General features: G+C 35.9%; 1 protein-coding gene across 1 annotated transcript; it reads right to left on the minus strand.

The window, feature by feature from the left end:
• Window positions 1-9,402: 9,402 nt before the first annotated feature.
• LOC149804569 (uncharacterized) lies at window positions 9,403-38,408 on the minus strand. The gene is made up of 2 exons (XM_089941654.1): window positions 38,159-38,408; window positions 9,403-13,459 (listed from the first exon to the last, which is right to left on the minus strand). The coding sequence occupies exon 2, from the start codon at window positions 13,220-13,222 to the stop codon at window positions 12,314-12,316; it is 909 nt and encodes a 302-aa protein (XP_089797780.1). The 5' UTR covers window positions 13,223-13,459; window positions 38,159-38,408; the 3' UTR covers window positions 9,403-12,313.
• Window positions 38,409-72,089: the final 33,681 nt, after the last annotated feature.

A 72,089-nucleotide genomic window follows, 5' to 3' on the forward strand; every position in this document is an offset into this window, starting at 1 on the left:
GGTCATTTCTAGTGTAGGATGTCCAAATCGATCAATATACAATATACACTCTCCAATACTAAGAAAACTTAGCGGATAACATGCAACCATACCACCCGAAATAACATCCTTATAATTTTGTATGGTATTCCATAATAATTCGTGTCCATATTCGACACAACTGCGTTGCATGTCTTCAAGAAAATCCAATCGTGTCGGTTTCCACGAACTTTTCTCTCTAGCAAAATGAGCATCAACTGACGAAACGGAAAAATAATTACTCAGTAATTGTTCAGCATCGTCATGGGCATATTTCAGCGCAAGAATTTTCATTTCTTCATGGAGAGATTATGTGCGATAAATATCTCCATTAGGTCGCACAAACTGATCATGGTTTCCATTATCTGAACTTTGAAACAGTCACATAGATACATGATCATTCTTACACATTTCGTTAATAAAATCAAATATATCTCCTTGGTAAAATTTAACAATTCGATTTTGTGGATATACTGTTACTGCATTAGTCCACGCATGCGCATTGTGATCAATAATTTCAATTGAAACTCCTTTCGATTTATACTACGATTCGTATAAAATCTCTTCCGTTATCGTTCTTATTATTATTGGGAATTTTAATTTCTTTCCAAAGTCAGCAATATCATTTATTGTAGCTCATTTCCTTGACGGATACGGCCCATTTGTTGTTTTGTTTTTTTCACGTCGCTGATCTGTTAGCTTATTTCCACGTATCGCGTTTGTAAAATGTTCCGTTACTCGTTCGGCTATGCAATTTATTTTCGAAAATTTGATCGGTTTAGATCATGAATGCTGGATTTATCATTCAGCGGATAAATTCTACAAATAACCGTGGTTACAGGATACGCTCTTTTATTAAAAGGTTTGTCAGTCAACATTTTTACTTAATACGGCAATTTTTTCCATTATGAAGAATAAGGTCGCGTTTGTCACTGATAATCCGAGTATCGTCTACTTCCTCAATAAACTTTACTCTGAAAAAATATCTTTGATTGTCTAGATAATTAATTATCATCGCCGCTCGTTGGCCGTTGGTCGTTCCATGTAGCATAAATGACTTCGATGTTATTACGTATGATTTTAAATCCTGACCACACATAAGTTGTGCCATCTATGCTAAATTCTGTTTAGCGTCACAAATACTTTTTATCAGAGTTTCCGTTGGATCAACCAGAGCTCGTCTCTGTGGGTCAGGGGTACTTCTATCGATAATAACTCTTCCATATTATAATTAAGACAAATATATATATATATATATATATATATATATATATATATATATATATATATATATATATATATATATATATATATATATATATATATATATATATATATATATATGTTTGAAATGTGGTGTTGGGGTCATATAATGATTCAAACAAAGAATAAATGCAAATGGCTTATGATAAGCACTACAACTTCTTGTAACTAAGCTTGCGTAAATGAATTCCGTCTACTTCAATTACAAAGTGTACGGAGAGGGAGTTTAGGTCCTGAGCCGTGTTTGAAATGTGGTGTTGGGGTTAGAGCAAACAGGCAGTTGTGTGTGCAATGTAGTGGTTAAAAAATACAGTGAATTGAAAAGATATTATGATAAGAAAATGACACTGACAATAATGACAAAGTTATAATAAATGCAGAAGATAATATCGCAAGATTTTCAAATAATCATTTAGGCAAATAATATTTTTTGTAAATGGAGCAAAAGCAATTTATCACACAATACGAAGCATCTCATAATAGTGTAATGAGGCACTGTCGAATAAAAAAAACAGTCGGTTTTGTCATTAATACTGGTTACCTCTTATTCAGTATCAGGGGATTAAAATATATCTTTTCATAAATTGGTATATGAATGTTTTTGGGGGGTAATAGCAGATGGACTTGTGATCGATCATATTAATGGAGAAAAACTCAATAACTCAATAGATGATTTACGAGCCGTTACAACAAGTCAGAATTGTAAATTTGGAAATACTGGCCGTAGTAATAAGATCGTCAGAGCAGTTTTACCTACATATCCGTAAACTGGTGAAGAAATAATATTTCAATCAATGAATGCAACAGGCAAATATCTTGATATTTGCATGCCTTCGGTTCTGCGCGGCGCAAATCATATTACCAGATCTGCTTTATCTAAGAAAATAAACAAAAAATTCGATTTCAATATTGTTGAAGGGAGATAATTCTGTAAAAATAAGCTCTCTCCGTTAGAGTTAATAAGTATTTATCCCGCTTGCTACTCTGGTGGCGCTATACAGTTTCGCATTTTGCATAAGGGTTAGGATTTTAAAGAAAAAGAATGTCCCCGGCTTTCCTCACTGGTTATACTGGCTATTTAAAAAAGACCTTGTATATCTTAGGTATAATGCAAAGAACCTTTAATTCCCTTTATTTTGGTGTATGATTGATGGGTGTACTATGGGTTATAGAGTATACAGCTTGGCCTTACTTCAAATGTGCATCTTTCAAAAAAGTGCTAGCTCTACTTGGTCATTTTCACTTCCTGAACTTCAGAGGTCATTTGTATAAAAAAGAGCCGATAACTTTTTTTACATTTTATATATTTGGTAATTCATTCATTGCACTTTCAGAAGCTGGTATTGTCTAGTCTGGCAAAATTCATTTTCCTTATTTTAATAGCTGCTATGTATAGTGTACTTTAGACTAATTCAGACTGATTTTTTAACACAAGGGAGCAGTCATTTTAGTTAGCAGTGTGCTTAAATCATGTAAAATTTCCAAAAGTACAATATCCAAAAGAAATATCATCCACATTACATTAATGTAGCATAGATGTATGCAAACATTCTCTCCACTGTGCATGTTTTAAATGCAAACTACTTCACCTTACATACGTCACTCTCTCAAAAGTACATATTATCTGGTGAGCGCCACCTCTGTGACAAATTAACGCGATTAAGGGAGATAACTCTGTGAAGCAAAGTTCTCTTCCGCTTGTTAATGCGTGACTGACTGGCGCGATTATTTATTAAGATTTTTTGTCATCGTAAACTAATTGTATACAAATATAAGATAATTTAACCATCTATGTGATAATAAGTATCAGTGAATTAATATAATTTTGTAATAGTTCAAGTTATTTAAACGTTTTAATTTTATCTCCAAATAATTTCGTCTTCGTTGACAAAATCAATAACCCGCTTTGTAATGCAGCAGTTATTTTCAGATCTCTGTTATACATAAATAAGTGTATTTTGAATCCGACGTTATATGTATATAAGATTGGGAAAATATTTATTTAGAATTTACTAGACGTTATAAGAGGTCATTTAGTGAAACCCCTTGCTTATATTGCCTTCCATACAGGCGGAGTAACGACAAAATTTACAACATGCTCGTTGTTGAGGCTATATTGGCCATCCGAGAAGCATCCGTTCATTCAGAACCAACTAGACATCATAAAACGTCTACTGGAAAATCCACCCCTTTGACAATATGATAATCCATTTCGAAGATGTACAGATAATAAGATTATTTAAGATACAATTATTTAATAAGATGTGCTCTGGAAAATAAAAAATAAATCCACGCCATGATTCATAGGAAATCCAGCATAAGCAACTTTATAATAAAACATATATATATATATATATATATATATATATATATATATATATATATATATATATATATATATATATATATATATATATATATATATATATATATATATATATATATATATATATATATATATATATAAGATGCGTACGGTGGTACAATACTAGAGTGTTGAATTCTCATACTCGAGGTCAGGCGATCACATCCCGTGACTGACAATTGTCGACGGTGGCAATATTTCGCATTTTTTCATTCATAAGGTGGAGGTCCACCACAAACATTTAACAGAAAAAACACTCTCCCCACCGTGTCACCACGTGGTGGGTGCTTTTTTCCACTCTCCCGGAGTTGAATTTTTGGGGGGTGCAAAATTCTATCGAACGTAGAGAAGGCTCCCGTATATGTATTGTACAGTCCCTAGAATTAAGATTGTATATAGTGCTGTAATTAGCTTGATACAATGCTGTAAACTGTCGACGGTGGCGATATTTGTTAATAGCTTGATATATATTGTACCTTCCTTAGAACTAAGACTGTATATAGTGCTGTAAATAGCTTGATATATATTATACCGTGATAAGAACTAAGACTGTATATAGTGATGGAAATAGCTTGATATATATTGTACCGTCCTTAGAACTAAGACTGTATATAGTGCTGTAAATAGCTTAATGCAATGCTGTAAACAGCTTGATATATGTTGTGCCGTCCTTTGAACTAGGATTGTATGCAATATAATAATAACAATTGTATATAATATGCCGTAAATAGCTTAATACAATGCTGTAAATAAGGTACTATATATATTGTGCCTTCCTTATAACTAATCTTGTATATACGCTCTAAATAGCTTAATACAATAAATATGTAAATATATGTCTATTTTAAACATATATCTATAGTATTACCAAAATATTAATGATATTATTTCTGCAATTAAAAAATTAAAACATCACGGCATAAACAATTCAGTTTGATCCAGAAACAAATTAATTGTGACTTTGAATATTTGCAAACACAAAACTTTGAAGATAGATATACTCTACCCGCAGAGTACAGATTTATAAAGCAAATCCAACAGTTTATGTTCCAATCTTTGGCTATGATTACAGATATAGAACTTTAAAAAAATTGTATCTCTCTCACTCGCGATTGAGAGAATTAGATCAGAATCAGTGGACGAATATGAGAAGAAAAAATTGTTATCAGTTGAAAAAGTTTATGTCAGATCGTGAAAGTGAAAGCAGTATGGGAAATTCTGAAGATGAAAGTGAAAGCGATATGGGAAATTCTGAAGATGAAAGTGAAAGCGATATGGGAAATTCTGAAGATGAAAGTGAAAGCGATATGGGAAATTCTGAAGGTGTAAGTAGTGAAAATGAAAGTTGTAGCATCTGGTGTCCTTGTCGTGGCTAGATTCAGCCTTGACTTTGTGAGAGAAAAACATTTTATTCTGTTATTATGTAATTGTAATATTATTACAATTTCGAGTACCTATTACCCCATCAAACTGATTTTCTTTATTTGATACACTATTCACCAAGAAGTGGTAAAAATAAATTCTGTTATAATCTCACGAAATTGAAGCTCTATGATCTTTCATATAAATTAATATTAAGCAACATCTTTTCTTAAATCAAGTAAGTGTCTGCTCTGTTCAGTAAGTTTGAAATTTATTCTTGATTATAGCTGATTATGACAACGGATATAAACATGATTAATAGGCTGGAGGTACTTGAGGTGTACATGTATATAAAATATATCCATATTGGGCCTGATTGGATTTTCTAAGATCAATTTGATAGCTACCATCAATTACGTCGCATACTTGTACCCGAAAGTCAAGGTTCTCAAAACATATAGCACCAATCGAGGCACCGTTGCCATAGTAGCAGCCGTAAACAATTTCATACTAATTCGTCGAAGTAAAACTAATCAGAAACAGAACGGAAAATAACCTTGCCGAGAGTACCCGGAACATATCCTGAAGTAAAGAAAATAAAAGCCATGAACACACATATAAATGCCTCACTGGTGTCGAAACCTGAAATATTTGACAACAACACAACGTTGATTGCATATGATGATGTAGACCACGGTCGGATTTAAAGACTTCCAAACGACATTCTAACAAGAATGTAATTTAGAAATGATAGATTGTTCGCATTTAGACATTTGGTTGCAAAGCATGTATTTGTTGAATATAGTAGATATATGTATGAGACTAAATCGAAGAAGTACCGCGTTCCAGCTAATGGTTAATGATAATGCTAACATAAACAAAACCTCGAAGAAACAAAACCAGACTTTACTTGCGCCGTGTGGAAGTCGTATTTAAAATGTCGTACTTAAACAACATTAGTCAAACTCTGAGATGAAGGACAGTCAAATATCGCCATGACGAGATAAGTGAAAATATTCATCATTGCCTCTGGTTTCAAATCCAAAACCGCAGAGCACATTTTCCAAAACATTCCCTCACGCGCATCGTCAGCAATGCTGCCCTCGGTGGAGTTATCGATCAAAATCCTTTCGAGTTTCAACATGTCAACGTATCCAAGATAGAAGTTACCCTTTGAATCTAACTTTACTTGATGTTTAAAGACACAGGACAGTTTGGTATCAACATCAGCCACTGCATTTTGTACCAGGAGGATATTTTTTGTGTGGCGTTTGATTTCACTCCAGGCCAAGGAAGAGACAGCAGACCTTTCCACCCTATAAAATCGGGCCAACTTTGTTTGCATTAGCTCCGGCAAACATAGTGAATGCCATCTTATATGCAAAATATGGCAATACTCATAAAAACAACACTTTGAGAGAGAGGTGATCCTAGACTACTAAAACTAAACCAAAAATGGACCAAGAACGCTTTGAGACAGACAAAGGAGATTTTTTCTCTCCAGAACGTTAACAGCAGTCACTGACAACAAGTAATATCGAGATGGCCAGAACAACAACAACGCTTTGCCTCCTGTTTTGTTAGTCACTTGGATAAATGAATCGCACAACTGACCAGAGAAAATATAGTTGTTTAATCAATCAACCTAGTTATAAACAGCACGGCAAATGTTTGGTGACTAGTTCAGGAGACAAATTCGAAGAGTATCTGGAAGATGCAAACGCCCTACAGTCAAAAGAGACGATTTTGTAAAAGCAGTATGAAGACTTGAGTGACGCATGAACATTCCTTACCTCCACTGACACCTCTGGAGTCGAAACGCATCAAAACTTTCTTGCAACGGAGTACCTCGAGTTACTTGACAGATATTTTCAAGGAAAATGTCAAGTGTGAAATGACCTACCGTTATCTGTGGGGGAAAAAAAACACATATGCCTAGGAACTTCATTTAATTTATCTCAGAGTCCGTGGGCTCTTCGAATCCTGAGTTTTCTAATAAAAATGAACTTCCGAAAGAAAAATTAAAGAAGTTCATACTAAAGTCATAAACGCAGACAAAAATCATATACCTGGAACCCACTCTCTATCCATCTACTTTCCCAACGACTATTTAATGGAATATTTTATCTTAGGGATTACCTCCTTTATGTTAAAGTTTGCGAACAGGAAAGTTGTTGTTGTTGTAGGGTTTAACGCCATTTTTCAGCACACGATAGGCTATACATGGCGGCCAGTATTAATGGTGGAGGAAGAACCCGGAAAAACCCCGGAAAGAACCACCGACCCACGAGAAGCTACTGGAAAGCTTTCTCACATACCCACATTGGCTGAATCCGAGACTCGAACCCACGCAGACAGAGGTGAGATGGCAGTGATCCGTAACGGAGAGCGCTTTAGACCGCTTGGCCACTCGGGGCCCCCGAACAGGAAAGAACAGGAATGATAGAATATAAACATTTTTAAAAAATTAGATTTGGCGCACCTTGCAATTTTACAAACAAACTTCCGACCTTTGTAAACAAATGTATTTTACCCCCAACCCCAACGATGTCGAACATATATATGCATATATGTGTATATATATATATATATATATATATATATATATATATATATATATATATAGAGAGAGAGAGAGAGAGAGAGAGAGAGAGAGAGAGAGAGAGAGAGAGAGAGACAGACAGACAGACAGACAGACAGACAGAGACAGAGATAGATAGATAGATAGGCAGGAAGGCAGCAGACAGACAGACAGACAGATAGATAGATAGATAGATAGATAGATAGATAGATAGATAGATAGATAGATATTGTGTGTGTGTGTGTGCATGTGTATGTGTTTGCGCCTCGGTGTGTGTGTTTGCATGTTTATGACTCAGATTTACAACGTAACTTTAACACTTTTTCAATTATTTCGTCACGATATCTGCATTGTGGCAGTTCATGCAGATGTCCAGCACTGGGACATCATACTGCAGACATGCGGCATCATGTACCACCTAAAACCAGGCCTTCCAGTCCTAGAAGTAACCTATTAATACTGAACGCCACGTTAGGCAGCTGCTAGTAACATTTGTTTAAGTCTTTGGTATGACTCAGACGGGATTAAAACCAGCGATCTTCCGATACCGTGACGGATTCTCTAACCACTTAGGCCACCGGAAAGGTCGAAACATACATACATATATACATACATACATACATACATACATACATACATACATACATACATACATACATTGATACATACATATATACATACATATATACATACATACATACATACATACATACATACATACATACATACATACACACACACACACACACACACACACACACACACATACATACATACATACATACATACATACATACATACACTTAGGACTTGTCGATAAATGTAGCTGCTACGTACATTATATAGGGAATGATGTGTTCAATATCTGTTTTGCACGATTTATAATTTCTGTTAAAGTTTGCGAACAAGAAAGAAAGGAATGATATAATACGGATCATTTTTTTTACAAATTAGATTTGGCGCACCCTGCATTAAAAAAAAAATATTCTTATACGTGTAACTTCCGACATTTTTAAACTAATGTATTTTACCCCCCCCCCCCCAACGATGTCGAACACATGCACACCCCCACCCCCACATAGATATATATATATATATATATATATATATATATATATATATATATAGAGAGAGAGAGAGAGAGAGAGAGAGAGAGACAGACAGACAGACAGACAGGCAGGGAGACAGAGACAGACAGACAGAGAGACATAGACAGATTGATAGATAGGTAGATAGATAGATAGATAGATAGATTTTATTTATGCATACAAATGATCAATAAATAATACCGTCAATAAGGCAACTTTAGTTAGTCAAGGGAGGTAAATAAACTTAAACTGCTGGTTTAGAGTCACTCGTTGCAAAGAGTTGTTCTTCTTCTCTGTACAATACAACAACACGTCCGTCTCACAAGCTATTTGCAACACCACATACGCCAAGCTGAGAGGTATCTTTGGGTGGAGTGGTGAATTCTATTAGACTGCGACGTCGAACGAAAGTTTTCCTTATCAAGGGAAAGAAGTTCCAAGAACGCGTTGAGTAGAGAAAACTAAACAATTAAAAATATAACTTAATGAACGGGAGCACAAAGTTGCATAGACCTAATGTAAGCTGTTTAGCAATGACACATTGTGTTTTTATGGTGCTTACAGTGTTTTGTTGTGATAGTAACAAATCTCAGCTTGAAAAAGTAATTGTAGGGGTTATGTTAGTACTATTTGTTTTTCTTCTTGCTGTTATTGCTTTTAATGGTCTTGCTGTTGCTTTGTTTTTATTGTTGTTGTAGCAGCGTCAGGAATAACGTAACAACATGTGAGATTTTATTTATGGTATAATAGCAAAATAACACGATACATAACAAAGCATTTAACTGTCACATTCCTTGCATGATATCATTCAACAAAACAATTACAAGTTTATCGATGAGCACATCGATACACACGATACGCATAAATCAAAATCTGCATCTCTTTGAGCTTTTATAATATAAGACGAGAAAAATGCATACTAATGATGGAAATATTTTTTTTAAATCACATACATATAGTGCAAAACTCGGCCGGGTCCAGGTGGCCGGGTCGGGTAATTGTTTATTCCTCAATCCCTCATATATATATATATATATATATATATATATATATATATATATATATATATATATATATATATTGCTAGAACTGTTGCGGTAAGCAGAGATGATTCAAATCACATCTGAAATTTCAAGTCTGGAATATGAAAATAAAAATTATAATAAGATTATTTACATAACTATGTATTAGGTTTAACCAGGAATATTTCAATTAAGAAATACAACTTTTCAAAACCCTAGCATAAAAATCACACATATTGAAAATGAAGAAAACCAATGCATATATGCTCTCTAAAACATTTTCATATTTCCAATAACTTTTCTCTTAGGTCATGCTTTTTCAGAAAACCGCGGGCTATTGTGACGATTACTCAATTCGATGAGCAGAAACTCAATCTATAGTAAAAACTAAAATTTGTTCAACAATAAAACTATAACACTAAATATTAAAATCCATAATTTCTTTGAAATGGAAAACATGGAAATTTTAGCTTTGATAAAGTGTTCCCCACGTAATAATAGCCGTCGGCAGTGTTACAGAACTCATGGTACAGGATATGCAACTTGTTTCATCTGAATATAATAGTATTGAATACAACAAATTTAGAAAGTTGTTTTAAAAAATAGTTGCATCATCCAAAAACAAGAAAATCTTGAAATTATCCGATCTGATGCGTATGAGTGGAGGGTACCACAAGTACCACGGGACAAATCTCCAGTCATTATTATTTTTGACAACTGTTAAACTTCCTCAATTATAAGGTAAGCATAACTGACAAATTTCCAATCAAACTATATATGCGTTTTCATTAAAATTTGATTACATTAAAACTCCAGCCTTTCCTGTTTGTACCAGTTCTACATGTCGATCTTTCCCATGCTTATAACGATCGAAGATACAACTGGAAATTTTTCCCCAAATGCATATTTTGCTTTCAGAAATCCACAAAACTAACCTTTTTCACATTCACTGGAATTTTCTTCTCTTTTTTTCAACCATCATCCTCCTCAAAAATAAACAAAACAAATAAATGCTCAATTACCGCTAAACAGGCCTTTCCAGAACAAACACCATGAACAGGCCGGACCACGCAAACAATATTGCAAATCAGATTCCCAGTAAATGTGGTAAGGTGTACTGAAATAATAACAAACTTTCCTGTATGGATTAAACAGAACAAAAAAACGCGAATATTAATGGAAATAGTAATTTTTGTACAGGAAAAGAGACATCCGCCTGGCACAGGCATATTGCACATCAAAAGATTACATACATACATACATACATACATACATACATACATGCTGGTAACTGGAAAATGGACATTCGAAAATAAACGTCTCCGTTTACAAAGTATAATTATGAATGTATCACAAAAGCCACTTGGAACAAACAATCAGATAAATGCAAAGTGGTGATATTACCTTTATGAAAACCGAAGACCAGAGAATTAATGCAAACTATGAACACCTTGTCTAGGCTAGTATTTCATAAAACCTACTGACTATGCCTGACAATTCAGTTGTTGATTTATTCTGCTTTTGTTTTTTGGAAGGGGGGGGGGGATTGAGGTTTAAGGAGCAGGTGCTTTTGATGGCTCCACTTAGTCTTCAATTATCACCTCCTTTAAGAGCTCGAGTTACTGCTTTTAAATAGGTGTGCGTTTTGTTTTTAAGTATCTACATGTCCGTGTGGGATTCAATTGTTTGTAATTTGTAAATAGTAAAATACAATTAGTGAAAATGTAGCTCTTTCACGCATCCCGAACACATACCATTTAAACTTTCCGAACTGCTAATTAGGTACCACGTTTTTAAAAACATAGAGGATTGGTATGTGGGTTGTGGAAATATGTAATGAAAATTGAATCATGGTCATGTACAAGTGGTAAGCTTTAAGAAAAACAAACACTAGCCCACACAAGGTGTCTGACAATCATTTTGTGACTCAAAGTAATAATGTATTCATGCGCAGCAGTGGCATCAATTCAACAACATAGGCGTTAATAACTAATTGCCACGGTACAGCATTGGCAATGTACCAAAAATGTCACGTGTCATCTGGACGCCACGAGACACTAACAAAGTGAAAGAATGATTGTTGAATTTACATAACACCATAATATCCAGTCTTTGAAAACTGTAAAATTTCACAATTATGATGGCTTAGAACAGCATTAATCATTCATATCTGTATGGTAATAAACAGGACATGTGCTGCTCTAAAAGAAAAAAAGGTGACTCCTGATTGTACCAAACGCTGCATGCTACAATGTTGTTATGAGGGTCACAAAGTCTAGACTGTTAATATATTCAGCATGACGAGTAACACAAAACACTGAAAACTTATGTTTCGTTCATTCTAACTACCAATTTCATCATTAAAGCAATGCATATAATTTACGTAAACGTTTAGTAGTTTTATCAAGTATTTAAATTATTTAAGTAACAAAGCGCTTATCGACATGATAATACTCCATATACAAAATTGCAGATATGTTCTAGAGGCTCCAAATTCAATTGTTCCTTGTGTATCACGGGTTGCCTTATCAAACGCACGTAAACCTGACTGTATTTAATTTTCCTGCACCTCTTCAATATTATGTAAAAGAAAGAAACATCCATTAAAAACACTTTATGCTTTCACTTGTCCTTCTTTGTTCGACCTGTTCCATTGCTTCATATGCCGACTTTTTATTTCTAGTGCATGAGGTGATGGGGTTTTGTCCTCTGTAAGATGGGAGTTATCATGGGCCATTGCCTCTACGGGATCCTCGTTTTCTTGGCCGCAACGACGAAATACGCCTGTTTCGAAATTATCATACCCCTTTGGTGTAAAGTCATAATTATTCTCTTGTCTTGAATCAGTCCCAGCAACCTTGTTCATGCTTTTATTACCTCTCGAATCAGCCTGCAAAGGAAGCAACAAGGCTGTGTGGGGGAGAGACCTATTTTGACTGTTGTGGCTGCCATTGGGATTACTGTTTTCGTTACCAAGCGTTACATTGTGGTTGTTATAGAGGGACTGATATGATTCACTTCTTCGGAAACCATTTCTTTCCTTTTTCACATCACTCTTCCATGAAGGAAAGTCTCTACTTGTTTGTGGGTTTTTCCTTGCCTTGAGAGTTGGTTGGCCATTTTGAAAAATGTTCGGAAGCTTTGTAAGTTCTCGTTCATGTCGAGTAGGAGATATGGAGTCGCTTCTACCGAGAACTACAGGAATGGGCGAATCGCCTTGTGACATTTGATAATCAGCACCACTCAGTTCACTCCTAAAATCTACACTGGACGGGCAACTTGGCGATCGGCCCATGCTGCCACGTTTAGTGCGATCACGTGACCTACGTGGTAATGAAGTATTCGTGGAGCTGGGTACGTTGTAGATACTGTTTGTTTTCGACCTGTCTATCGTGGGCAATTTAGTTGAACTAGAAGACGAAGATTGCTGTGAACTATAAATGGTGTGCCCAGCTTTCTCCATAAAATCCTGATCATCTGAGCCAGGCTTCTGAAAAAGCTTGGGTAAGAATCCGTCCCCCATATTTCTTTCCAAATCTTACTGCACTTTGAGACTTCAAAATCAGGAATTTATGTCTATAATATGGCAACTGGCATATCATGAATCTTAACAACTCAGTACTTAATTTCCTCTCTGCGGAAAGTATATCCCGAATAATGTAGTTTCCTCCTTCATGTCGGTCATCAGGAATCTTCTGGTCATGTGAATATTTTCAGGTTGATATGCTTGCCTTTTACGCCAAATTCAGCATGCCTCGATCTGAAGCAAACATATGTATTGATTAGCTCTTATTGTTTAGAATATGTTGTAATATATTATTAATAAATATCTCTAACTTTTAAATGTAGGCCAACTTAAAATGTCGTGCAATCCGGTCATGAGATTGTGAATAGCATGAACATCGTATGTTCTCAAGTATTCTTGTATCTGTAATGTTGAAATCAATGTTTGCAAGATGATTATCACGGTCTTACCACAAAGCAGGCAGAATCTACGAAAGGCAAGCGAGATGTCCGGATTGTACTGCGCAATCACATTGATATCTACACGGAATGTTTTTGATTGCAAACATGGAAATGTACAAGTGATAATGATAGTTGCACCCAAGTCCATGCAATAGTACCAACGTTCGGTTTTGATTACAGGTAAAGGTAACTGGGTAAAACTTACGTGCGATAGACAATATCAATTAAACTAGGGCAAGCCGCATAAAATATTTAAAGTTTACTATGCAATAAATCCGTTCCTTAGCGCTAGAGAAAGGAGATTTATAATTACCTCAGATCAATTAAAATGAATTTACATAATATTTTTCTAATGTGATGATTGTACTAAATTTTTACAAGCATATTCGACGTCTTTTTTAAGAATGCAAAAGAACAAACGAAAAGCAAGCCAGCAGCTCCGGTTAAAAAATAAATAAGGTACGAGTCTTTATTATATTTAGCACAAACTGTGTTGAATTATTTTATTTTGCTAAAGCAGAATGCAGATACATGGCTAATTCAAGTACTTGCCTTCACGGGAAGGGGATAGATCGGTAAATAGGTAGGTAGGTTAAGGTGTGTTCTTCTGTGTGTACATATGTAATTACCTGTACAACATTTTCTTTGCCTGCACGAATATTAGCATGTCAAGTAATAAGTAAATAACGTGGGTTCGTATTGTAGTAGGTGCGTCTGCAAGTTAGTCAAAAATGACAGATGCGGAGATTTCTGCATTTAAAAACGCCCAGTGCCTAAAAGATGGTCTACTATATGTGTGTGTGTGTATGTGTGTGTGTGTGTGAGAGAGAGAGAGAGAGAGAGAGAGAGAGAGAGAGAGAGCGTGTTCATGCGAATAACTTTAGATTTCTTAAAAAATCCTTACATTGCTAATAAAAATATTCCAGACTTCGAACAATGTTCAAGACTTGAAGAAAACTCCTCGAAATATTATTGACAACGTACAGAGACCAAGTTTTACAATATGAAACAAAGATTTAATTGTGCGCTCAGTTTCACACAATCCCATAAACGTCTTAGATTAATGACACCGTTGGCTTGTATTATATTTTATCCCCTCAAGAGTCCTAAACCGTGATCAGTTTTATTTCGTTTTGAAATTCAATCCCATGTAGGAGTTGATTTCTTTATTTTATAACCACACGTGAGGTTTAGATATTATACAGATATGAATCTGGCGACCATGCCCAAACTTGTACAAACTCACAGTTATGTTTCCTTTTAACACACACTGATCCCACATTTTTCGAAGACGATAAAGGGACAATGGTTTTACAGAAGTTCATATATTAGAACCAATCCCACTGGACATAAATGTCCGAATAATGATGTTATTCCCATGCCAAATTGAAAATGTTTTTGCATGCACCCAATCAAAACATCTGTTACATGGATACATAACGAATGTTCTGGGTCCGCCCAATTGGTCGGATACAAACTAACACTTTCAGAAGTAGGAAAAATATAATTTAACTGGTGAACAAAACGGGCAACGGAACATAACCTTAAATCAGTTCATGTTGGGTTTACTTATTGATAAGGGGATATCGATTTTAATCAGATTTGACAAAAATAGTGTTAACATTATGAATTTATAAGAAGATTTTCTGTTAACACATCAGTTGACGCATTTATTTTTAAAAAGATGAGAAAATATTCTGACTGAATCTTTATTCTGTTATCAACCATTTGTTCGAAAGTTTAGGTATTTACCATTCATTCAACATATTTAATGCAAGTAGAGATGTAAAATGTATATGTGCTGATTAATTTTGTTATATCCATAAATACGAATAAATAGCATTATCATATAGGTTAGAGACTTTTAATGCGTACTTGACGGAGATTCGAACCTGGGACCGCGTGTAAACGGTACCCATCGCATTGTCTGCAAGCACCGACCCCTATACCATCACGACCATGCACCGATCACCAAAGACGATGCCACACAGTCTGTGATATTGGCGTCCACGATTATCAGAAACACGTGTCGACCGTATTAAATCGGTAGTGGGCTACAAAGAAACGGGGACTATAGTGATTAATTCTCTTCTGTATACAGATGGTATAGAGGTCGGTGTTTACACGCAAGGTGATAGTATGCGGAGGTCTTATATCGAAAAGCTGCTATTGGAAATGAAAACCGGTTTTCCTTTCACTAAAGTAGTCTACGGAGGGGAAACATCGCATAGAACAAACCCATTTACAACTGAGTTATAGAAACAAAAAGCCTTGTCCTAGAATGACCGAGAAATTAACTGATGATGTTTAAGACGGCAGGCAGTGTGTTGGGTGAATTGGACTGTTCAATGTTCCATTCCATAAAAGGGAAAATCGGTTGAAAGTTTATTTTATGTTTTGCTCGGATTATGTTCATTTGTCATATTCCACAACGTCAGATCATAAACGTTAATCATTGTGCAGATCTGGATGATTATAAAAAAAAGAAATTAAATTAAATCAATAGATTTGGTTTATGTGTTGATCAGATCAGATTATTTGCCAAAAACATCGTGGGTGTGGTGGCCTTCAAATAAATAATTATAATAGAATAGAATAGATAAGCAAATAACTTAATAAAGGAAAGTCTGGAAGGTACTTTGATAATTTTAGAAAGAAAGCGCTTCTTGGTTAGAAATACTGTGTAATAGTCTTCTATCTCTGCACTCTTTTCGTTGGAGAAGTATAAACCATTCATTCACCAACAATATACTATATTTTTTTCACAAACGAACTCAGTTCTTGTCCTGTCATAAAACATATAGAAATATGTATCAGTTGACGGATATGAGAATAAACTTTGACCCTTTATATCGTTTACATTTCAGATTTCGTTCACGATATCTGAGTGACTGCAATCAGTCATCGTTTATCAAAGTTTGCCAGGTCGGTCTACAAGACGCGATATGACCCTTCCCCCCAATCGCAAACAAATTATGAAACACAAGTTTACTACGCTTGTAAATTCTAGTATTCAGAGGTTTATCACACACACACAGAGTAAAACAATATCTCATACGCGCAAATATAATAACTTATTGTGCAATCGACATAAAATAAGTACATTTGCTGCTTTAAGTTAGATAACACCCTTATGTGTGTACGTCATTCACTTTAAGTTCAGGTTTCGTATTGATTGCTCTCATTGCCTTTTGTGTGGAAGTGAGAAAAGAAATGTACATGTAAACTATGTGACCTTTTATTTCAGCACGGCTCTTTGAATGTTGCCATTAATTTGAAACGCTTTCATCTAAATTAATTAGACCAACACTTTAGTGTGATTCATAGGGCAAAATGTAAAGCTAACTGGTTGATAAAGTATCTTGCCTTTAGTATGGAATGGAACCAGTTTTAATCCCGCAGCAAATTATTTTTTCACTCTAATTGGCAGATAAATATTAATTCCGGAGTGTTGTAACATTATATATGTAGAATAATAGTCCTTTGAAGTGCACTGGATCCAGCATGGGATCGTGTGTTACGGATTAACATATATTATTGTAAAACGAAGGACAAGATAATAGGCAACGATAACCTTTCTCTTTGGTGTGTATTGTTTGTCTCTGTTTCCTAAATTTGCTTTTGAGTAAGACTGTACCTTGTCACTTTATTTCTTTACACACACACACACACACACACACACAGACACACACAGATATATATATATATATATATATATATATATATATATATATATATATATATATATATATATATATATATATATTCACACGCACACACACACACACACACGGACACCAGGATACCATAATGCTTTCAAAATGTTATTCATAATCCTCTCTCTCTCTCTCACTCTCTCTCTCTCTCTCTCTCAGCTAGAAAGCATATAAAAAAGAGTTTCTGAATATACAACCAGTATGTGTCACGGCCTTTTGATTGAATCATGTTAAGTCATAAACCTGGTTATCAACGCCCTGTTGGCAGAGTATTTGATTTCACACTGCCCCCGATAAAATGTTAAATTTAGATTTAACATACGGATAGCTTGTTATCAAACCGTCTCCAATTCCCTTCAAATATAAAGCAGAAATAACAAGTACACCTGATTAAACTTTATTAACCGTTCTGTTGAACACATTCCCATTTAATTATCTTCAAAACCCGCGTAGTTCCTTTGATTTGTGTCCAATCGGTACGTATAATCTATTCGATATTTTTTTATATATGACTGAGCCAATAGATCACACAGATCACACAGATCACCCGTGTAGATATCACCCAACTCCTTTCTAGAACGGAATTATCCGTAGATTCTTTTAAAGGCGAATTAACTGAAACGTATGTGATAATTGCGTGTTCAGAAACTAAAGATAACGCTAATGACTAATAAATGGTTATATATTAACACAATTCAACTGTGCAAACCTGTAATCAAACTACTTTCAAGTTCACATGTTCCAATCTCCCTCATGCATCGCCATATGGTCTGACGGGAAAACAGTGAGTGCTACTTTTCGGTTGTGCGTGAGAGGAATCAATAATGCAGGCGAAATATTTGTTTTTCTAGAACGGTTGTATATCCTTATGCGTATCAAGTTTGAAATCTATAAATGTGTTTCAAACTGCCCATCACTTTTCTTTTGTTGCATCAGAAAAATAATTGATGAGTTTTAAAACTGTGTGTCGATAGTTTTCATTAAGTAAGGTTATAATTGAGTAAAGTTATAATTAAGTAAAGTTATAATTAAGTAAATTTATAATTAAGTAAAGTTATAATTAAGTAAATTTATAATTAAGTAAAGTTATAATTAAGTAAAGTTATAATTAAGTAAATTATATCTACTTGAAGGATAACACACACACACACACACACACACACACACACACACACATATATATATATATATATATATATATATATATATATATATATATATATATATATATATATATATATATATATAACACCTCACTCACGGAAGAAAGAGTAGGGGTACGGGTAGGTAATACGCGACTACGGACACAGTAGGATCCGATATCTAACATCGACCTGACAAACAAAATGTAGCTTTGCGAGTTGTTCAAAGATTGTGCCACAAGAGTTGTTTTTAAATACCAGGAACTTAAATTCAAGGTTCTGAACAAAGATTTTTATTCTTTCACTTAAACAATTCCATTGAACTTTCGTTAACAGATTTTATTAATGATATAACATAGAACATTTTTATTTTTAAAAATTCAACCATGTATCTCATCAAAGATAAAACTTCCCGGTAAGAAAACAAATCCTTATCGTCATCATCGTGTAAAACAGGCTTCTTGGAGAACTGATGATATTGCCTTCAAATCATTGATTCAAACTTCACCTGACAAGTGACCACAAATTGCAGTAAAGTACTAATTTATGCTGAGAACAATAAATTTAAAAATAATCTCTAATAATAAAATAAAATATTTCAAAATAAAATGAATAAGCTTACTGTCTACCTACAGTAAATGTGTGTGTGTGTGTGTGTGAAAAAGTGAAAACGTGTGAAAAGCTACTTAATTTTTTTAACAGCTTAAAATCATGTCATTTCCATATAAATTAATTTATTGTTTTCAAAATCAAACATTTTAAACATTCTTGCTAATGACTGTGTCAAAATAATTTTGGTGTTATTATTACGCATAGCGTCTTAGCCTATCGTCCTCTTGCGCAACTTGATACGCAGAAGGAGATATGGCCGTTTTGTTAAATAAAATTTAATTTTTATCAGCACTCACATATCACTTGATCACGAAACTGTCCATGCAATAATTGACCCCATGCTTGGATATTTGTTAAGAAAATATTATTTTGGTGACTTTTCTTCACGTGAGAATGCGATCATACAATTTTACTATCGCAATTTTTATGTCACTACAGTCAGGTAAATGCCAATGATACTGAGATACTGTAAGCATAACTTTCAAAGACTTATTACGATTTTGTGGCTTTGAGACTTGGTTTACTGTGTGTGCTCATTTAGTCACTATATGGCTAAATTTGTTTACATTCTTTTAACCCTGATATAACAGCCATGTCACTGCGATTATTTTATACACTGATCTATTGTCGCTTAACCCGCGGACTGAGCAGGAGTTTCGCTATTCATAGGATGCGTGGTTTTATGCGAATAGTGTAGTTATTGACCTATCGGCACATTATACGATGACCATTTAGGGTATTTGCTGTTTGCATCTAGGTGAGTATTATACAGGGGTATTCATGGTACTATAATAAGACTTTATATTCAGCAATATGTAGGTAATCAGTATGTCAATGCAAATCTCAGAGTGTGGGGTTGTCAAACTACTAGAAAAAAATTGTATAAAAAAGAGTTGAATTAGGCCAACTATGCTTAATTAACATATGTAATTTGACTTGTAAATGGTCCAAGTATCAAGGCTAATCAATGGTAATTTGACTGGTAATTGGTCGATGATTGAAGGACAATCAGTTGCGTTTGAGTTAGCAATGGTAGCAAAATTACAAGTGCATACAAATGTGAAAAATATTTGAAGCAATTTTAGATGATTAAATATGAGGTCTATTGCTTAGGTTTTGTATAATAGCACGTCTAAACCTGAAAACTATAACCATCAAATGACCGGGTAATCCAGTATACGCTATCGCCCTATAAGCGGTCTGAAAATGCATTTTAGTTTCCTTTGTGGGTAGAATAAAAAGAATGCGATAGCTATCAATCAAAACCAAAATAACCAAACATCTGATTTTGAGTTTTTGTCAAATCCACATTGGGTAAATAATTTACAAACAAGATTGAACTAAAATTATGTTTCATCAGTGTTTACAAAAATATTTAATGTCGTATTGTAATTAAATATGAAGGAACAATCAATCAATCAATTAAGATACCAAGCACCAAAACCTATTAACCCTTGTCCAGAGAACCCGAAGAAATAAATATAATTACTTTTTCAAAACTTATTATTGGAATAATTATGTGTTGTTTGTTTTGTTGGGTTTTTTTGTTCTTGGGAGAGTTGTCATTTTGTTAGTATTCAAATACATGTAGATCAACATGTGTCCCTATGATGATTGAAACTTAAACTGGGTCGGTAGTTAAAAAGTATTTAAAATTTAATAACGATCTTTATTCATCTGTGGGTGTGGTTCTTTTTTTTATAATTGTCGTGACTGCAAAAGAAAGTTGATTTAACACTCTCCACACTTATGTATATCACAATAAATGATTACTGGTAATATTATGGAGAATGCGAATGCGTATAGATAGACGTATGGACACTGAACGTACGGTCGAACGAGCACCAAATTCCAGTTATAGACCAACATAGGAACAGTTATGTTACAGCTATAAAATCATTTAAAACCTCTGCATTGTTATATTTCTGTGAGATGTTTTTCCCTAACACCGGAGCAGTTAAATGAATTAGTGACTGCACCGACAAATCCGTATAAAGAAACCAAAGGGCATTGCAAGAGACCTATGTGTGCAATGATATCAGTCCACACGTTAATGTCTACAACCATCTGGGAATGCTAAGTCGATAATGCCCAGTCCTGATATGCATAAAAGGACCATTGCGAAATCTCAATAATTCTGTCTTCTTCTTTTTTTTCTTTCTTTTTTTTAAAAATGACTGTATTTGTATTGCACTGACAATTGTGGTGCGTTCACCAATGACTCTGTTGTCGCCGAACTCATCACTGGATGGTTTTGGCGCCATAGCAGTTCTTTAACATTGCACTCGCCATTGAAAACAAAGCCTGGGCTTGTGAAACAAAGTTTGGTTTGAAATTTGTAAGATTTGAAGGGATTAAATACTCCTTAACTAGATTTCAACTGTGCTATCTACATGCTTTCGAAGAAAGGAGGTGAGTACGATTCATAATGGACCTACCGCAGACTATATTGATATAATCCGCAGCTAGATAACAACTGTGCCATCGAAATGCTTTCAAAGACATTCACAATTGATCTGAAGCAGTCTAAATTGATATAATCCGCAGCTTGATAACAACTGTGCCATCGAAATGCTTTCAAAGACATTCACAATTGATCTGAAGCAGTCTATATTGATATAATCCGCAGCTAGATAACAACTGTGCCATCGAAATGCTTTCAAAGACATTCATAATTGACCTGAAGCAGTCTATATTGATATAATCCGCAGCTAGATAACAACTGTGCCATCGAAATGCTTTCAAAGACATTCACAATTAACTTGAAGCAGACTGTATTGATACTGATATTATCTGAGCGATCTTTTTAGTATGGTGGTCAATCTTTTAGTATGTCTTTGACACTTTAGTTTAACAAATGTGATAGGGAACCCTACTTGTTAAGTTAAAGTGTGCCCTATCCCCTTCACTAAGATGTATTATTGTTACTAACAATCCACGTTTCTTTACAATGGTATAAATTTATACTGTGGCGTAAATGACTAGCATCGCGCGACAGTCACTACATTAACGGAACACTATCTTCCAAAAAGAAGCGAGAGAATGACATAACATGCATATATACATCCACACACAAACACACAAACATACACACACAAAAACAAACACACACACAAACACATACACACACATCCACACACATATACACACACAAACATACATACATACATACATACATACATACATACACAGGTGATATAAAATTCAACCACTCTGGGAACCAAAGTCTAAGGATTTTTAATCAACCCGTTTTTTTTTGCTATTTCATCAACAAAATACAAAAGTTTCGACTAAAACATCATTTTAATTGTTTTATTACCATGTTTGCTGACCAGACTAAAATCTGCGAAATTGTAATTAGTATTGGGTCAAATGAGCTTACATATAAGTATTCACCCAGCACACAAGCAATCCACATTGATGAACTACCCGAAAACAATATCCAACTCTCAGCTCAAACTTGTGTACCAGAATATGTTTTCAAGTTAGGAAAAACCTTGATAAGAATCGACATGTGTTGATAATACCCCTCCAAAATTCTTAAAATTGTGTTCACTAGTGTTATGATCAGGAATTACACCTGTAATGAACATGAAAAATTCCAGATAGTATCACAGAAATATAGGTAACTCCAATTTACAAAATAATTGGATTACGTGGACAATGGCTGCAACAGAACAGTTATTATTTAACATGTATTTTTATAATTGTTAATTGGCGTCTATGCAAGAAGCCCCAATTTCATTTTGATACCGTGATTGGAGGGGTGCTCTGTACTTCATGGGCGCTATATTAATGAAACTGAAAAATGGTCTTCGAAAACCTCATCACAATATGAAAGGTTGATACATTGGCCAGAAATCGGTCAAACTAATGTGAAAACTATGTGTCTAACTGAATGCAACGTGTTAGCTTTGGATCTTCACATAGTACCTGGGATACAGCTCCGTATGCCTTAATTAATTATTAATATTGCATTTGTACATGCATGTTACTAACATAATAGCAATTATTTTTTTGGCTATCTTTGTTATTTTAATGTTCACAAGTACACATCCCATGACGTATCATAAATGTATATACGTTTTATTTTTTATTTCCTATAAATGCATATTTGCATTTTGTACATATTATTGTTTTTGTCGTTAAAGTTGTTGTTACCGTTGAGATTTTTACATGTCTCATCTGTATTGTTTTACTGAAACAGGTAGTACCCGTGCACCTCTCTGTTTTAACATGTCTCAATTGTTTTATGTCGGGTAGGTAAAATAGCATGTTTAGAACTGATGATTTTATATCAGCTAGACTACCGATGTTAAAAAGAGTTTTCTGGTGTATATTGTTTCTCCATCTTGCAAAAACCAAGACATCCATGCTAAAAATAGCACCAGAATATTGAATGATATGTTAATATTAGTAGTTAACAGCAAGAGCGCGCGACAAGAAATTACACTTCGCAAGTCAATATGATCACTTAAGAAAGGCTTAATATCAAGGGCACCTGCTAATATTTAAGTATTTACTTAACGTGATCCATGAGGTCCGGGCAGTATAACCCAAACGTGGATGAAGACTGTTTGCTTTCGTGTCCGCAGCAAATTTGGGGGGGGGGGAATAATTATTATCCAGGTGTAAATAGTTGTCCTTGATACGCGTATATTATCACAAGATAACAAGCTGTGCAGAAGGGGACGGGGACGGAAGGGGGGAGGGGCTTACTACACTGAAAACCTTCGGTTTTGACCCATTCAATCAGATGGACATTTTAGGTACATCCTTTTCTTTCATATCAATCTTCCTATGGTTTTATTTTTGAAATAATATTCTTTAGAATGTTATAGTTACGTTTAGTGGAGAATATAATGAACAGGTGAATTTGATTCTTTAAATCTATATTTTATGTGCACCGTCACACTTTGGATTTTAGCCATGAATTACTAAAAGCCTTGTTCATCTGTGAACTTTTATTTATGTATCAATTAATTCGGTGTTATCAGCTGAATGAGCTGAAGTTTCCTTGAATTAAGGCAAATATCTATCCCATTGATCTTCTGTTTTACCACATATATTCCATTTACTGCAATCAATTCATTATTCATTACAACAATCGCCATATGTGTGGAATGGTGGAGATTAAGAAATAGATATCTTAGCCAGCCTGTTAAAGTTAGAATCATGATACAAGTAATCTACATGGTATGATGCCCTTGCCATCAGAATAGCTATGTTCACTGTGTTGATGATGCATAAGAAATGAACACCATCCCCATCCAAAAAAGGCCAGATGGTAGTGGCAGAAGAGAATGAGCGGCCATGGGAAATATAATCCTTTTTGACTTTATACTTACGGAACTGGAGAAGCTTTGTTTAACCATCTGGTGGGGGACGAATCAGTTGTTATAAATTTCCTCAAGCAGAGATGTATTGATAGACAAACATAGATAAGCAAAACCAAATGAAACATATCTTAATAGTTTACGCAATAATTAAGCAGGGATTTGGCAATGAATCATGATAGATGTTACTTATCGTAATTTATTCAGTTATTAAAGAGGCAGTTGTTTCAGTAAGGAAGGTATGACCATGCACCCTACCATGTAGGAATCTGTAATTGTTTTATTGCAGATATTTAAGCTAAGCATTATTTTCGTTAATATCACACTTGTGGAATTACATGTTTAAATATCAATATAGGTAATATTTACCACAATATTTGTATCTTCAGCCATTTGAAGTTCCATATATCGTGACAAGCAAAAACCAGTTTAAATTTTTACGCACTATGCAGATTTGCATTTGCCTGTATTTAAGGGAGCAATCGGATTGTTGTACGACAAATACTGAATGTAATTTATCACATTTTGCGTGTTCTTATTTCACGTATATTTGTTATTTGGAAATATGGCCTACATTACTTGAATAAGTGTACCTATTATAACAAGGTACAGAACAAAAGGCATATCCATTTCAAATGCAAATGCACACGTTATAGAAATGAAATATTAACCAGGTCAGCTTGTAAATAGGTATGCATGTAAATAGTTTAATGCAGAATGAATGGTAAAGTGGGCAAGTTTGAGATATGTTTTTTTCGTTTATAGACAAGAACTGTAATATTGCAAATATAGACAAGAACTGTAATATTGCAAATTCACATTAGACTGTAAATATTTTTACAGATGACTGACTCAGTAACAGCACTGAATGAATGATCCCATTTTATGTGATCATTATTACTTTGCTGCTTTTGCAAACGTAAATACATTTTATAGCATTATTTTTATGATCAAAACTAAAGGCAACAACTACAGGAGTAAGAAATAGATTGTTCAATATGATAATTCAATGCTAAAAACTTTGTTGATACCTGGTTAAGCGAGGAATCAACGATGTGACGATAGCCACCAATAGGCGACACAAGCAACCGTTTGTTATATAAGCGCAAACTTAAATGGTATAAATTTTAGCGACGATCTTAGATAGAAATCGAATTATTATCAGTATAATATTTGCATATATGTTTTCAGGACATATATCGATATGTTAGTAAGTAATACGTTAGATGAGAGCACTTGGTCGATTAATTCAGATTTAACCACACTAAACAAGAAAGTCATATACGTGTATGACCTTTTTATTAATGGTACAAGAACATTAAAATTGAACATTAAAATTTATCAGATTTCAAATCTTTTGGGTATATTGTAATCAATAGTCCACTCAAGTCATTTCTTGTATGGATATATGTTCTTTTAGAACACATCGCCGACAGCACACAAAAAACCTTACGTGCAAGACCAATCTGATTGGCGTACAGTAATCAAATATCGTCTGCCAGGATTTTCGATGTCTTATGGATGGTCCTCGTACTTAAATTTACTAAATTTGAACATGTCGATACTCAATTTGCCAATACAAAACCAAGTACGAAACAGGTTTCAAACAGCTGTAATAGTCTTCTAACTAGAAGAGAGGTGAAACGTATGAATACATATAATTTAAGCACAATCACAACTAAAACACTTAGAGATTCATACAACTGAAATATCAATGAGTATATATTTAACGGTCTTAACAATCAAGTTTGTGTACATACTTCAACGATATTTTACCGTACTGAACACGATTATGAGAAGAAATATCTGGGGAAACTGGTTCAGTGAAGGAAAATTAATTTTACATTTAATTAAACCAAAGTAGATCAATGCTTGTGAGCAAGAAAATATGGGTGTTACTTCGAAACATATCGCCGCTGTGGTGAGGTACGCCACGGGCATAAAACCGTAGGTAACGAAATACCTTGTAAAACAAATGACGTTTCGCTGTGGTTTTCTTTATACTTCAAATCAATGCAAAACAACGTATTGTATGAAGACATACAGATTGTACTAAAGTATTTTAAGATGCGTTGGTAGAAAAACATAAAAACAAAAGAGCATAGAATTACAAAAATACAAAAGAAACCACGATCTCAAGAAGATGACGATAAACATTTTAACTCAATACATATATGACGTATCTGTCATAAAATGTTTTCTTGGTGTCCTTGGGGCATTTCTGGCTCACTGAATCTTTAATGAGCCTTGTAGAGTTTTTGCAAACTTTATATACTCTAGCACAACATGTCTGAGGCGTATGGTGCACCTAATGCATTATAACAGACTACTTTTAACCATGCATATCAATGTTGTATAGAATATTAGCAGTTAATTCAAAGATTGTAGACAGTTTCGGTTTTTTGTGGCTTTTTTAGTGTTTAATTGACATTTAGGATCAAAATGTTTGTTTTGATTTCAGAGAAAAATGTTTTTCGGTTAACTGGGGACAGGGTTATTTTAAAGAAGGAAAAGTTCAGGCCCAGTCAAAGGTTTGATCTTTAAACAATTTAGATATCCCACTGATTCGAATTTGAGGAATATCACTATATTTGAGGAGAAACACTTACATATATGATTAGATCGATAGCTATTCAAGGTCTAACCAAACAGTTATAACAACAAAAGAAAAGATTTTTTCTTCCAGGAATGATTTAAATACATCACATGACGACCACAAGTAAGTATTTGATTGGAACATTTTAACGTAGATGCTACGTGACCCTTTTTTGCTTTAAAAATGTTTTAAATAACGATGTCAAATGATGCTCACACCCGTAGTTAATCAAATGCATGTTCAAATACAACATAAATGAAACGATTTATGCAACAACAAAAAATCCGAACAAATATATCTGTTTTGTAATCAGTAAAATTTTCTTCACAATTAGAAAAAAGAGTATCATAGTATGTTTGATTTTTCTTTGTTCAACATAAATGAAAGGAAGACAAAAGCTGTTATTAGTCGGTATGAGTGGAAAAAAACTTTTTATACTCAAAAATTGTATTGTTTGCTATCCATATTGCCTACTCATGTTGTCTAATAATATGTTTTAAAATCAGGTGTCCTTTTTTAAATATGCTATTTTAAAGATGTTCACACGTTTCATTGACACGTTTTCTTTAAGACATTTGTGCAGATATATGGCGACTGAAAAGTGATAATTCTTTTGTAAAAATTCAGCTATTTGACAGGAAATATTGTTAACATGTATTTAAATAAAATAGATTAAAGCTTTCATATATACAGCTTTTATTCAGAATTACTGATGCATCCTGAAGGTCGATTCCATTCATGAAGGTCGTTTGCATTCATGAATAGAAATAATGCATTGAACACTTATTCAGATTTCATCAAGACTGGATTGCGACCAAGCAGCAAACTTGTGATAGCACGCGCATGTCATTCGTAATTTGTGTTCGTTCTGTACCACATTAGACGGGGCAAATATTATTCGTTTCCAGTTCTCAGTTCCATGATTCTGGTCGCTTACTGCATGGTATTTTATTATCAAAATGTAGAACAGGTAAACTAAGATCTAGAATGAGTCGAGAAAGATTAATTCATGCAAACAGTGACATATCCAAAACGCAAAGAATTGTCCAACATGTTTCAGTACACTGAAAACAAGCATTCGTGTGCCACGATGGAGCGCGAGGCCTCACTGACGTTTAGTGCGGTAAATGTACATGCAATTGAGAGATGAGCGAGTACCATGTATCTCAGTTTTTATATAATTTCTAAAAGATTCATTCATTCATTCATTCATTCATTCATTCATTCATTCATTCATTCATTCATTCAGACTTACAAACTGGCTGCTAATCAACAATCTCATGTGGGCCCCGAGTGGCCGAGTGGTCTAAAGCGCTCTCCGTTACGGATTACTGTCATTTCACCTCTGTCTGCGTGGGTTCGAGTCTCGGATTCAGCCAATGTGGGTATGTGACAAAGCTTGCCAGTAGCTTCTCGTGATTGGTGGTTCTTTCCGGGGTTTGCCCGGGTTCTTCCTCCACCATTAATACTGGCCGCCATGTATAGCACTGGACAACAAATTTTTACAAAAGTCATGTTACTGAAATAAAATTAGTCAATTCTTATCAATTTTTATGTGCTGAACACGAATATGACAGTCAAATTGCAAAATTGGCTCTAGTTTTTTTGTAATCTGCAAGAAATTAATGTTTACATAACGAAATGCATTCCAACAGTAAAAGGTCAACTGTAATAGCCTACCTATAAAAAATCAAGTCATTGACTACATCTTAGATTTCTTCGCCTGTCTCTTGTACAGCTGTTCGGGAGCATCTCTGAGGAGTGTCCAGCAGTAGTCAGCCAGCATTGTAGTGGACCATTTTCCCTGGTATCTTTGTTCCATTGTTGCGATATCTTGATGAAAACGTTCGCCGTGTTCATCACTAACAATACCACAGTTGCTAGGAAAGAAATCCAAATGGGAATGAAGGAAGTGAATCTTTAGAGACATATTGCAGCCAAGTTTCTTATACTTCATCAACATGTCTTCTACTAGTTCCTTATAGTTTTCTGCCCTAACATTTCCGAGGAAGTTTGTAGAAACTAGGCGAAAAGCATTCCATGCTTGTTTCGCGTCACCTTCCAGCAAGTTGTTGAACCGGTCATCTTTGAAAAGCTCTCTAATCTGAGGACCCACAAAAACTCCCTCTTTAATCTTTGCTTCGCTGAGTCGAGGGAATTTTTCATGCAGGTATCGGAATGCTAGCAAAGTCCGGTCAATGGCTTTCACAAAGTTCTTCATCAAACCTAGTTTGATGTGAAGGGGTGGTAGCAAGATTTTCTGAGCCTCAACCAGAGCTGGGTGTTGGATATTCTTCTCTCCAATGGCTACATTCTGCCTGTGAGTCCATTCCTTCCTCATGTAGTGCATTTCCCTTGCTCGGCTATCCCACTCGCATAAGAAACACATGTATTTTGTATATCCTTGCTGCAGTCCCATTAAAAGGGCAACTACCTTCAAATCACCACAGAGGTGCCAGCTGTACTTGTTATACTCAATGGAATTCAGTAGCTGCCTTAAGTTATCGTATGTCTCTTTCATGTGGACAGCATACGCTACTGGAATAGATGGAAGAATGTTTCCATTGTGCAAAAGCACAGCCTTGAGACTCAGTTTCGAAGAGTCCACAAATAGTCTCCATTCTTGTGGGTCATGAGTGATTTTTAAAGCATTCATGAGGCCCTCAATATCGGAACAGAATATCAGATTACTTTCCTTTCTGAAGAAAGGCTCCAATTGCTGGTGGCGCTTTCGATATGCAGTAATTGTGACATCTTCTTCTAGAAGATTCCATTGTTGGAGTCTTGATCCTAGCAATTCTGCCTTGTTCTTTGATAAGTCCAAATCACGAATCAGGTCATTTAGTTCTTCCTGTGTTATTCTGTGTGGGGTTGATGATGCACCACAGTGAAAATCTGGATCACTGCATGCTGATGGACCAGGAGAAGAACAGGTCGACTCACCTTTGTCTTCGTCAGATGAATCAAGAGAATATTCTGCTGGAGGTTCTGGAATAGGAAGTCCCTCACCATGTGGAACTGGTCTCAATGCAGACGGAATGTTTGGGTAGACTATTCTCGACTTCTTTCGCTTCGTTATTCCGCCGGAAAGAGGAGGAACCAAGCAGAAGTAACAGTCATTTAGGTGGTTGCTTGGCTCTCTCCACACCATTGGGACTGCAAACGGCATTGATGACCTTTTGCAATTCAACCACTGTGAAAGCTGTGTTGTACATGTAGCACAGCATATATGCGGAGCCCAAGGCTTGTCTTGGTCACCAACCTTGCATCCGAAGTAAAGATGATATGCCTTCTTCACTTGAGAATTGATACTTTTCTTCTGGTTGGCAAATGTCACTTCCCCACAAATATAGCAAAAATTGTCCGCGGTATTAACACACTTTCGAGGCATTGCTGTTCTTTATTGTACGTAAATGGATAAAATAATAAGTTTTATGTAACAGTAGCTTGAACTGTCTCGCACAACGTCTAAAATATTTTAAATGCTGAACCTATCTGATTGGGCTTTATATAGTACACTGCTTACGTCAGCTTCAGCAGCCGCCTGGCATTAGTATAATAGGTCTACACATGTATAGTACACTGCTGACGTCAACTTACTTCAGCAGCCGCATGGCATTAGTATTGCATTGCATCAGAAAATGATGCAATCAACTGTGGATGATGTGAGCATGATGGTATTATGCAATGTTACATCATTATTCCGGATGTTGCTGCAGTCCTACTGGAGAAATTTACACAGTGAAACATAGAAAATGAGGTATATGAATATCTTCAAAACGAGAGCCAATACAAATTTTTCACGGTTATATTCGTGTTCGGCACACCAAAATACTACAGATTAGGGCCTTTTCAAGTCAGTAATGATTTCACTGTTGACCAGTGTAGCCTATCGTGTGCTGCAAAATGAATATTCTTTGAGATTGGGACAATCGAGAAACATTTCGGTGTTTCGTACAAAGAAAATACAAAGGTGTGGCGTCAGGGCAATAGCTGGATCAAATTTGAAATCGCATTTTAAACTGAACTGAAACACAATAGCCAGACACCAAAGTAAATCATTACTATTCAATTTAATTTATATAATTTAATTTAGTTATTTTCATCTTTCTATCCAATGCACTGTTATAAGGCTGACTTGCATACATATCAAAAGACCATTGTGCTCAACTTGGTTGTCATTGCTTGGTCGTGGGTCAGACGAGGAAATATGACATTTAATACTCGAAACACTTTAAAATGTCCGTAAAAGAAAACTGATATATGCTCATAGTATAAGTGCTGGCACTTTAATCATGTATGTTAACGAGTACCTGAAAATTGCAGTTACACACTTTCACAATTCAAGAAGGTATTTATAATTCTCTAATTGTAGTTTTAAGTAGAAATACACACGAAAAAATTTCCTTTGAAAGCCATTTCATTCCAGCTCAGTACAGCAAGCAAAGGAGATCTTATTTCTTTCAAAATAATAATTATGAACTGTTGCTTTAACGATCTCCCAAACTGGAACAAAGAATCTCAAATAAATTTCTATTTCAGTCTACATTTTGCTTTGCAGAAAGAATACATGAACTAAACGTTCACTTGTCATTTTAGCCACCAAGATATATCTCTATCTTTTAATTACTCACCGCGATGCATTCTCTGAAACAGGTTTGTTTCTGGGTTAACAATAAGATAGTTGTTTTGAGTGATAACAGATATTAGTTTTTAAATGCTATTTTTTAAATCAATCCTGGAATTTTTTTGTTGCACTATTGAAAGCTTATACATACCAAATGCATGGCTTTTCAGTCTGGTACAACAAATTACACTATTACCTGAATACTTTACTTGAGACGTTTTAAAGGACTACTCGAAAAGGAGAGGATTTAAAATATTTGCGTAATGTCAAGTTACGATAACAAAGTACTAATGCACCTGTTTGGTAAACATACGCACTGCTGGAAAAAATATTTAAGAGGCCAGGGGACAAAGCACTGGAGCGTATTTTAGGAGATTCGATTTCATTAATTTGTTTATTTTTTTATATCTTTTTAAGTCTTTTCCATGCCTTGATGTTGGGATAGTTTTCATGTAAGCTTAAAACGAATAGTTGGCTCCTTGCCTGGCTAGTATTTATTTTGGTGAATATGACATCAGTAAAGGTTAGTATTTACATTGTCTGTATTAATGCGGACATCAGTTTATATCTGTCTCATTCTGTCTTCATACCAAGCGAATTCATCTTAAGTATACAGAACGAGAGAGAGAGAGAGGTGGCCCACACAGGTACAGACATATTACAGAAAGTGTATATAGGATGTAGTGCTTTATATCTTTACATTTATATCTACACACACACACACACACACACACACACACACACACACACTTGGGAGTTGTGAGTGCATGCGTATTTCCCCAATCAGGTTAAGCAGAAATGTATGGACTAGAGTTTTCGTTTAAGCCAAATTCGGCATGTGTTTCCCAATCTGCAATATACAATAGATATTTTCTTATAGCTACGTTTGTTGTCAGTTCATCTGTCATTCGACTCAATGTGCAGCATTTTGAGGGACTGCAGAAAGGGTACAGAGAGCTGAACTGGATGTGAGTTTTATGTCGAAATAATCTCTTATATGGCTTTTATGATTGCTTTGCCTGTTCAGATACGATCCTTAAAACGTCACCACCTTGTGCGCATTCAGCTAAAGTAAAACCACAGTACTTAAGCAGGGACATACAGATGTGAAAACAGATATCTTGTCTGTAACCAAATACCCAAGACTAATACTTTCAAAAGTTCATCATTCTTCAGAAATTACTTCGAAAATTAGTCATAAGTTAGAATGTGTGTGTGTGTGTGCGTGTGTGTGTGTGTGTGTGTGTGTGTGTGTTAATAAATCAGTATATCTGACAATCAATAGCAGGGAAGTTACCAAATGTTGTTAATGTACATTATAGAAATAGTTTCTTGAATCCTCTTAATACCCTTATTTACTTAATTAATAACTCATCCGACTGGCAAACACTACGTTGAGTATCGCCCACTCAGCTATTAACGAAGCATGGTGACATTCATCCAACTGGCAAACACTACGTTGAGTACACTGGTCAACAGTGAAATCATTACTGACTTGAAAAGGCCCTAATCTGTAGTATTTTGGTGTGCCGAACACGAATATAACCGTGAAAAATTTGTATTGGCTCTCGTTTTGAAGATATTCATATACCTCATTTTCTATGTTTCACTGTGTAAATTTCTCCAGTAGGACTGCAGCAACATCCGGAATAATGATGTAACATTGCATAATACCATCATGCTCACATCATCCACAGTTGATTGCATCATTTTCTGATGCAATGCAATACTAATGCCATGCGGCTGCTGAAGTAAGTTGACGTCAGCAGTGTACTATACATGTGTAGGCCTATTATACTAATGCCAGGCGGCTGCTGAAGCTGACGTAAGCAGTGTACTATATAAAGCCCAATCAGATAGGTTCAGCATTTAAAATATTTTAGACGTTGTGCGAGACAGTTCAAGCTACTGTTACATAAAACTTATTATTTTATCCATTTACGTACAATAAAGAACAGTAATGCCTCGAAAGTGTGTTAATACCGCGGACAATTTTTGCTATATTTGTGGGGAAGTGACATTTGCCAACCAGAAGAAAAGTATCAATTCTCAAGTGAAGAAGGCATATCATCTTTACTTCGGATGCAAGGTTGGTGACCAAGACAAGCCTTGGGCTCCGCATATATGCTGTGCTACATGTACAACACAGCTTTCACAGTGGTTGAATTGCAAAAGGTCATCAATGCCGTTTGCAGTCCCAATGGTGTGGAGAGAGCCAAGCAACCACCTAAATGACTGTTACTTCTGCTTGGTTCCTCCTCTTTCCGGCGGAATAACGAAGCGAAAGAAGTCGAGAATAGTCTACCCAAACATTCCGTCTGCATTGAGACCAGTTCCACATGGTGAGGGACTTCCTATTCCAGAACCTCCAGCAGAATATTCTCTTGATTCATCTGACGAAGACAAAGGTGAGTCGACCTGTTCTTCTCCTGGTCCATCAGCATGCAGTGATCCAGATTTTCACTGTGGTGCATCATCAACCCCACACAGAATAACACAGGAAGAACTAAATGACCTGATTCGTGATTTGGACTTATCAAAGAACAAGGCAGAATTGCTAGGATCAAGACTCCAACAATGGAATCTTCTAGAAGAAGATGTCACAATTACTGCATATCGAAAGCGCCACCAGCAATTGGAGCCTTTCTTCAGAAAGGAAAGTAATCTGATATTCTGTTCCGATATTGAGGGCCTCATGAATGCTTTAAAAATCACTCATGACCCACAAGAATGGAGACTATTTGTGGACTCTTCGAAACTGAGTCTCAAGGCTGTGCTTTTGCACAATGGAAACATTCTTCCATCTATTCCAGTAGCGTATGCTGTCCACATGAAAGAGACATACGATAACTTAAGGCAGCTACTGAATTCCATTGAGTATAACAAGTACAGCTGGCACCGCTGTGGTGATTTGAAGGTAGTTGCCCTTTTAATGGGACTGCAGCAAGGATATACAAAATACATGTGTTTCTTATGCGAGTGGGATAGCCGAGCAAGGGAAATGCACTACATGAGGAAGGAATGGACTCACAGGCAGAATGTAGCCATTGGAGAGAAGAATATCCAACACCCAGCTCTGGTTGAGGCTCAGAAAATCTTGCTACCACCCCTTCACATCAAACTAGGTTTGATGAAGAACTTCGTGAAAGCCATTGACCGGACTTTGCCAGCATTCCGATACCTGCATGAAAAATTCCCTCGACTCAGCGAAGCAAAGATTAAAGAGGGAGTTTTTGTGGGTCCTCAGATTCGAGAGCTTTTCAAAGATGACCGGTTCAACAACTTGCTGGAAGGTGACGCGAAACAAGCATGGAATGCTTTTCGCCTAGTTTCTACAAACTTCCTCGGAAATGTTAGGGCAGAAAACTATAAGGAACTAGTAGAAGACATGTTGATGAAGTATAAGAAACTTGGCTGCAATATGTCTCTAAAGATTCACTTCCTTCATTCCCATTTGGATTTCTTTCCTAGCAACTGTGGTATTGTTAGTGATGAACACGGCGAACGTTTTCATCAAGATATCGCAACAATGGAACAAAGATACCAGGGAAAATGGTCCACTACAATGCTGGCTGACTACTGCTGGACACTCCTCAGAGATGCTCCCGAACAGCTGTACAAGAGACAGGCGAAGAAATCTAAGATGTAGTCAATGACTTGATTTTTTATAGGTAGGCTATTACAGTTGACCTTTTACTATTGGAATGCATTTCGTTATGTAAACATTAATTTCTTGCAGATTACAAAAAAACTAGAGCCAATTTTGCAATTTGACTGTCATATTCGTGTTCAGCACATAAAAATTGATAAGAATTGACTAATTTTATTTCAGTAACATGACTTTTGTAAAAATTTGTTGTCCAGTGGTATCGCCCACTTAGCTATTGATGAAACGTGGAGACTCTATGTATGTATATTTTGATTTGCATGCACATTTTGATGCCTAGTAAATCAAAGTGGAAGAATCAGAGCTTTCCCTGTTTTTTTACCTTTGTTTGAAAATAATGGACGTCTTGACGAGTTTTTTTTTCAATAGGTAACATTCACTAGAAAACTATGGCAAACTGGTTGAAGAATCAACGGCTTTGTGTATGTGATTGAACAAGACGAGACATCATTGTTAAGCACTTGTAATTGTTTATCTTAGATAGATAAATAGATGCATGGATGACTGGATGGATGAACGGACAGACGGGAAGACAGATAGACAGACATATAGAAATGTATATGCCTACTCATCTACTTTTACACTAACATCGTTAAATGCTGTAGTGACTCACACACATATATACCAACAGACAACAAAAAGACTGATTTAAATACACAAAAAATGTTTGCTCAGTTTTAGCTCAAGACGCTATTTTATTGTTATGTTACATGATATATGGCGACCTGCATATGGGTGTTAGAGGTATTTCCCTACCTGTGCATGATCATGAATCAAACACATCTCGATGAATCGTTTCAGACGAATTTTCGCGGATATTACGCGCACTCGTCCGAATACCACTGGGCATACAGAACAAACATTTATCTACTTATTGTATTTCCAGAAATAAAACCGACAACTTTGATCTGTTGATGCAATTGCGTCAGCAGATACGGGTTTATATTGGCCTTTATTACACGCTCTTTATACGCTAGTCTGTACGACAAAATAAACGTGCAAAAAGATCCATTAAAATATAGGTCATTTGTACCTCCTAATACAAAGAACCGATGAGTTGCTTCAAAACATTAGAATGTAGATTCTTCTGGATTTTTACGACCCAATTATTTCTATTGTTTCGGGTTTCAAACAGCCTGACAGTTAATACTATCCAAAACTGCCTTAGGTCAATATATTGAATGACTCGTGACATTTTTTGTGCTTTTTAAGGTGACATTTTTCGTGCTTTTTTAAGAAGCTCTGTATATCGTTAAACTGTACCAGCTGTATGTATTTTATATTCGATCACAACATGCACCCCGTCAATTTATGAGTGATATTCTCATGAAAACCTCGATATGTTTAAAATGGAGGAGGAGGTTTTCTGGGCTCATTTAGTCGCGGGTATAAGTGAATTCTTTTTTGAACTCAAAATGTATGCAGGAAATAATATATAAATATATATTTCACATCAAAAGAGTTGTGTCCCAGATACTAAGTGGTCCCGAAAAAACATAATGTATGTATGTACTTTATTGTACTCAAGACACACCAAGCAGACCTGATAAGGCTTGAAAACAAAAAGATATAAAAGGAGTACGTTAAGACGTTAGTAATATAACATCCTTATTCCGTCTGGGTTTTTTTAAAAAAACGCTAGCTGTTATGATTTTTTAAAATTATTTCAGAGTCTAAAATCGCCATAGATTTAAACCTTTGAGCAAGAACTACTCACCAGATACAATTTGAAACAATATCTTCGATACAATTGCACAATCATATTAGTAGAGAGATATACAAACAGAAAGACAGACAGACAGATAGATAGATAGAAAGAGAGATAGATAGATAGGTAGGTAGGTAGATAGATAGATCTGATAACAGTTTCAGCGCAAGAACAAATCGTGTATGTTTCATAGTCATGTATACGCATACATATATAAACGTACAACTGGTGAAATTAAAATACCCATTTAACACTTTTACTTTTGAGATTAATAGCTATTGATTTGTTAATCACAACTTAAAGAAACCGCTTGGAGGCTTGTCTTAACGGCCTATTGTGTGCTTGATGTATCACTTACTGTCTTAATTTAACATAAAGGACCAAATGTGATAATCCTGTCTTACTATTTCGATTTCCTTTAATATCTTACAATATGTCGAATTCCAGTATTTCAAATGCAATAACAAAGTTACTATGTTCTGACAGAGCATATATAAGCCAGCTACTAACTGCTCTTTAGAGCTTTGTTTTCACGATATCTGGACGAGTCTTACTACAACTGTTTCGTGAACTGACACGGGATAAAATGTTGTGAAAGTTAAAGATGGCCATGATATGAAGACTGCATAATTAGTTCCTAAGTTGATATGGAACGTAGTAATAGACCATATAATAAGGGTTTAAAGGTGAAGTCCAGACAATTGGAGAAAACAGCTTAAACAGGTAAACATATATCTCAAACAAATACAAAACCCACTGTATAATTATATCTGCTAACATTAACTGTAAGAAAACACTTCATACCTCAGTTCACACACGTAAAGATATATTCAACGTGTAAATTATTATGTATTATGTCATTATTTTAAACAAGCCCCTATTGTATGTGTTTATGTGGATACAAGATAATTTTCTATGTATGTATGTATGTATGTATGTATGTATGTATGTATGTATGTATGTATTTTTGAAACTGAATTGATACAATATTTAACAAAACCATTTACTCCTAGAAGAGAAATAGGAAGAGACAGATCAAATATGTTATATCTAGCTTTACAATGACATACGTAATAATTATATATTTACCTGGATCTACTGTTTCTTTCGATAAACTCCACTAGCTCACCTGATCGTGAAATATCGACTACCCAAAACTTTGATAAGACAATCCGTTGATCTACCCAACAGCTTCCTTTCTGTTCAAGTGACAAATAAAATGAAGTATGCTGACTGATACCGCACGAACACAAACAGAAGCGCCGTTGAAGCTCTCCTTTCGACTAGCACACGGAACAAATCCAGTACGCCTTTGAGCTACGTAGCCAATAAGGATCTTTATATTAAATCTATTATTGTGACTGAGCCAATATTTAGCCCTAGATTAAATAGCTTACGCGCAAGTGAAAAGGTTAAAGTTTGTATTACCCATACGAAACCTTGTTTAAGCATTAATAAAAACGTGTCAAACACAATGCGTATGGTATATGCCAGTGAAATGGCATGGTGCCAAAGTCATGGTCGAACTCTGGGTCTGGGTCAGTTAACTCCAAAAAACAAAATGCTGCCCATTTTCGTTTTGATGCGGTTAAGATTATTTTCCTGCTTAGAGATTTTGCGGGATATGGATCGTTCACGGTCCAATTTCTTTCTTCTTTGAAGCAATGTCAGGGATGCATGTGTTATTATCTTATGATTTCCTTCGGTATGGGTTCTCTAAGGGTTGATAAAATCGAGATTGAAATATCTGCGTGCCTTTCAGTAAGGTGGGTTGGTAGGACTATAAAGGGGCAGTGACGTATAAATCAGATCTGCCTTGCCAATAATTTTACATTTTCAGTTTTCCCACTTTCTTTCAAGGTGGAAAATGTAGACATGTTGATGTTTATCGGGTGTCCTTTCTTTTCTTCAAAGGTGAGAAGGTACCCCCCGCCCTTACATGAGAGCTGTTTAGTGTTCCCAAAAGTATTTCACAATACATTTATTCAATTAAGATTCACCGTCCTTAGAAATACTCTTTGCAAAAGAGACAGCTATTTCTTCTCTTTTTCCTAAAAAACATCTTGTTCTTAAATCATACAACTTGTACGGGTTTTGAGATACTGTATCGAATCTTAAATGTTATCAGTGTTTCCCTTGTTTACTGTTACGAAAATAAACCTCTTTTAGTTGTGTTCAAAATAAACTTTGCCTTTGAAAGCAACCTTTATATTTAGTACTGTTTCTATGTTTTATGTTGCCAGGTTTCCAGTATGCATCTCTCTCTCTCTCTCTCTCTCTCTCTCTCTCTCTCTCTCTCAGTAATATATCCAAACAATTTGACTGAGTATTGTTGAAATACCATTCTACAATGAATTGTATATATAAGATGTGTTGCATTGTTTAATGCATAAGTTCTACGATTGTAAACTTTGTGCTATCATTGTTGTTTGGCGGACTCACAATTCAATTACACCACAAAACAATTACAATTTCCAAAGATGACACGCGGAAACACCCCCAATTTATATATATATATATATATATATATATATATATATATATATATATATATATATATATATATATATATATATATATATATATATATATATATAATTCTTAATAAACATATTGGTCACTAGACTCTAGATTTAACCTTGGTAATTCTTTATGGACTAAAACTATTTTATCCGTAGTATTTTGAGGAACAATACTAGTCAAAATCGTTTGATACATATATCGCAGCTAAAAAATAAGTTGTCGCCTTGAGAATTAAATATTTCTAATTCCTGTCTATACAAGAAACGATCATACGATGTTTTATTCCAGTTATGTAAAGCATGTGTTTTTAATTTCCACTGTTTGATATAAAAAGTTTGCATCTCATTACCGTCGAAGTTCGAGTTTAGACTGCTTTTCCACAAATTCGCCCAATAGATAGAATTAAAGATCTTTCTGTTAGATAATATACAAAAATGGCGTTCACGTATGTCCATCAGACCCTCATTTATTTACTATGATTTTCAGACCCTAGTTTTCACTATGCAGTATACCTCCAAATTGTATGAATTTTTGTTTTAAGCGACTGCCATGAAATATACTCCCAGTGCGGCTTACATGTACAACAAACACTATCATGCTGGGTGATTTCATTTTGTTTAGAGGCTTTTTTAATTGCTTTAATAGAATTATATGTTCATATGTACGTATGCAGACACATGGGAAAATACACAGGCCGAATATGCAATCGGAGGCAACTTAACATTGATTTTCCTGGAATTCTATTTCGTGAAATGAGTAGTTGCAGTTTTACAAAATCGTTAGGTGAAAAGTATGATCTTGGCTGGTGTTCAGTCAGTTCGATCCATGTTTTGATGAATGATTGGAAAAGGAAGTTCTGTAGATTGTGTCAGCGTTCAGTCATTTCAATCGCTGTTTTGATAAATGATTGGAAAGGGGAGTTCTGTCGGTAGTGTCAGCGTTCAGTCAGTTCGATCCATGTTTTGATAAATGATTTTAAAGGGGAGTTCTGTCGATTGTGTCAGCGTTCAATCAGTTAGATCCCCGCTTTTCTATATACTTGGAAACGGGAGTGATGTCGGTTGTGTCAGCGTTCCGTCAGCTAGATTCCCATTTTAGTACTTGGTTGGAAATGGTAGTTCTGTCGGTTGTGTCAGCGTTCAGTCAGTTAGATCCCCATTTTGGTACTCGCTTAGAAATGGGAGTTGTGTCGCTTGTGTCAGCGTTCGGTCAGTTCGATCCCCGTTTTGTTACTTGCTTGGAAATGGGAGTTCTGTCGGTTGTGTCTGCGTTCAGTCATTTAATCTCTGTTTTGATAAATGATTGGAAAGGGGAGTACTGTCGATTGTGGCAGCGTTCAGTCAGTTCCATCCCTGTTTTGATAAATATATGAAATGGGGAGTTCTGTTGGTTGTGTCAGCGTTCAGTCATTCCGATCCCTGTTTTGATAAATGATTGGAAAGGTGAGTTCTGTCGGTTGCGTCAGTGTTCAGTCATTTCAATCCCTGTTTTGATAGATGATTGGAAAGGGTAGGTCTGTCAGTTGTGTCCGCGTTCAGTCCGTTCGATCCCTGTGATGAAAAATGATTAGAAAAGGGAGTTATGTTAGTTATGTCAGCGTTGAGTCAGTTATATCCCCATTTTGGTACGAACGTGGAAATGGGAGTTCTGTCGGTTGTGTCAGCGTTCAATAAGTTAGATCCCAAATTTGGAACTTGCTTGAAAATGGGAATTCTGACGGTTGTGTTAGCGTTCTGTCAGTTAGATCCCATTTTGGTACTTGCTTGAAAATGTGATTTCTGTCGGTTATGTCATCGTTTAGTAATTTCAATTACCGTGTTATTACTTGCATGGAATAGGTGTTCTGTCGGTTGTGTCAGCGTTCAATCAGTTAGATCCATGTTTTGAAAAATTATTGGAAATGGAGTTCGGTCGGTTGTGTCAGCGTTCAGTCACTTGGATCCCTGTTTTGATAAATGATTGAAAAGGATAATTCTGTCGGTTGTGTCAGCGTTCAGTCATTTCGATCCCTGTTTTGATAAATGATTGCAAAGTGGAGTTCTGTCGGTAGTATCAGCGTTCCGTCAGTTAGATCCCCATTTTGGTACTTGCAGGGAAATGGGAGATCTGTGGGTTTTGTCAGCGTTTCGTCAGTTAGATCCCCATTTTGGTACTTGCTTGCAAATAGGAGTTCTGTCGGTTGTGTCAGTTTTCAGACAGTTAGATCACCGCTTTGGTATTTGCTAGGAAATGGGAGTTCAGTCGATTGTGTCAGCGTTCAGTCAGTTAGATCCCCACTTTGGTACTAGCAATGATCAGTTGTTAGCTTTTCCGATTTCATTGTTTATGTCGTTTCATTCCTTGTGTTCGCCACATATACTCCATATCACGTCGACACCAGGTAAGTCGAGAGTAAACTATTAAACAATATCTGATTTAAGTCATCGATCGAAAATGAATCTCACATTTAGCTGCTTATAAAGGATCTAGATGGGATTCTTGAATCTAAATATTGTTTCAAAGGACAGATTAATTGTAATATCAATCACAAAAAATATTAGTGTAACACTTTATAGTCCCTCGTAAGCAGAGAGAGAGAGAGATGGGTTATTAAGTTAATACGTTATATATATCTCCCAGAGATAGAGAGACAGACAGAGACAGAGGGAGAAAGACAGAGGGAGAGAGACAGAGAGACAGAGGCAGAGCAAGAGAGAGAGAGAGAGAGATGGGTTCTTAAGTTAGATCTCTCCCACAGAGACAGAGACAGACAGACAGATAGGCAGACATACATACATACATACATACAGACAGACAGAGAAATAGAGAGATACATGTGATCTTTAACATTTATGTGTTATATATAGTACTTAATGCTAATGTTGTTTTGTTGTTTTGTTGCTGTTTTGTTTTCATTTTGCATGGCTTTATCCCCCAAGTTGTTTTTCTTCACTTTTCTTTAAATTCTTTACATTTACATTATTAGAACTTTGCTCTTAATATGGACATGTAGCCCATACTGTACTGACGTGCCATGAAACTCGACAGCTACTAATATATTCGTGTGTATCCATGTCCATCCTCTGGACTCTTGCACTATATTACATCTAGATCTGCTCATCATTGTGTATACAAAATTCATGTTTTTTTGTTACCTCCTTCCTAAACTTCGAACCCCGGCTGAGTCATAAGAAAGATATAAAAATAGTACTTACATCTGCCTCGCTTGGCTCTCAGCATTAAGAGATTAGTGTTAGGACTGGTTGGCCTGGTGTCCAAGATGATGTAACTGAGTGGGACATCATGCTACATGTCAGCGGCATGATGCCCCAGTGCTAGACATCATTACAGAACTGCCACACTGTAGACATCGTAGCGATATGATAGAAAAATTGTTAAACACACACACACACACACACACACACACACACACATTCCTGGGCTAAAAGTTTCTTGTTGCAATTCATTATAAACTATTTATAATGTGGCGGTAACAAGGGACAAACGTATATATAGGCCTATATATAAATATCATAATCTCTATCTCACTTGCTTGAGAGATCTTTTTTTTTGTCACCGGCTGGCTATAAATCATTAGTGATTATTAAGGCAACGTTTCATGACAAATGTGGGCAAACACTGTTTCAAACCATTGTTAGGTAAGAACAAGTTAAGAAAACTCGCCGGAGTGAAATTAAATTTAACACAACAAACGGGTCACAGAATTCTATTTGAGATTGAAGCACGAGCTGAGCGATACAATAATTGCAACTTCTCTTATCTGCATGTATAAAAAATAATAAATGGCATATATCAAGTCAGAGATCAGTTAGGGAGATTTACCCTCAGAGTGATTCAAACATTAATTGATAGAAGCGAGTCTTTTTGCCTTAGCTGTTTCAATATGGAGAGGTTCTTCGACAGGTAAATTGCAATTTGAGATGGATAATTATAACGATAATGTACTAATGTAAAACAGGTTGAGCGTGTAGTCCCCCATTTATTCTAATACATCGGAGTTCCGACAATTTCTATTCCCTGCTTTAAATTATTCAGATCCTTCATGGCCCATTGTACATACTTAATGAGAACCTGTGCTGGAGAAAGGTCATGGCAGTCGAATTCTTTTCCTAACATGCAGGAGAGGATGGACAATGCACATATTTATCTTGCTTTTTTATGGTCACGCGTATCTATAAGCAACAAGAGTTCTTCTTTCATAAAGGTTTTTGTAAATTTTACCTTTACGTTTGTAAAACTTAACTTTTAATGACCACTGTAATAGCCTGGACTGTGCTGAACTATCGCTAAACCCTATACATACACTCAGACATGTATACCTTTCTTCCTGTGAATCACATAACTAAATTTGTCGATAAAGAACAAAAAGTACCGCTCTATTGACTCTAACCCAAGATAGTTGAATTCATAATTGGTCTTTGTCGACCAACCCTTCGATCGACCCTCACACCACCCAAGGCGAAAATTATGTACCGTTAACATGGTAGCGTGTGCTAAACAGCATGTGTCTCTAAAAGCCATTCCTGTGATGGAAAAAAGAGCTTTTGCAACACAAGTATTTAGCATCTGTGTGTGTGTGTGTGTGTGTGTGTGTGTGTGTGTGTGTGTTTATGATCAAGCATTAGGGTATTAGTCGGAAAAAGTTTACAAGAGCAACAACACCAACTACCACTACTACTAATGATGCTACTACTACTACTAACAACAACTACACCAAAAAGCCACTCCTAATACTGCAGCTGGCGCTACAGTCACCTGCATTCGAAAAATTAAGAACAAAATGTGAAAATATTTCGAACTTTAGGAAAATAATTTAATTTTTCTTTAAAGTGGATGTATTTTTTCCATTCACACGATTTATAACAGTCCATTGATTGTATTACGTTTTGATTTATTTCTACTTGTACATATATGATTTTAATGGACTTGTTTTTCAAGGTAAGATCACTTGTGTTTGCACCTCATAATTTTAAAAGTCACGGAAGGTAAACAACTAGTGCGTAGCTGTTGTATCGAAAACATCTACGACTATATGAAAAACTTCAGGGAAACGTATAAATCTGAAGGCGAAATGATGTGAATACTTAATCATGTCAGTTACAAAATTTAGAGCACACAAGGGGGTTAAAATTAGAGCTCTTCATTCCATGGCCCCATCGGAGATACCACTTGAAATTAATGTAAATATAATAATCTGCTTTCCGGTAGATAGATAGATAAGACAGACAGACATACTGATAGATAGATCAGGTAGATAGATAAATAGATAGTTGGATGGATGGGTGGATGGATGGATGGATAGATAGATAGATAGATAGATAGATAGATAGATAGATAGATAGATAGATAAATGGATGGATGGATGGATGGATGGATGGATGGATAGATAGATAGATAGATAGATAAATGGATGGATGGATGGATAGATAGATAGATAGATAGATAGACAGATGGATGGATGGATGGATGGTTGGATAGATAGACAGATATATAGATAGATAAATGGATGGATGGATAGATAGATAGATAGATAGACAGACGGATGGATGGATGGATGGATGATAGAAAGATAGATAGATAGATATAGAGATAGATAGATAGATAGATAGATAGATGGATGGATGGTTGGATGGATAGACAGATATATAGATGGATGGATAGATAGATAGATAGATAGACAGACAGATGGATGGATGGATAGATAGATAGATGGATATATATATATATATATATATATATATATATATATATATATATATATATATATATATATATATATAAATATAGATAGACGGACGGACGGACAGATAGATAGATAAATAGATAGATAGATAGAATTCAAAATAGATAATATACGAAAGTCATCCTAGACGCCCTGATGAGTGTATTAAGTTACATAGAAAGACAGAAGAAAAGTAATTTCCAAGCCATACACTGTCTTACTTCAGAGCTTATAGCTAACTCGTATAAGTCCTTAATAGCTTAACAATCGATTAGGTCTGATAACAAAGATTCATTTACATTCAGACGTGTACAAACAAATCACTGAATTAAACGACCAAGGGAGTGTAATACATTGATGAATAGAATATTTGGACGAAGTACACCGAAAATGAAGAGCAAATATAATCAAGAAACACTGGCAGACCTTCGAGCACAAAAGTCTTGATTATGACATTGAAATAAATCTCATCCATACATTGTCTGCGAACACCTCGAATTACTTTGAACAGTTTCTGCTTGAAATTTTCCTACTATACCTGAACAAATTCTTTGCAAAAAAGCATGACTGTTTACTAGTTATACATACAATCTTACGGATGAAGACATGTTGAAAATATGACTGGATCCTCTGTTTGGGCAAGTCATCGATCTGAGACTTTTAAAAACGAAAACACGTGCATTAGTAGTTGTTCTACTTAGGCTGTGCGTGCATGTACACAACTAAGTTTATCTGAGGTGGCGATGCTTAACTTTATCTCAGGTGACTATATTACCCCATTTCCTTTATGGAAATGTCTCGTGTTATAGCTAGGTAGACGTAAGTTAAACTTTAAGTAGTCTGCTTTGTTTATAATACTCTAGAGTTCAGGCATGATAAAGATTGTAACCGAATAAAATGCCGAGACCAAATACAAAAGACCACCAATATTTATTGATTATAATTAACTCTAAGCAAAAGTATCAACATTTGATTACAGACCATGTGCGCTCAAAAGATGTACTTGTAAACGAGTGAAAATAGGAAAAATGCTGTTTATTCATGAACATACACCAACTAAAAATGTTTCTTTATTCATAAGGCCCTGTTATACTTATATTCTTGTCTACGTTACATTCTTGGCTGTTTGCCAGTTTTCTTTCGCTAATTATGCAATCCGATGTTTTAGTTCTCGGTTTTTTACCGGAAAATTCAACCCTAGTGTTGTGTCACTTGCTCAAATGATACTTTCCAATGTTGTACTCACTATGCCTTCCTTTCCTGAACTAAGCTATTTTATCATCAAAAGGGGCATGCACTTGGTACTGAGTAAATCGGAGCGAGAACAGCTACAGTAATGTGCACGCAGACCAATAGTATTGTGTACTCACCTGGTAGTGGAAGAATTCCCAAAGACATCATCACCTTGATCTCAGGACAAAATTTTGCGTATAAGCATATTCTCGTTCCCAGCTTGTCAACTATATATTTTCAAAAGCAAATAGCACAAGGTTATTTTCAAGTTATACATTTTTATTAGGGAAAATATTAAAGCATTCTTCGTTTTTTATTTTATTATACTTTTTATTTTATTATACTTAAATTTGCATGATCTTGTCCCTAGTAAATCATAAGAAACCTGAAATAGAAAGCCGAAAGCGAAGTTTTCTTTGTTTAGTTTTTTGTTCATATCTGGACAGCTATGTACAAGACCTAGGCTAGGGCTGCGCTTGCTAATGTTTATGTTGTAGGGCCGGTATAAGTCCCTCGTAGTCCCTTTAAAGTAACATTGTGTTCGTAGGCCCCAGGCACAGTGCCTTTTGGACAATACGGCCCTGTTGGACAAAAGTGACGATGTGGCACGTGGCGGTGGGGTTGGGAGAGATGAGTGTAACGACAATTGTACAAAGTTGGTCACAGACATATAGAGCTAATAAAATCCTAACAAAATCTACCTCTCCGGTGGCCTAGTGGTTAGAGCGTACGCCTCGGATGTATGAGGTCGTGGGTTCGATCCCCGACCGAGTCAAACCAAATACTTAAAAAAATGGTACTAACAGTTGCCTCGCTTGGCGCTCAGCATTAAGAGGTTAGTGTTAGGACTGGTTGGCCTAGTGTCAGAATAATGTGACTGGGTGGGACATCATGCTACATGTCTGCAGCATGATGCCCCAGTGCTAGACATCACTATAAACTGCCACATTGATATGACTGAAAAACTGGTAAAGCTACGTTAAAAATCCAAATCACATCACATCACAACACCTAACAAAATCCTAACTGAAAATCACAGTCTCTTCTTGATTATTCATCAAACTCTGAATGACAGATGGATTGTCTATGGGGCAGGCTTTTGTCGTCTTAAAACGCTATCAACCACTTAGCTTCTTATCAAATAGTAATCAAGGAACAGTTTAGGAAACAGGTTAATAGGGCATCCAGTCGTGGTGTCTGTGTTTGGTGAGATATCGCGGATAAAAGCAGTCTATTCATACTACTATTTACCAGGAATACATATGTTGAAAAAGATAAATTTAGCTAGACTAATATTTTCATATTTGTTTTAAGATTTGAAAGATACCTTTTGCAATTTGTACTGTCTGTGCTCATAATACAAATAAGACGCAAATGTACGTTCACTGGAGAAAGTAATTTTGCAGTTGGCATGCAGCTAACGTAATCTTGAATGCATTGGCAAACTTGTCAAACCGCGGCCAAACGTGGACTCCTTGTCAATAAGTCATAGCTTTTGAGGAGTATATGAGACGCTGTCCATTTTTTTTTAAAAATAGAGAGTGTGTGTGTGTGTCTGGGGGGGGGGGGTATTCTTTTGTACTTTTAAGAAATGAAAGAATTTGAACTAATAATTATTTTACTCTATGATCTTATTGACCCTATCGTTAACAATACGTGTCTTGATTCCGAGATCAATACGGCCATGCTAATCGATTTGAAAGCCGTAAACTGAACTCCTAGTCTAATTAAACCGTATAGTGCCATTATCGGCAGGCATGAAGTTTTTTATTTTCTGTTTTGAATACAAACTGAGGTTAAGGGACACCACATATACCCAAAAAAATACAATTACATTACTTTGTTTCTTCGATACATACGTTAGAAAAGTACCTTTAGTGGTATTATTATATCTTAAAACATTTTGCTGTTTAATGGTCTGAAAACCATTACGAAAAATCGTGACCCAATAACTTAACGGGGTCATAGCTATGGAGGTTTTTATCTGCGTTAATCTTGTTATGTTTATGGGATGTCAACAGAACATTGTTTTCATGTGATGATTATCAACTATTCAGTGGGGACAGTAATTAGATTTTGAAATATGACACTTAACAACACTTTTACTGACTCAATGCGTTTTCTCGCTAATCTCTTGTAACTTTGTACACAGACACCTTTTCACAGGGTACCTATCAACATTATTATTATTCAAACTGGTACCCTTTGTGAGACACAAAGTGTACAACCTTTACTGGACGTTTTCTGCGTTTAAAAGAATAATACCGAATTAATTACATAATTTCCATTCACAACTGTATCTCTCTTGCTCGAATCAACAACGTAAATACAAAATAAAATAAAAAACGAGACTAGCTGGAAAATGTTCCCAAAATATTGGTTGTACCAGGATTATTTTCAAACAGCAGTCGTCTTAGCTTGGAAAGATATGAATTATTTTGAGATCATATACCTGTTTGGTAAATTTATCAAGTTCCTTTAGAAAAAAAATTTCAAATCATTTAAACTGAAAATTATGAAAATAAAATTTTGTCATTGAGAAAACACAGTTTTGTTGAGAGAACTGCTGTGACTATTTGACATTTCATAAAACGGATGATTCCCATTTCGTTCTCCAACAATTCATCTATTTAAAAATTGGCTTACTCTCTGCTCGTCAAGGAATAGTTCCGAACTTTCAATCGAACCGTGAACAGTAATTATTTTTGACCAATAAATATTAGGCACTCAATTCACTGCATAGTGTTGCTATTCATCACATTGGTTTACAAATAAAAGACCACGCATGATTACTGTATTATTACATTGCAAAGGAATTGAAAAAATACGCAAAAAATCACTGAAACATTTTCAGAAAAAAATGGTTCGCCGTTGTGATTGGGAGAATGCAGATAATCTTTATCCTGAACACAATCAAGGAACTTGTTTGTAAATGTTCCCAAAGCAAAAGCCGAGATGGAAAAAGTCTGCTTTGGAAGAGACACATTAATTATGATCATGTTTCATATATAAAACACAAAACTGTTTGCAAATAACGAGATTATTCGTTGTGCTTGTGAAAATGTTGAATACAATTTGATGATAATTGTATGCTTATGCTCAGATTGTATATCTTATTTCAATCAAATGTTTTGCATGCAATAAAGAAACTGTAGTGTATATACATGCTTTTTATTTATTTATTACCTTCGATGTTTTTAAATTTAATCTGGACTATTGGAATCCTGCATCATACCTCATTTTTAATGTTGATTTTGTTAAGATTTTCAAATTTGAGCATCTATTTGTAACTGGTGTCCAGTTGACAAACCATTGGTTTTCTTTTTCTATTCTCTAATGGTCTGGCAAAACAAAATCATGGTCGAATGACAAAATTTGTATTTTGTTTCCTCTAGACTATGCCATTGCTCTCAAACACGTGTAAAACTCTGTTGGTTAGATACCTTCATAAAATTAAGAAAATTGAAAATTCTTAGTGACTTGATTAAGCCAACAATGTGCGAACGGTGTCAATATAATCTGAGAAACACAAAATAAAAAAGGTTAAAAGAATTGTTTATCTTAGAGAAATTTTATAAACTGCCTTGGGTTGATCTGTTTTGGAATCATTTCCGCCTTATATATTAAGTTCAGGAATGGCCCTAATTCTATTCAATATCTGTACTTGCAAAATTGAATTCGACACCACTTATTTCAAAATTTTAAATTGAAATATTTGAAATAACATTTTTTATTGTGGAAGTTTCCTTTAAAATATGTTAACTTTATGAAGAGGTGAAACTGTAATAAAATATATATTATGTCTGAGACTATGAATAACACCAAGCTATGTTATGCTGGCTTCAAATAAAATGTGTCTCTTACTGATTGTATAACACATGCAAAATTTTATGACACCAATGAAATAAACTAACACGAGTCACTCTAACTAGAGAACAAAGGTAGTTTACCCCATGTCAACGTGCCTGTATCTGCATTTTTCGATATGCCATTATTATTGCCTTTTTTCTAAGAGCTTTTGATAAAGGATCGTTTTACACGGATCTCAGATAATCTTAATTAGCAATACCCTTATACTATCGTTTTATCCGTCCAAATGACGATACATAAAAACGTAGAACACTGCCTTCAATCAATCCGGCAACTTGGTATTAACTGCTTATACATTTGTATGTACATTTGATGGGTTTTTGTTTTAAAAAAAAAAAGATAACTGGAAGAACAGAAAGATTCTATTATTTTTCTCCTCTTCTAGCGATAGGTCTACTTGAAGTTTGATACTCGTTCTTTCTCACAGATCGCCAGCAGCCTCTTGCAACTTTCAAATGATTTTTCCATCAAAATTCATAATTTCAGGAATGTATCCTTGTGTGCAGTACTTCAAGTCTTTCTTTAACACACTATTTGAAAGATTATTGTAATCAGCTCAAAAGGTTTCAGAAATAATTGCCGGGAATATTTTCCCATGAATCTGTTCTTGATGATGCTGGATCTGCCATTTTGACGATGGCTTAAGAACCCGGAGCAATAGAAACAAAGTGGGCGGAGCTTATCGTTCGATATCGGAATCATACAGTTTCAGATGTGTGCTGCCTCAGTTAATCTACTCATACATCGTCTATTGTGTTATTTTGTGATCACTTCAATCATCTAATTTGTTATTATATTTTTAAATATAAATACACCACTTAAAATTGTATTGTAAATCATTCATTACGAGTTCAAAGCTCACTCCTGTGGTTCATATAGTCCGGCATAAAAACGAACATTTTTTACTGTGCCATATATAAGCACGTATTCAGTTGTTGTCAGTAGACTGTATATCTTCAGATCATACACAGAAACTGACTAGTGACACCTCTTCACTGGTGAGCAGTTCGAATACCGGAATGTATCGTTTCTCTTGTTTGATTTATAGAGATATTTTGGTATATAATGACTTATAATCAGTATTAATCACTTGAAATGCTTTTGAGAACAAAATTCATGACTTGACTGAGAATTTAGAATATCCGTTTTACAGTTGTAAGCAACTTAATCTGCCTAGTATCCTTCTGAAAGCGAATGTCATCTTCCTGACAATTTGACTCGGAGTTTGTATTCTAAAAATTCGATGGTTGCTTTAACGATTGTATTGTTTCTTTTATCTTAAAATCTTTATATTTCCCTTGAATTTGTAAATCAATCATACATTATTTTTAACAAAATTCTAACTTTAATTCGTTTTTGGTTTCTTTAGCCACATCTTTTACATCGATATTTCTCCTATAGATAAACCAATTTCATTTCCAAAAGAAAGAACATGGAACAGCGTTTGTTTAAGCACCAACCTTATGTCAACAACATGACTCGTGTTAGTGAAGAAAGAATTAGAAAATTGTTAGATGCAGAAAGATCCATGGCGGTTGCATACATCTTCAGCTTCAAGCTAAACTGTCTTCCTGTGGCGCTCACAAAATAAAGTACCGCATAAATTGTAGTATCAACGTATACATCATCATTGCACGTAAAGTATGAGGCGAAAGGAAAACAGTCCAAGTCTCTCCAAAATGGCACGGACATTCTCACGGACGCAACTTAAAATTTTAAGCAACGTAAATATTTTCGGTGGTTTCCAGTACAAAATAGTGAAGGATCTAAAGAAACCTGTAAGATCGATATGGGCAGTGTTGTGTGGAACAGCCGATCGAAGCGTTGATACAAATATTGTCAACAAACTATGCTTGAAACATACAATGACATGAATGATAAATAGGCGAGCCAAGTGCAGATATGTGTAGAGGGGACTAAATACGATAGCGTATTGCACACGCATGACACCATATCGACTGCATGATTAAATTTATGTCACTAATATCAATTAACGCAGCATATATATGAGTAATATGAGCAACCCTTAGATCAAGGTAGTAACATCAAGTTACTGTTCAGGTACGTGATTAAGGATTTGTCACTCATCGTAAATTCAATGGAACTGTTCGCAAGCTATCAATCTTGTGTTGACGAAAACCTGTCGCATCAATGAATGTCGGATCAATCTGAAAACATTCTTTGTTCACTGACATTTCAAGTATAGGGATATTTCTAAGTAAACCCTTACTTACAAATGTCCGGATTCTGGAATAAGTAACTGGTTATTTATTCATATTGAAATGGGAACAAGGATTAAGTGACCAACTTCGTGGTCTTATTGGTAACAAATATATAGAGCTGGATACAGAGTGGACCGATTCTACTCAGATTTTCAAGGACATTAACCCCGGCTTAAATTATTTTAATCTGAACCCCTCTTTGAGAGTTACTAGTGAGGGATCTGCTGCGACATTAGGAGACGTTTAGAGAAAATGTCTTTGATGAGTAAACATACGATGGCTATAAATAAGCCCACAAAAGGTTACATCTCAAGACCTTATAGACCTTACAGTTACATCATAAAGCGATTTTGACATGCATGTGTCTTTAATATTTCGTGTTTAGTGATATGTACGTCCCAGAAGAAGTATTCACGACATTTCCTCGAGAGGATTCAGATAAACATTTGCGTAATGTAGGATAGACCCCGAGAAGAAACACTGACATAATTCGTGGAAGGGAAAAGAGAAATGTGAGGGTCATTACGGGTATCAGCGATGTGAACGATGTACATATTAAATTATTTCTATCAAACAGTTGCCTCTATTCAACCCTTACGTAGAGCATTCGATTAAACCCCTTATATATTTCAGTTAGCACTAGAACGGATATGCTCGATTCGCCTACCCTCAAGTTTGCCTGTACAGATATTGAGATCAAAACTCAGTCAATTCATTCATAGATTTATTATCCATTTGTTTTTGTTTTCACTTGAGGAAGCAATCAATATTAGACGGAACTCTGACTCCGTCGTTTTCGGCAATACTTTGGAGATCAGGGTTTAAAGAAAGGGCGAATAACTGCAGTCTATTCCAATCCGCTGAAATGGCGTCGACTGCGTAGATTTTAGGATTTGGGACTGGAGAGACAAATATGGATAGCTTTGTATTCCACTTCGTCACAAATAGATGCACGAGTGGACGACCTCAGCTGGTGCATACTCTTCTGAACACATAGGGGTGAATCGACTATTCCGTTTGATCTGTCTGGTTCCACAAAGTCTGCTTTGAATGTGCTGGATGGACTTCAGTGTGAATATGTGATTGAAGACACCTTTGAGAAAGAAAAAAAACATGAGGACAGACATCTGACTTTTGGATTTGGTCCTTACTTGCCTCTTGATTCCATTACTGAACAGAGGCGAAACAAGGGATTTGATATCTCGATCTAGAATAAAACGCAGCTGTTGCTTTTGAAATGTCTATCAGTTATTTAGAAATCACAGACGATGAGGTTGCTATGAAGTGCAACACGAGTTCGTCTACAGTTCAGATGGAACTGTGGCTGGATTTGGTGCATACTAGACCTAATGTTTGAATATCTAGTAATGTGTTCAAAGAAGTAAAGTGAGGATTTTAATGGGTCGACTGAGTACAGCCTGGGGAGAGAAGACCATATATTTAACAATTTCGCTGTAATTGTGTAAGTTTTGGAGCAGAACTCTGAATGGATATATCCATCTTTTGGAGCAGATCCCTAAATCGATACTGTCAAAAACTGACTGAAATCAAAATATTCTAAGGAGGGGCTCACGTAGCAGAAAATGCTTTATATACTCGATACGCGTAAGGATCCTCACATTTCCCTGAATAAAATTATCGAATTCAGCTATCCTCACATTTCCCTGAATAAAATTATCGAATTCAGCTATCACATCTTCTGGGAGACGAAAAAATCCTGATACAAAATTTGAAGGAGGTGTTAATATCAAAATCCTCTGAGCAGAATATTTGGATCCAAGAGTGGGCTATGAACTCAGCTTATATTTTTTATTTTTATTACTACTATACATTTAGACCTCAACATCTCGAAAACTTCTTTTATAGCTGGAGAATATTTCTAACTATAAACTTTCAAATGAGAGGTTGAGATCAAAGTTTTCTGAGGAGGAGAACATGTTATGTGTTATGTATATTTGATTTAATCTATATCTAATTTAATTGTTTTAAGATCTTTTAACTTTTTAATTTTATTATATGTCAAAATAATGTAGTTCTGTTTACTAAAAACTCGATACTCTTTCCAGAAAATAGTTTGACTATGACTATTCATGTACACACGTAAGGCTGACCTAGTTCCCGACCTTAATTTAAAATTAGTAACAGTCCCGCAAACAAGTTTTTTAAAATTTAGTTTTGTTGTGGGGATAATAAGAGTGAGAGCGAGGCTGTACTGAAGACGCGACCCTAGGCTTGTAAATAGTTTTATTGAAGCAAATATCGTTGTATTCTTTGAGTAAAATAATTGGTTCTTGTCAGGGCCATGCTAACAGCACGTGATGTAAACAGGATCACGTGACCCTTATCCGGGCATCTGTATTGCGCGATATTCAAGTTTTAAACAATTTTTAAGAAGAATAATCACAGTTAGGCTTCTAAATACTGGAATGTAAAGGTGTTTCTTTTGTTGTGTCGTTTGGGAAATACATTTTTATGTTTATTCAGACTACTTGGATTCTAAAAGATTAATTCGTTTATCTGGAAATATTTTAAGTGCTCCTGCAGGATTCTTGAACAAAGAAATTTCATTACAAGGAACTGTAGACTTCAACACTGTGCAGGAAACAGCATACGTCATCGCCTTCCATCTTGGATTCTTCGTCGGGACTCGAACTTGAATTCATTAGAACATGTTATTATTAGGACTTCTAAAATTTTATTCGTGGTTTATTCTTTGGATATATTTGGATTTGATTCTTACAAACGTAAGTTCTTATTTTTTCATTATTTTGACAGCATTTTTCCATGAAAATAAATCTATTAAAAGTTTCAAAGCTTGTTGTTTTCACTCTTTCTTGTGTTACTGTTTATTCGAACCTAAACAAGTAACATAAGAGATGAAAAACATTGTTAGAAAGATCGCTCTTTGTACTAGCTTTGTACAGCCAGTACCAATAAGGACCTCCTCTTTCTCCTGTTCGTCTCGACGAATTCCGTCCATAATTTTTCTGAAAGACAATTAGATAAGCAGATAACAAATCACAAGAATGGTCCATGTCAAAGTCCTTTATGGAGGGAATATTAGGGCCCATATGCAGTTGCAAGATTTAATCCCCGTACGATAGCTATACAATTATACATTCGCACTCCTATGTCTCGAAATTGGAGCGATGCATTGTCGCTAAATTACTTTTTTGGAGCAAATAGCTAAATACAAACTTTCAAAAGGGATTGAAGTAAAAATCCTTTAAGTAGGAGTTAAATTTATGCAAAATATTTATAGAATCGATCGAGAGTGTATCTGCTTTGCAAAGATGGCAGCAATAAGTTTCCTCTTGTTTCTCTGATTCTGATGGACGAATTTTGAAAGATTTAATCCAATACAGGCTTTGTTATTGCTACCATATATGTATCCCCCTGTGTTTCGAAATCCAATTGACGAAACGTCGCTAAATCTTACCAACTGTTTGAGTAGATCACTAATTTTTTGTTGAAAAAGAAGTTTAAATTAAATTTGTCTAAGTATGGGTTCAGTTATTGATAGAATAAGTGAATGCTCCAATTTATTTTACTGATATCCATAAAGACCGTTCTATTTCTTTGATTTCTCTGAATAAATTGTGTCCATATATATTCTGAAGGTCTAATATATCCCTAGGAACAATAGATCAAAGAACGATCCTGTCAATAACATTTTAAGGGGATTATATGGTCCATTTATAGACTTATGCTTCCATATCTTTATCCCCTCGAAATCGTCTCGACGAATTTTCCTTGACGTTCTCCTACTGTTGGAGCAGACACCAAACTAGAATCATTCAAAGAGGAGTTAAAATAATCTTTTAAGTAGAGGTTCAGTTGGTTCAACCCGTTGATACAATGGATCCACAAACTACCTGGTTTTCTAGCTCCTATTTTCTTATCACTCAGATTACATATAATTAATTCTGACAAACTTTTTCTCTGTTTAAACATATCCCTGGATGCAACAATCTCAAAAACATTATCCATGTCAAAGATATTTGTGGGCAGGATGTTAAGACCAATATTCGAACGTAAGATTTAATCCCCTTACAGCCCATGTGATATCACCCGAGAATATGTTCCTTGTTTTATCGACATCGGCAAGTTGTACATAGAATCTCTGACTCCATTGGAAGAAGTTTAAAAGTACTTCGTCTGGCGGTAGATTGTGAAGAGGAAAATTTCTGGCGATCTATACAGAACACATTAGTTGAGACCAGAGAACAATTAATTAGATTTATGGGGACAGGCGCGTATCAAATCGCCATATTGTCATGATCGGTAATGTATTTTCGATGGGAGAATTTTATTCTTAATTAAGCATTCGTTTATTTAGCCAACAGAAGACTGGTGGAGACAAAAGCTAACTTCGATTCTATAGTGTAAATTTCAGAATTGAAAGATTCCAGGACACTGTTACTCAAACTACAAGGTCAAATTGACCCCAGATTTGGCGCCTAGTTATTAAAAGGCGGCATATATATTTGATTCAGATTGGTTACGTTAAACCGTTATGCCTCCTGTGGTGTTAATGTTTTTTGTTAATGCGTGATGAATTAGCTATTAAACTAACTAGGGTCATTATGGGACATGTGGAGTCGACTGATAGCTTTAGCATCTGCTTAGCACCGATAGTAAGATCTGATAACGAAAGGGGGATAATGCAAGCCCCTGTTATCATAAACAACAGAAAATTTAGGTTGTTTCTATTTATATTTTTTTTAAAGGGAGAAAATATCTCCTGTGACGTATTATCTCTGAGACGTATCCTGCGACGTATTATCTCTCAGACGTATTCTGATACGTATCATGTGACGCATTATCTCCGAGACGTATTCTGAGACGTATTCTGAAGAAAGCGCTACTACGGCACTATGAGCTGTCGGCAGAAACGTTTCGGAAACTCTTTAGAGAAGCGTCGAAGAGAACTACCGAAACGCACGCGCAATTCCATAGCCGCGTACGTGTAATTTTTGATAAATGGATGAAAATGTCTGGTACCGCACTAACGTATGAAGGCATACACGAAGAAATTTTAAAAGAGCACGTCTTAAGTACGTACAGGAAAGACTTAATTGTGTTCTTAGCGGAGCGCGAGTTCTCGACCTAGAATGATATAAGCGTGATGTCCGAGCGCTGAGAGAGCTCACTCGAGTCCAACCACCTGGGGTGGCAGGGGCCGACCGGGAATCGGCGAGTACAACCACCTGGGGTGGCAGGGGCCGACCGGGAATCGGCGAGTATAGAAAGACTACTGAGGTGGCACCCCAAAGACAGAATGATCAGAATGGTGGGAGGCCAGGGGCCAGAAATCTCAACCGAGAACATTTCCCTGGGTCGGAGAAGACTCAGGGGGCAGAGAAGAATACTACGGGGAGGAAAGGTGAGCCGGTGTGTTAACGCTGCAACAGGACACGTACACAAGCTAGAAATGAAATCTATGCAAATGTTCCTTTTCGCTACGACACAAATTGACCCAAACAATATGATGATGGATTTTGATGTTGTTGTTTTTGTTCGTCCATCGAGTTCGAAGGTGACCATGACATCACTAATTGAATTGGTTTCTGTGAGTGCACGAGTGCCGGGTCAAGTCAATATGCTGTTCTTAACTCTCTGTGACACAGCGGACAGAGGATGGCACTTATGTTTTCTTGACGAAAAGAGGACATGCTGCAGTTCTAAGATTTTCTCTGCACACGCTTCTGCACTGCCACTTCAATTTTCCCAGTTAAAAGTCTGTAGCTCCAGTACAAATGAGACTGTAACAGGTGGAGCAGTCCAGTGCGAGATCTTCTTAAGATTTAGGGTCAATGTTCAAGTTTGTGAATGGTAACTTGAGGGAATATCTTATCACAATGTGATCACTTTTCCTCCTTTAGCTCGTCGTAGACTATCTTCTTTGTTGGTCGTTCTTCTGACATTCTGGTAATGTGACCTGTCAATGTTATTTATGATTTCGGCAGCAGTGTGGTTGCTTGAACTGAGACCCTCTCCTGCCAACTTACCCTCATCAGTTTCTTCCGGCAGCCATGTGAAAATGGTCCATCTTCTTGGTATGGCGTCTGTAGATCATTCAGGTACGGCAAAGCGGGTCGGCAGCACAATGCTTTGCTTTCAAACCATCAGTTTTTTTTATAGGATAACCTATCATTTTCGCGCTGTCTGCCAAGGACACACTTGCTTCACCAATTCTGGATTTGGATTAGTCATCGTGGTTGACCGCACGTGACAGTTTACTACTGAGATATGTGAACTTGTCCATGGCCAGAAGGACTTGACCATTTACTGTAATGGTAGGCTCTACATAGGGTTGGCGCAACACATCTGTCTTCTTGATACTGATTGTGACACAATTTTAACACAAGCAGAAGAGAAATGACCCATAATCTGGTCCATGTCAAACTCATTTGTCATTTAGGGAACATCACTAACAGGAGATCACGAACATTCACTTCCTGTATCTTCGACCTAGCCTTTGGTCTCTTAAGATTGAAAAGCTTGCGGTTCGGTATCTGATGTCAATCGAACTGTCATAGTCACAGAAAGCATCAGTTAGTAAGTATGGTGCATAGCATCAGAATAATGAGGGTTGGTGCAACAGGCACCGTTCTTGACTCAACTGTGAATGGTTTGGACGATTCACTGTCGTCCACTACACGAGATAGTATGCAATTATTGAATCATATTTATTTATCTGGTCAACCAAATGTTGCCATGATCTTACAGAGACCCACACGACTGACTGTGTCAAAGCTTTTGTGAGGTCAATGAATGCTGTGTTTAGGCCAGAGTTCTGTTTCTGATACTTCTTCTGGAGTTGAGCAGCAGACTTCATGTCTTTGCCCAAAAACCAAACTAATCTCATGCAGGAGCCCTTGAACAATGTAACACACATGGCTATTTAGCAGAATTATGGCGGGTATATTTCAGTATATTGATAACAAAGAGATACCCCAGTGGTTGTGGTATGATTGTCTGTTACCTTTCCGCTTGTACAAGTGGATAATGGATGTATTCTTGTACTCCTGGGGTATAGTTCAGTCATTTTCCTGCCTCTTGCATTATAGTCATCTACTGGTGTAGCATCTGCTGCGGCTGCTTTGCCACGTGGGAGTAGGTTCAAGTTTCAGTGAGCTTGAGTTTGCATTGAACAGTCCTTTTACGCTGTTCCAGGCTGTCTTGTTTGACGATGAAATACTATCTTCCAAACAGGCTTATTTTTTAGCCGATGTTTCTCATTCATTAGTCTCTGCATGGCACCATTGTTATCATCAAACCAGTCTTGATGTTTATGTTTGGTGGAACTGAGAGTTTTGGATGCAGCTAAGTACACGGAGTCACTGAAGGATAACTAGTGTTATTTGATATTCTCAGAGTTCACATCAATTTTTCTAGTTGACAAACGCATGTTTTATTGTCTCCAGGTCAATTTGGGAACATTCTGCGTTTTGACCACCATTTGCCTTCATCACGGCCCTATATGTAAATTATTCCTATAATGTCTTTTTTTAAATGGCATGGTACTGCATGCAGAGTAAGCATTACCTTTCTCTATACTTACCTTTACTTGGATCACCTATTTATCTTTTCCACTACTTTATGTTTTAAATATAGTTTGATTGATATTTAACAGGACATCATTCAGATCATTGTTCGACACAACACTCGATGGCTCTATTGTGTATGATTCTTTTGATCCTTCGATACATTGCACTTGAGACCAAATAAATGAGAAAGTTGCCAGATAAAGACGAAACATTTTCCTCTTAGCCCTGTCGTGTAAGGTGTATATACAGTTGTAATGGTGATATTTAAGTTAATGCACATTTTCTCTGGTACTTTGTTGTCAGAACGCTACGTAAGAGCAGATTAGCTTCAAGTATATATATGACGGCCATTGATTTATATGCATGTCATAATATTTCTAATTGTTTCTTTACCAGGATCTTGTTATCACTTAAATTTCTCCTTAAAATTATTTCATGTTCTGTATATATAAAAAATATAAAAGCAACACGTAAAAGAAATATTAAAATCCAATGTAAACTTCTGAAAAAAGAAATCAAAAGAAGATTCTAATTATAATTCTGATAGAATTACAATCAGCTGATTCAAAGCCAACTCCAAGGAACAAATGCAAGATTTACAATGAAAGATTTACTATTAAATTTTAAAAATCTCAGTTTATTTTAAAGTACAAAATTCCATAAAGGAAACGAGTCAATTCGCATCGAAAATAATTTTAGTTACTAACCTACTTTGCAAAGATTTATTACACTGAGACAATCTGAGATAGATATTATTTTCATACCAAGAAAATAGGTCCCGGGTAAATTAATGCATTCGGTAATAATAATAATAGTAATAATAATAATTATATTATTATTATTATTATTATTATTATTATTATTATTATCAATACTAATAGCAGCAGCAGTAGCTGAGATGAAGTTGTTGTGATTTCATTCAAAGTATGTTTTGTGCAGCTATATGTAGCTGATACCTGCAGTAATAAACAATTTCAAACTTCAGTGACAAAAGGGTCTGCAATAAACAATCATTTTTAATTGTACAAACAAGTGCTTTTACGCTTAACGTTTCACTCAAATACACTATTTACTTTTGATAATGTTGATCAAGTTATTATAAATGAACGGAAGTAATAATATGCTAAACCCGTGTTTAAACCCAACAAGGGTGATACAACATTCCTGTAACCTTTTGTTTGAATACGACAATGCAATCTATTATCTGAACATGGCTTGTTTATTTGGATGAGTAATCAAAATTTTATCTCATAAGGAAATCTTGATTTAACTGAGTAAAAATGATCAAACTGTGCCTATAAGAAACCGAATTCTTGAAAAAATGTTTGATTACACTCATGTCTTACATTTGCTTGATAACTGGATATAGCTAGACATTGGGCTTATCAATGGCATTATCAATTAAGTGGGATCGATGAGTGACAAGTGGAACATGATGATATGTGGTGTTAAATTAAATACTGAACTTGCACTTATCTTGTTTTCAGACCTCTTGAAAATCATCAAGGAGATCTCACTGGACAAAGGCAAGTGTGAAGTGAAAGGTTAGTAACTAGATTCTATTTTCCATTTTTGTACTTTGTAGAACCCATGATGACGTACCGATAGCGTTTTTAGTAGCTCCAATGTGAGAGGTTCAATAAATATAATTTGTGCTTGCATGCTGCTGCGACTTTGTTGCTTGACAGACTTGCATTTTTACAAGTGAAAAATATCTGTTTGGTTTTCATAAGGTTGTTCGACATATTATACTTGTGGTTGGCCGTCTTGCAAATATCTGTGCTCATGACGTCATTCACTGGTATTACGCATCGGGGAAGAAGTTAGGGAATAAGGTTGAGTTCCTTATGAAAATATGTAGAACAACCGCCGTTTCATGAAAGAGAACATCGCTTTGAAAGAAACGAAAGTAGTATTTCGATTAAGAATTGGCAAACGTTATATCGAAAGGTCCCAATCTTGCTGAATGTTCAGTCAGTTTTGCAGACGAGTGTTTTCGTGAATCAGAACAAGATCCCAGTATTGCAATACCTTTAGAGTCCCAGTGAAATGGGGGAGGAGAGTGCAAGGGATCTAGACGTATGCCAAGAGATGAACCAATATCGGAGCCAAATGATTGTAGATCTATTGTCTAAATACCCATAATGCTTTGACTTGGAGGCCAGATCACACAGCTGAATTGCAATACGGTATCAAACGGAACACTCCTGTGGCACGTAGGATCAAAGCAATCTGATACCCTTTAGTGCTCAGAGTATAAGTAGATGAGGAAGTAAAACGTATGCTAGACTTTGGGTTAAAAGAATCTTCAAAGTCCCCATATTCATTCACTGTATTGATTCTAATGAAAAAGGACGTAAATGCTCTATTTTAAACAAGGTTACTGTGCTTGGTGCAGAGTAGATGCCCAGCTAAGAGAGCACGTTCGCAATGCTAGATATCTATAAATAGTTCTTGAAGTTATACGCGACTAAGAATACTGGCAGGAACTACTTAAAGATAACACAAAAGAGTTAAAGGCCTTTGCCACCTCAATTCCTGTTCATTGTCATGCCATTCAGACTGGTCGACACCGGAACTATCTTTGCCGTCACGTACTGATATTAATAAAGAGAATAGAAGATATTGATTACTTTGTAGACTTAATTCTCATTTTCACTCATAGCATAATCTCTTCAAGAATTACAAGTGTCAAAACTCAAAGGAAAGCCAACTCAATGCAGTTTTGCGCGTTCAGACTTGGGATGTCTTCATTATGTATTCGACCGGTCAAAGCAGTTAAAACACTATCCATGAAAAATCAAAACGATCTTATTCGCTCCGAGACCCCATTCCAAGAAATAGGTCTGATCATTTATGGGGCTGGTTGAGCTCTGCTGGTAACTTGTTCACAAGTCTTCCACAATAGCTAGCAATTTCACCAACTTAGCAACAAGAAGTGCTTGGGTAAAGCTACAATTGCCAACGCACGACTAATGCGTAGGGTGTTGGCATTTGAACCTTATCGGATCAATGAAAGTAGTCCAAGGATCTGAAAACCGGGGAGCAGGTCATTTAAATCTAAAATCATCTCTAACATTATGTAGATGAACCGTAACTCTTTACACTAGCAGTGCTACGGAATGATGGGCTGTTTTTTTTAATGATGTATTATATTTGCATGTACATGCAGCATATATTATGCTTGAACGTATTTGTACTATTCCGCAAACTGCTATCCATTTTGTTTGTTTTGGTTCAATTACTAGTGAACTGAATGACACAAAGACGTATTCATACGCCATATCAAATAAAAACCACCAATCAAACCCAGAATAGGGTTTTGCACTTATTGTGCTTTCCAGCTATTGTTGATAAATATCGTAGATATATTTCAAACGAATTGGTGTTCAATTCAATACTTTGAAGACTATTGGTACGCGAACGTCCTGGAAGCTATTTAAATAGGTACATTCTGATTATGTGATACTGAAATCTATATCGAACGCCAGATTAACCATTTAAGGTTAGATTGGTACGTAATAAAACTCTGGATCAGTCTAATGGACTCATAATAAGTCAATCATCAGTTCTAACTTTTTCTACTAAGGTTGTTCATACTATGAAACTAAACCTGTGAACTTTATGGTACCATTATTTTCATGATGTGGTACATCTTGATAAAAACACTCCCAACCAACTGCACAAAACTAGTGCCTCACACCAAAATCCTTGTCAAATAAAACTGACATATAATATGTAGCTGCCATCATTTGAATGATTAGTCCGTTTGAAAAGAAAGATCCATTATATTATCGCTACAGCGGTTTCTGTATAACGAGTTTTGAAAACATGAGGTCTACGTGTATTCAGGTTGAGATGTCTCATGAAACTGGTCGGAGCCTCTTGGATGCCTAAATCTTAGAGTATCAAACTCCAAAGGACAATTTTACCATTTTAATGATAAAACGTTGGTAGTACAGACTTGACTTGTCCTCTTTATTTTCAAAGATCGTCCCAGATCCAGCCAGGGTCGCGGATTGTCTATAGTACAAGTTGACAGGAAATTGCATATTTAACGTCTAAAAAAGCGAAATAGTTATAACTTAAAAAAACAGCATTAATATTACACTTAACAATTAGAGAGAGAGAGAGAGAGAGAGAGTTGTTGTTGTTGTTGTAGGGTTTAACGCCTTTTTTTCAGCACACGATATGCTATACATGGCGGCCAGTATTAATGGTGGAGGAAGAACCCGGGAAAACCCCGGAAAGAACCACGGACCCACGAGAAGCTACTGGCAAGCTTTCTCATATACCCAATTAGCCGAATCAGTGACTCGAACCCACGCAGACAGAGGTGAGATGGCAGTGATCCGTAACGGAGAGCTCTTTAGACCACTCGGCCACTCGGGGCCACAAGAGGGAGAGACAGACGGAGAAGCGTTAACGAATGTTATCTATTATCAAATCTGACGTCAGCTCATAAGACTTGAAAAGTCACTTTATTACTTGCACATTTTAATAGCTCATCAAAGACACAAATGTGTCCATTGGTAATAAATCAATACGTTGATCTATAATTGGTACTGGGTATTGTGTCAGAGAAGTTAAGCTGGCTATGTGAACAGTTCATAAATAAAATTCTTATTGACATAATAAATTCAAGTCTGTGATCATCGGTGAAAGCCATAAAATACTCCAATAAATCTGGACCATTATAGGAGGTCCATAAACCGTTGTTGGGTTCTGCTTGTGATGTGCACTCTTTGATATGTTAATTTTTCTATGTGCATGTCTTTCTAACGTTTCGAAAACAAATACATATATCTTTGCATTTGATGATTTAATTGTAATTTTTCAAGTGAAATTACATCAAACGTTCTATAAATCTAATGCGAAAACAATTATATTGTGTATCGACGATATTGGGTATATGCTATCAATGTGCATGCACACGTAGATTGCCATCTGGCATTTGGCAGAACTATTTACCTGATGATTAAAACAGTTCCTCTTCTCCGTTCTTTTTGAGAACGGCACGTTTTCTTCAAGACAAACAATGAAGTAATTCTTCACTGAAATCTAGATGATTAATTTGCAAGATAAATGCTCTATTTTTTTGTCCTCAAACAGACATCGACAGACAATGACACTTGAAAAATGGGAAGAAGATAAAACATGGAAAGTATTTAAATAGCCACCTATTCTTTTATTGTGATCTTAATGTAATTAACAGAACTTGCTAGATATTCGTTACCGTGTCTGGCAAAGATAAATTATGAAATAAAATCTTTCTAGCCTCTACCTTATTGTAGAACTTAAACCATGACCTATTCGTACCAGGTTTGATGCGTCGCTGTCCGAATTTAAATTAGTGACAGTAAAACGACGATTTGTTTTGCACTCAAATCTTCTGTCACAAGAATTATACGCCCAAATGAGTGCAGACATATTTTAGATATTTTAGTAAACCACAAATAGGTTTTCAATTGCCTTTTTTCAGAGTCATACCAAAGGCTTATAAAAATGGTACTTACAGCTGCCTCCCTTGGCAATCAGCATTAAGCGGTTAGTGTTAGGACTGGTCGGTCTGGTGTCATGATAATATGACTGACATCACTATAAACTGCTACACTGCAGACATCGTAGCGATATGACTGAAATTTTTTAAAGCTAAGTTAAAAATCCAAATTAAACACACACACACACACACACACACACACACACACACACACACCTCTGTTTACATTTTTACCTTGCCTGGCATTGGAAGCCATGAAAACACTTTCTTCTACATTATCCTCTGATCAACCAAAATAAAATTTGCTTTAATAATCCAATGGACTCAACCTAAAACAAATTCTAGACCTTAAGTACTTCAAAGAATACACATCAGTGCTTCTTCATTACAATACCATTTCTTTCCTCTAACTATATCTGTAATCAAAACATGGATATTATATATGGATCCGCGGTCATACCGTAATTTACGCGCCAGATTCGCGACCGAAAAGGTACAGGTTAGAATTCTGCCCAGATCAAGTTGGATTGACCGACATGGTTTTACCCTGGCCAAGGAGCTTTAGTCTAATTTCCTGGGCAGGATATAACCTTTTCTGTGTTAATGTTCCATTAAACACGAAACCAAGCCAAGCACACACAGACACACACACACGTACATACATGCATATGTATGTATGTATGTATGTATGTATGTGTGTGTATATATATATATACACTGTGTATATATATATATATATATATATATATATATATATATATATATATATATATATATATATATATATATATATGTATATTACACAATTCAGATCAGATTAAAACCTGAAAGGCACATACATATGTGTCAGTATGGATTATCTAAAGATTTGTGCTAATTCGGAGGACATCATTAATTAATGACCGTTAACTATAAGTTGTACGACATTTTGTAACGTAGTTGTGACAAAGAAACAGTCTTGTTACAGACGTTAAACGAATAATTTCATACACTAGTAAAGAGTTTAAAATCTGATCGTGCGACGGAGACATATTTATTCATTTAAAAATGTTGTTAGTAAGCTACTTAGCCTCAATAGTGTTTCCTTGAGATGTATCCAAGTGCGTCATATAATGAGTGTAAGGGACACAATCGATGCAAACTAAATATAGCTTATATGCAAGTTATGTCTCTTTGTCTACTCATCTTGAGATTATACTCTACTCGCACAAAAAAATCTAAAGATTTCACCAAATCAGAGAAGACAAAGATCAATCGGGCATTCATTTTGCATTCAGCATAGCAACGTGAAATGCCCGGGATCACGTCGTCATGAACCTGACTATATTTCAAATACAGCAGGATTAAATCAGCCCTCGACTTAAGTATTAAAGGACTTCGCTTACTTTTCCGTTTGTTGGAACACCCAGCCCCACTGATTTTAAAAACGAAATGCAGAAAGGATAATAAAAAAAAAGACAACGCAAAACTTTGCAGATTGTTTCAACTAAACGGACACAACATGGAGATACAATATTGGCTTTAAAGTGCGATTTTGACTGAAATGGCATGAAAACAGTGCATATGACATATATGACCGCCTGTCGACGATCGATAAATGTTTGTACATGAATAAAACCGTGTTTGATGTTTCTTACACGTGATACAGGTCGATACTGAATAATTTCATACATATACTAGTTATGGCGATATCTTAACGACAGGACGCGTAATGCCTCTGACTTTGTGGCAGACGGCAATAATTATGTTAGCATACCACTTCCTGACAACTTTATATTACACTATTGCATGCCTCGTGAATCGCATGATACTGGTCACGTTATTGATCAAGCTGCTTGATCTTTATAAGAAAACGTCTCTTACAATTGTGAACGCATGGACTGGTTATGATACTGCAGTTGGTGATTCAGATTTATAAGCAATAGGGGCACATTCTGCATCATTCATGGTAATATGTAGCCATTATTTCAGTTTTGTTAATACATGTTTGTGAGTCCTCCGAGCCATCGCTCTGTTCATTGCGCTGTCCGTTGTTCATTAGACTTAAATGCAGATGCAATCATAGTAAAATGATAATTTTATGATGTGCACATGGTATCGATTTTATGAATAATCTAGTTTCGCTTACCCGGAATTTAATGAAATATTGTATAGTAAGTATGAATCAAATAAGATCCATGATATCCGATCCAACCGATATTCATGATGTCCAATACAACTGATATACATGTCGTCCGATTCAAATGTAATCCATGCTGTCCGATCCAAATATGATCCACGATGTCCAATCCAAATATTTACTATGTATCTTTTAGAATCATGCAAATAAATACATTATTTAAAACATGGAAATGAATACCTTATAAAATTCTACATCCTTATCCAAGTTTCCAGTTTTGCAAGAAGTTGTCCCACACGTACAAAATCGTTTGGTACCCAACGTATCAACTCGCCGCTGATCAGGATTGTCAAGAAATTTCTCTGCGTATAGTCTGTTTCTAAATTCTTTAGTACTTTTCCCCATAAACAAGACGTTGTAAACACATTACATTCAATTCATTGTTGTTTCTCTTCTCTTTTGTTTACATAATCTGTTTGGTTTGCTTAATATCTCTTGCCATTTATTGGCATTGTTACGTTGAATTTTGTAAAACTAGCTATACACCTGACCTAATTACTCAACTGAACTGCTGACAGAAATAGTCAAAAGTAATGTATTTCATTTCTGTAGCCGGATGGATAAACATTACATCGTTTCAAAGCTTTGCGCAGAATAGGCCGAGGCATCGCGAGTCATGAAAACACGTGGATGTTATCCGGTATGTCCAAAATTAATATTATTTTGAACAGAATATTCTGGAGACAGTTGTCTCTTTTCAAATGTTAAGCATTGCAGTATTTTATTTTCGTCAATCGGTCGAATTCGGTATGCGTTTTGCTTCATTATTCGAGAAGGAAACCTTAGGTACGTAGAAATGCCCGACAACATTGTACATGACGACCGATCTAAATGTGATCCATGATGTCCGATCCAACTCATATCCAGTATGTCCGATCCAAATGTAATCCATGATATCTGATCCAAATGAGATCAATGATATCCGATTCAATGTGATCCATAATGTCTGATCCAAATGAGATCCACGATGTCCGATTCAATGTCATCCATGGTGTCTGATTCAAATGTTATTCATGATGTCTGATCGAGCTGAGACGTGTGATCCAAATAAGATCAATGATGGCCCATCCAATTGGGATCCAAATTATCCGATCCAAATGTGACCCATCATGTCTGATCCAAATGTGATCCATCATGTTTGATTAAAAATATGATCCATGATGTCTGATTCGTATGTGATCCATGATGTCCGATGCAAATGTGATCCAAGATATCCGATCCAGATGTGATCAACGATCAGCGGTTTCAGTATGAACTTTTCTGCAGCTAACCACGCTAAGATCCTCCTTGTAACCCAAAAAAGTAATTAATTTTGTGCTGACATATTTACAGACGAAATGAAGCAGATCTATATGGGCAAATGCAACTATTCAATTCCCATAGACCATAATGTTATTTGGCTAAATTAAAACACCTTTAGGGTAAAATAGGGAAATTAAGCGTACATCAATAGTTGTGTGTTGCTTTTCGGGGACAAACGGGAAATAGTATCAGCTCATGGGGCTAACATGTAAAGATTCTCGGAAGACACACGGGAAATCCCATGTTCAATAGGCCCATCGGTTTAACATGGGAATGGGTTTATGGGGACAAAAGGGTTTATGGGGGACAATAGTGTTTGCAATGACAGAGGGGTTGATAGGGACAGAGGGGTTGATAGGGACATAAGGGTTTATATGGACAAATGAGAAGGGTAATGTTAATATGACAAACAACTAAACACATACACCAATCATAGAAAAACACAAACCACATTCATTGAATAGTATCTTTCTTTTCTGAGACATGGATAGCTCTGGAAAGGACCGCTGAGTTTGTTAGTCAAAGTAAGTTTGGTATCACACTGGTATTCTTCGTTTTCTTAAACGTAGTCCCACAGGAGGTCCGTGTGGCAAGACCTTCTTCAGACAGTCTTGCCTCTCCACATAAATTATTATATTTGATACAGCTGTGTCCGGTATCTTGGTGATGACCCACGATGATTTGATTACATCAGATAGGCTGGACTAAAAAGCATTCCCGACACGGGTATGATGGATGCCTCCAAACTTGCCAACATGGTATTCATCTTGGAGTCTGCGCTTGTCAACAAGGTATGCATATTGATTATTGTTGAGAACAGGAGAAACAGTGATACAAGGCACTTGCATTGATAGCAAAAGACCGGATCGAAACTGATTAATACGTTTCAGCAATCCAAAGGTCTGTTACGTAAATGAATCAGAGCGCGGAGTCTCTCATCTAATCAGAAGACGTCTGATGCAGTATATAGTCGCACTAATATTCGAAAGCAGTTGATCTTTGCGATATAGTTTGAACATGGCTAAAACTGTGAAGACCACGTATTCTGGTGCACCTGATGTAGATACAAGGGGTAATGGTATTACGGCTACGAATAAACCTGTAATCTTTCTAGAAGAGAATGACTTTAGTTTAGATTTAGCTGATTTTATCTCTTCGCAAGAATTTATACCAGCATCATGAATTTCACTAGCTCCGTCACCTTCTGTATCTTTGCCTTTGATGGAGGAATTTAAAGAGACAGAAAAAAGAATTGCTGAGTAATTTTTTTGTAAAAAGGCAGAAAGAAGCAGAACATGTATTTGTTGTTCAAGAACAACAGCAAGAAGACGGAAAACGAAAACGAGACGAAAACGAGAAGAGGAAATGCGAAGGAGAAGGGCAGGACAATGACGGTTAAAGCAAAACGTGTGTGCTACAAAACATATTGGCAGAGTTATGGTATCTGAGACAAATTTATCAGACTACTTTAACTCGTCCAAACAGAAAGAGGCATTCAAGTGTCAAGCATTTCAATCCAGCCATCACTACATTTGCCTTCATTGCCACTGAGATGACAGCAGCAGCAGCTATTACTACAAAATGAACATCAGTAGCAGGACTTGGATTCAGGCGTGGAAACGGCTATTAAAAGATACAGCTCATCATGTCAAATCCATAAGTTTGTCAAAAACAAACATCCAACGGTCGTATTTAGGGCCACCCACGTTTCTTAGAAAAGAGATACGACTCAAAGGATGCCAAATCAAGTAAGAGTTAAATCCCTTTTCCCTGTGATTGAATGGTGTGCCTTAGTATTATCCAAACGTATTATAAACCAAAAGCACAGAACCACTTATGTTTCCTTCTTGGTATATTCTCATTTTGAAATCACAATGAAAAATTCAGAACTCATTACTAAAGTCCATTTCTTCCTTCTTTCGCTGTCTGTCTCTCTTTTTGAATTTCTCCACTGGTAATGGATATTCATGGTGATATCTTCAGAGTTTATTCATTGTCTAAATTTATTGTATTTTTCACTTGAATAGGTTCTTCATCTTCTTAAGATTCTTTTCAGTTTCTTCTCGTGGTGTTAAACACTTTTGCATTTCAAGACACAGTCAGGTCCTCCATCTTCTGTTTCTGAAGGCCTCTCCTCATCCTCTTGCTCTTGATTCTTCCTCTTTTGTTTGTTCTCTTTTTTTCTTAGGACGCTCTGAAGACCAATGTCATTTCTATTGGTAATGATATCAGGTATTATTTTTATCACCTTTGTATCTCTTTTCTCCTGTCTTGTCTTTGCATTTACGTTGCGGACAATCTGGAGCCAAACAACTTTTTTCATGACAGATATAGCAAGTGTCTTGAATTTTATCTGGAGGAGAGGCGTAGTCTGTCGTCTTCTCTTAAGGATACTTTCGTATGACTATCTGCTAATCTGTGACCAGAAGGGCGTGATGTTTTGACTCTTCCATCTTCATTGATTGAAAGCTGAATGAATACTATTTGCTCTTTGGGTAAGACATTCGCCCTCTAAATACAGGGTCCCTCTGCGTTGAAAAAGTTAGTCGAATGAAATTTTGTAGTCAAAATAAAGCGACCACAGTAGTCCATTGAGAAACCATATGTAAATAAGAAGCAACGACGCGCCTGGTTAGTTCAAATCCGTGCGAGTGATTTCGAAGACGATATGAGCGAGACTGAAACACCGTCAACTTCTGCCACAAAACCAAGAGCGTCCACTCCAAATTAAAATCATTTGGTACCTGCAGAGAATTATTACCTCATTCCATAGACCCAAAAACTGAATCCCAGAAAATTTAGAATAGCGGCGTATACCTACACAGTGACATTTAAATAGTTCAAATATGTGATATCACTCCAGAAAGTAGAAGGCTTTGTCACCAATTTGTGCGATTCCTTGTTAGAAATACTGAA

The sequence above is a fragment of the Sinohyriopsis cumingii genome, chromosome 2 (assembly GCF_028554795.1).
Source record: "Sinohyriopsis cumingii isolate HCF-2022 chromosome 2, ASM2855479v2, whole genome shotgun sequence".
NCBI classification, from domain to species: domain Eukaryota; kingdom Metazoa; phylum Mollusca; class Bivalvia; order Unionida; family Unionidae; genus Sinohyriopsis; species Sinohyriopsis cumingii.

What these genes read in the sequence shown, in the direction of transcription:
- LOC149804569 (XM_089941654.1), bottom strand. Translation starts at nt 13,222, where the DNA reads ATGGGGGACGGATTCTTACCCAAGCTTTTTCAGAAGCCTGGCTCAGAT.